The sequence below is a fragment of the Molossus molossus genome, unplaced genomic scaffold (genome assembly GCF_014108415.1).
Source record: "Molossus molossus isolate mMolMol1 unplaced genomic scaffold, mMolMol1.p scaffold_m16_p_7, whole genome shotgun sequence".
Classification (NCBI taxonomy): domain Eukaryota; kingdom Metazoa; phylum Chordata; class Mammalia; order Chiroptera; family Molossidae; genus Molossus; species Molossus molossus.
Window position 1 is genome coordinate 13,161,754 of NW_023425401.1, and position 72,089 is coordinate 13,233,842.

A 72,089-nucleotide genomic window follows, 5' to 3' on the forward strand; every position below is an offset into this window, starting at 1 on the left:
GTGTTATCCTAAATGGGACTTGCTCCCTGGTTTCCTTTCCTGTCCAACCCCACCTAAATTGGATTATTCTGTATCACAGCATCTTGTTCTTTCCTCCACAGCACTCATCACAACTTGTAATTATATATGTGTTTATTATTTAACATCTAATACTCTAAATAGACTTATATAAACTCCTTGAGCGCTGCACATCTTTGTATCCCAGCCCCTGGCGCAGGGCCTCACACATCATCGACACTCAATAAATGTCAGCTGAATTAATGTATGTACAATGTGGCTCTCTTCACAGGCAGACAGTGTTTTTATTCTGTTGCCAGAGTGTCCTGTACACACTGGTCCTTGTCTTCGTATCTGGATCCGAATGTAAGCTTCTAGAGCAACGACGGATTCCTAATCCTGACTGCCCATTAGAAACACTGAGGAAGATTTAAAAAAATACTGAGGGGTCTGTCCTGAAATCAATCACATCAAAGTCTCCAAGGAACAGAGCCCAGGCATGGTTGAGAACACTGTTCTGGGGAGCGGAGGCCCCGTCTGCAGGGGTGTCTGTGCCCAGTGCTGTGACATCATGATGCTTTCCCGCTTTGCCCCAGTGGTAGAGTTTCAAACCCCGATCAGCTCATTTTTTCTCAGCCCTAGTTGACTTCAGATATTGCTACCAACTACTAACCTTTTAAGAACCAACCAAACTCATTTTGTAAGTAGCTTTACCCGTGTCTATACCAACGGTGGCTTTGGCCTTCCTATAGACGTGAACAATGCTCCCAGGTCTACCCCACACACCTCTGAAATCTAAATGAACAGAGCATGTGCCTCAAGTCAGGTTCTCCAACTTCTCCTTCCACTAGTACTTCGTGCTCAGGCCCGTCCTAGAAATAAATCCTCGAGCCATCACTTGATTTTCCCTTTCCTGTCTTTCCAACTCGAGATTTTCTGAGTCACAACTTAAGGGGGCCCACATACCCATCCACTTAACCTTTTTTCTGTCTTTCCATCCATTTATCCATACACATATGAAGACCCATTATGTAGTCTTTCTACATTCCTGGGATCATGTCTTCCCCATTAGAGGGCACACAACACTGAACACGGCTTAGTCCTGCCCCCGTGAGCTCATGCAACCAAAAATGGAAACAAGGTGACAAGTGCTAGTTTAACATAAAGTGTCATTGGGACACACTGAGGGCAATGATTAATTATTGGTAGCAGAAATAAAGGAAGGCTTTACAGAGGTGGTGGTAACTGGACATTGATAAGTAGGAGTCCACTGGGTTCGAGGCACATGAGCAAGTGACAGATGCCTGAGCAAAAGCAGAACCTAAAAATTAGAAGAAACCCAACAGTCCTGGATGTAATGAAAATAAATAATGCAATAGATAAGTATTTGTTAACCCTTTATTCTGACTATGGCCCAGACCACAGGGGGTCCTCTCCTCACGAGTATGGAACATGCTGCGCATTTGTTATCCAAAGTCACACCCAACTTACTCCATTTTCATGAACTTCATTGATTCCACCTTTTTTTTTATTTTTATAGTTACTGATTTTATATACTCTTCTCATCAAACTGCAAGTTGATTATTTCACTTTGTACATAGTAGAGTAATTGGATTGCTTGCTTAAATGGCACAATCGTTTTTGCACACTTTGCCGCGACACTGCTGATCTAGTGCAGTTTATCCCACTGGACCACATGGTTCTAATTAACTCTCCCACGGCTAGCTAAGCTGTTTCTCCTGGGGATTGCCTGGGAGGCGGAAAGTCTTATTTCTGTCCCACTTTGGCCTTCCTAGGGATGAGCAGAATTTTGCATTGGCTTCACTTTCCAGTAAATACAACCTGCCTGGTTCCAAATCAGGGATTGTTTTGGTTATCTGTGCTGCTTAACAAACCACACCAAAACTTACTGGCTTAAAATAACTATGAGCATTTGTTGTATTTCACAATTCGGTGGGTTGACTGGGCTTAGCTGGATGGTTCTTCTGCTCCATGTGGTGTTGGATGGGGCTGCAGTCGTCCACCTAGGGGCTTCCCTGGTATGGAACTTGTGAACTGGCTCATCAACTGGGCTAGAAATGGGCGATGGCTGTTGTCTGGTAGCTCAGCTGGGGCTATGGACCAGAGCACCTTTGTTCTCTCCGTTTAGTTTTTCCACACGGCTTGAGCCTCTCATTGTATTGTCTGGGTTCCAGGAAGGAACATTTCTAGCACACAGAGCAGAAACAGCAGATGTCTCGAAGCTCGGCCTCGGAAGCTCCACAGTGTGACTTCTGTTGCATTCTATCAGTCTCAAGGTGGAAGGATACAGTCTCCACCTCTTGAGGAGAGGAGTGGCAAAGAATTTGTAGCCATCTTTAATTCACTACATGTGTTTTCCCCTTAGGGACCAATTTATTTGCTGAGGACACAGTGTACCACAAAATGCCTCTGACACTGCCTAACTATCTCACACTTGTACAGGTCTACTGCATTTCTTGGAAAATCAACTCAAAGGCCAGCACCACCTACCCCCTCCTTTTTAAAATTTATTTCACTGCTGTGGAGAGTAATTAGGTTCAGGAACTATGCCTCTGTGTCCATTTCTAGCACACTGCTATTGATGACTATTAGTAAATAAAAGCATGCTTTCAGTTTACTTCTTCATTTATATTGTGTCACTATTGCATTTTTGGTTGAGTAATAGTTATATATTCTTTATGAACTTTAAGCAAAAGAAAGCTCCAATCAAGGCAAGTCTAAATAGGTTTAAATAGGTTTTCTTGAGAACAAATTTGTAAACACAAGCACAGTTTGCCAGTTGCTGATAGGATGTTGACATGAACTCTTAGCCATAATAATATTTGTTCAAGACAGTATTTTTTCTGACTTTTGCCAAACTGGTCTGGCATTTGGTGTAAATTTACTTATTGATTCATCTATCCATTCGTTCGTACATTATCTTGGTATATTGCCTCTCGGGTTCACTTGGGCACTGTTGATACAAAGACGAATGAGACAGAGCCCCTCTCAGGAAAGACCTCACAATTTGAGGACTGAACTGTACACACATTTGCATGTAACATGCTAAATGATGATGAGGGCAATGATGCTATAAAGCAAGGGGTGAGGGAATGCAGGCAAAGGGGCAATCAATTGTGCCTGTAGAGTCAGGGAAGGCTTTGCAGCGTATGAAGGGAGGATGGCAAATGCCAGGGGAAAGGGTGACAGAGAAGCTGGGAAGTGTGAGTTGGCTCAGGTCAGATTGGGAACAACAGTGGACACTGTATTTTGGCTGCCTTCTTGTAAGCCATGATGAGAGGGCAAAGGTTTTTAATAAGCAAGCGACACTGTCTTGAATGATAATGCCTTTGGCAGTGTGGTGTGGGGGTTGGAAGAGGGTGCTTCAGAAAACAACTTATAGAGAAAGCACACAGATGGAAGATGGGCAGCTGGAGAAGAGTAGGTGGCCCTGGAGAGCCGGCGGCAGCCTCCGAGGCCGTTCAGGCGTGTGCCCGGGCGCTCTCCTCTACGGTCTGTCTGGGCACCCAAGCCCCTCAGTGCGTGACTCTGGCCCCAGCTGTTTCTTCTACCTGTGGCATCAGAACTGGGTTGGACTTCCTGCTCGGGCTACCAGTCCTTCTGGGCTTTTTCTGCTCCCCGCATTGTGAGGCTCCCCAAGTGTGTCCTGTCAGAGATGTTCCATCTGTTCTGCTACCCTGATCCCTTGTTTCGATGAGGTAGAGGTCACAGAGCCCTGGCTGATGTAACTCCCAGCTTCTGGGGAAAGAAAGAGAGAAAGGGAAAAGAGAATTTCAAAGCCTTTATAATCTGTAAAGTTGTGTGCAAACAGTATTATTCTATCATTACGAGTTCCAGAATTCTGCAAGTCTGTGGTGATAAGAGGCCTGTGTGTTTTTAATTTCCTCCAAGGCACTTGGCATAGTCTTTTGTTGGCATATATGTCCCGAATAGGTCATAATATGTGATGAATGATAATAATGTATAGTTTATTTAATATCTGTGTTTATTTTTAAGCACTGGGTAGTTTTTCTTCCAAGCTCTGGGGTCTGTGGACAATTTTAAAAGATACACCCAAATCCAAGAGTTCTTTGTTTATTCTTTCCTTTCCATTTTGGAATTTTAATAAAATAGCTGCCGGCCAGTAAAGCCTGTTTATCATGAGAGTGTAGGAACAAAGTTAAAGATCAGAAATTTGGGGGACCATGAGATAACACTTCATACCATGAGGGTGACTATAATAAAAGACAGGTAATAACAAGCGTTGATGAAGATGTGGAAAAATTGGAGCCTTCAAACATTGCTGAAGGAAATGTAAAATGGTGCTTTTGAAAACGGTTTGGCAGGTCCTTCAAATGTTTCACACAGCTATCATGTGACCCAGAAATTCCTCTCCTAAATATGGAGCCAAAAGAATTGAAAACATATGTTCACATTAAACTTGTACATAAATGTTCACTGCAGTATTAATGATAACAGCCCACAGTGGAAACAATCAAATGTCCATCAACTGAGGAACAGATAAGCAGGATGTGGTATATACATACAAGGGAATAGTATTTGGCCATAAAAAAGAATGAAGTACTGACACATGCTACAACATGAGAAACCTTGAAAGTACTAGGCTACCTGAAAGAAGCCGGTCACAGGAGACCACATGTCATATGATTCTGTTCATATGAAAAGGCAGCTCTATGGAGACAGACGCTAGAAAGTGGTTGCCTCGGGCGGGGCATCAGGGAAGGGGAGAGAGTGGCTGCTAAGGTGTATGGGTTTTATTGGAAGGTGATGAAAATGTTCTAAAACTGATGTTTGCACAATTCTGTAAATATACTAAAAACCACTGAATTTTACACTTTCAGTGGGTGAATTGGATGGCATGTGAATTATATCTCAGTAAATTTCTTTTTAAAAGAAATTATTGCCAAGATAGATTTATAAGCATAAAACTTTTTTTTTTTATCCTCACCTGGGGACAGTTTTCCATTTCTTGTTCAGATAGAGCGGGAGGGAGAGAGAGGAAGAGAGAGAGAAACATCGATGTGAAAGGGACACATCAAGGGCTGCCTCCCATATGACCCAACCAGGGCCGGGGACAAACTGCAACCGAGGTAGGTGCCCTGAGCGGGAACCGAACCCGGGTCTCTCTGGACCGCAGGCCGACGCTCTAACCGCTGAGCCAAACCGGCCAGGGCGCATAAAACTTTTGTTAGTGTCCATCCGTCTTCTAGTTCTGATCATCCCAGAGTGAAGTTGTGGCTCCTGCTCCCTTTCTCCCCCTGTCCCTGCAAGGGGCTACCTGTGTGGTTTGCATCTGACTCAGCACCCTTCCTTCCCCAGGCTCCTTAGTGGGCCATTTCCTCCTTCCACAACATGAGTCCTGGTCCCTCAGGCTTTGTAAATCACTCTCTCCATTCTGCCCTCTCACTTTAAAGTGATCTGAGATACTTTGTATAAAGGATGAGGCAGCACCTAAAAATAACTAGTATTGTACCGATTGGTCTCATCTGGTGGTTTGGGGGATACATATTTATAAAGTTCCAGCAAAGGTGAGAAGCCACAGAAAATTGCTTCTCATCCAAATGGAGGAGCTAGATTTTTTATTTTGTTTTATTGATCAGTGAGGGTGCAATGATATTTTACTTCGAAGTTTTCCTGCAGGAGTGACATCCACCCAGCCTGCAGCAACTTCCAGGACAACTAAATGAACCCGTTACTCCAGTGCACCGGAGGGAGCCACAGAGGAGGCAGCTCTATGGGCTCATGGGCTGGCCAACTGCGTAGCCCCAAACTGCAAATGCAACTTGAAGTGTATGACTTACTAAGGGAGCGCTTTGATGCAGACAACTTGGAAGAGTCTGTTTGACAACTGAAGTCAGACCATTTTGATTTTTACATAAAGACAGTTAAACATTGTCTTGACAGGTTTATTCTAATTTGGTAAAGGCAATAATTTTATGGGATGGTAACTGTTTCCTTGCAGTCATGATTCCTGCTGTTAATCTTGCAGTTTCTCCTAATTGGCAGATTGATGGGCTCCCAAGAATTTGCTCAAAAAACCATTTGCAGAGGAAGAAAGACAAACCAGAGGGGCTTGCTTTCTCTCCTGAAATACTACTTCTAATACTGTGGGTTAGGGGGCTATTTTTGCACATAATTTACAAATTATTTCTGGCATATTAATGGACCTTTTGCCATTTAAATTTAATTTGTATGACGGTAATAAATGGGCTTAGTTTAAAAGTCAAATACTACTACAAGACTTATAAAGAAAAACAGCACGTTTTCCCCACTGAATCCCCTCCTCCAATTCTGCTTCCATGAGAGTCCAGGAAATTCTTTTCATCTCTTTAACTGTTTCTGCATTATTTACTGACACATTTCTAACTAACAACATCGTACTGCTATTTTTCTATTTTTCAGTTATGAGTATTATCCATTAACTTCCTGCTATGGAAGATCAGAGCTCAGCTCTCTCATATTCCTCCACCTTATCATCCTTGGAATTCCTTTTTCTTCTCTTCTCTGTTGAATCCTGTGGTTTTGTTTGTTTATTTGTTGATGTTGTTAATGTCATGCCTTGCTCTTTCTTTTTTAACTTTATGTTTATCGTTGACACTATTACAGATGTCCCCATTTTCTTTTGTTGTTGTTTTAGTCCTCACGGAAGGATATTTTTCCATTGATTTTTTTTTTTTTTTTTTTAGATAGAGTGGAAGGGAGGGAGGGAAGGAGAGAGAGAAAGAGCAAGAGAGAGAGAAAGAGAGAGACATCAATGTGAAAGAGACACATCAATTGGTTGCCTTCCACATGACCCCAACCAGGATTGGGGGTCAAACCTGCAACTCAGGCATGTGCCCTAGACCGGGAATCAAACCCATGACCTATCAGACTGAGGCCTGACACTCTAACTGCTGAGCCATACTGGCCAGGGCCAGATGTCCCCATTTTTCCCCCTTTGCCCACCTCCACCCAGCCGCCTCCCTTTCCCCTCTGGCCATCACCACACTGTTGTCTGTGTCTATGGATTACACTCTTTCTAACTGCCTTGTTTTGGTGGAGCATATCCTCTAGTACCTTTCTGAAAATGATACATAGAAGATACATTTTGAGAGCTTGTCTTTCTTTCTTGTCAAAGCTTAGCTGGGTATAAGATTCTAGTTTTGAAATTATTTTTTGTTTGGGACCTCAAAGACATTATTCCATTATCTTCTAACTTCTGATATTGCTATTGAAAAGTCTGATATCATTCTCATTCTCTGTCTCTCTTCTTCTCTTTCTCTCAGCTTTTATTTTTTCAAAAAATTTTTTTCTTTATTGATTTTAGAGAGAGAGGAACAGAGAGGGAGAGAGAGATAGAAACATTTATGAGAGAGAACATAAATTGGTTGCCTCCTGCATGCCCCCCACTGGGGATTTGGCCCACAACCTGGGCATGTGCCTTGAATGGGAATGGAACCAGCGACCTGTTAGTGCATGGATTGACGCTCAACCACTGAACCACCCTAGCCAGGCATCAGCTTTTATTCTTTATCCCCAGAACTCTACAATATCATGATGATAGACTTTGTTGTGAGTCATTTTCATTCATTGTGTTGGGCCTTCATTCAGCCCATTCAATCTGAAAGCGCACATCCTACAGGAAAGTTTTTTTGTATAATTTTCTTTTATTAATCTCTTATTCATTTTATTTGTCTTATCTTTCAGAAATTAGACTTCCTAAATTAATTTCTCTTTTGCATATTTTTGCCTATCCTATTTTCCGGAAGAGTTAGCCAATTATCTTCTAACTCTATTACATTTAAAATTTCTGTTATCATGTATTTAATTTCCAAGAGCTTTATATTGTTCACTGGATATTCCTCTTTTCTAGCATCTTGTTCTTTGAGGATATCAATTTCTGTTCCCTGAAGTTTTGCCCTGCTCTGCAAAACTCCCTGCATTGCCTCTGTGTTCTCTACTACACTGGCATAATGGGATGGATAACTCTGTGTAGCTCACATGGCTTGAGACAAATTAACAGGAGAAAACCACTATTAAAATTTTCTTCTTTTTGTTTCTGGAGATATTGCACCATACCAAGTCTCTTCGTAATACATTTGACCTCTCCTCTTTCCATTCAGTGCATCCTCTTCTCTCCTTTAATTGAAGGGCCATCACTTGATGGATCTGCTACTCTTCTATTTATAAACTTAAAAAGGAAAGAAAAAAACTCTGAGAGTTTCCTTATTCTCACAGCTTCAGCTATTACCTCTGTGTGAATCTATGCTGCTACATTTCTAAACTGTCTCATACACAAAACCTGGTTCTAGATCAGCTATTGCCTATTAGATGTTTCCCTTTGAAGATTCTGACATACATCAAATGCAACATGTTTGCACCAAACTAATTTAAAGCAATTGTTTACAAAATTAACTTCTGCTCCCAGCAGCATCCCCCTCTCTATTTTTCAGACATGAACTTTGGGAATTACCTATTAGTCATTCTTGTTTTTACTCACACTAGCCATCAACACTGAGCTGATGCTTATTTGGAATCCCTCATATTCATATATCCCTCCCCATTCATTACTAGCCTTTCATTGGGGAGCATATTTGAGAGTGTTCTACGTACTAGAAACTGTGATGATGCCCAGATCTATGAAAGGTATAAGACATGATCTCTGTTCAAGGAGCTTACAATCTATAACCTGGAAGTGCATAAGACTCAAGTTCGGGGTGAGTGTAGGTGTCTTCTAGATCCCTACTGTTGTAGGTTGGGTTCTCTAGGAAGCAGACTCGGAGGTGGAGATTGATGTGCAGGAAGTTCATTGGGGGGTTCTCTTGGGGTCAGCCCCTGAGGAGAGGGAAGAAGGAAGCAGGATCGGGCAAAGGGAGAAGCTGAGCAGTGATGTGGTCTTCGTGGTCTCAGCAGGCACTAAGGGGAGTTCTGAGGCTGGACAGTTCCTCAGAGTTGTCCCCAGTTGGGAAACTGAGGCCAGGGCTTTATACTTTCATAGACCAGTCATTCCATGAAGGCCCTTGTAGAAAAGGGTGACACTGGACCAAGCAGCTCCCTTTAGGAGAGACAATCCCCAAGGGGTTTTTGGCAGCAGCACCCCAGCAGCTGGGAGAGTCAGGGCTTCGTCCCCGAAGGGGTGTGTGGCTGATGGCGCCTTCTGGCATCCACCAGGTCTGTGGACTCGAGCTTAGCCTTGGGCACCTTAGCAGTAGATAACAAATAGTCAGGGTGGGTTAACTGAGTGAAAAATTCAGAAAGAATGAGGTAATCTTCCATTCATTCACTTTATTATATGCTAACCAAACAGTCAGACTGTGTTAGGTATTGGATATAAAACAATGGAATTCCCAGGTCCTGCATTAAATAAACTTGTAATCTAGTAGGGGGTACCAAAAAGTAAGCAAACAGTATATAATATAGTGAGAAGCATAAAACAGAGGATTGTAGTCTAAAAATACATTTTCAAATAAGTTTTAGGACATAATAAAATGTCAAAAAAGAGAATACAAACTATATAAGCAGCTTTGTTTAAGTTCTCATTTCCCAGCACATATTTCTGTTAAACTGGTGCTAAAAAAAAGTCTCTTGCAATCTGATCTTTACACTTTCTGAACCATATTTGAAAGTTACCAGTCACCTAGAAACACTGCATGCACTGAACCGTTTTCGTCCAATATTCTCCTGGTCTTTTTTGCAGCATTTGATTTTGTTCCTCTTTTCTGAGCACGTGAAACTGTGCTGGCCCTTGTTTCTGGGTGCGAAGAAGCAGAAATGCTGGGAAACAGGGAGCCCTGAGCGATAAGAGGTGAGGCTAGAAAGGCAAGAGGGGGCTGATCATGAAGGGCTGGAGGGATCAGGAATCAGACACATTCATGTCACCTTATCTCAGCCTAAAAGGACCCTCAGCTGAATAAGAAGTTGATCAGTGGGTGCTGTTTTGTGGAACTTCTAAATAGTAGAAGCAGAAATTGATTTAGAATGAGAAGCTTTGTGCTCGACATGGAGTTTCCCAGTGACCTGACTCAGGCAGGGAAAGGAGTCTGCTGAATGTGGAGAGAAGGCGATTTAGACATTGCCGCGCGCACACACACACGCGCACGCACGCGCGCACATATGCACACATCCTTAAGACTCTAGCATGTACATTTTAAGAAGAAAATAAATGAGCCAGCCCCGGTTCCCTTTGCATGCTTCGCAAGTAATAACCAAGATTTGCAGGTCACCCTGTCCCCGGATCTGAAGTCTCCGCAGGTCACTAGCTGTGTTAACTGTTAGCAGCCCAGGAATCTATTGCAAACACATGTTCGGGCCTTACTGTGTGATGCTGCAGGCATGCGTTTTGCTGAGCCCTGGTCTTGCCTTTGCAGAGCTCAGCACCTCTTCGTCATATGTGCCAGCTGGGCCGGGCTCATGGGGCAAGCCTGGAGATCTGCTCTTTTCCAGGGCACCTTGGGGGCACCCACGCTGTTTCCCCATCCCTGTCTCCGTTCCCTCTCTGTGGTAAGTAGTGGGCATTGCCAGTCACCACTTTCCCTCCGGCACCGGTCCTTCCTCCTCCATCCCGCCAGCTCTGCCCGGGGGCCTCTCATCCCTCTCTCAGCCGGTTGACATATGCTTCTGACTGCAGCTCCACCTGTGCTCCACGCCACCACCTGGGCAATCTGGGAGCAGTGATACGAGGGAGTCACTTATCTGCGCAAAACTTCAATGACGCCCGTGGTCTCTGGCAGAGCCCAAACTTCACTGCCATTTTTCTTCGTAGTTTCTTTTTTCTTGTTTTATTATTTTGTTGTTTTGCTTTTTATTTTTCAATTACAGTTTACTTTCCAAATTATTTTGTATTGGTTTCACGTGTAGAGCATAGTGGTTAGACCATTATATACTTTACAAAGTGTTACCCCCAATATTCTAGTACCCCCTGACACCATACATAGTTATCACAATATTTTTGACTATATTCCCTGTGCTGTGCTTTACATCCCTGACTACTCTGTAACCACCAATTTATATATCTTAATCCCTTCACCTTTTTTACCCAGTCCCCAACTCCTCACCCCTCTGGCAACTACCAGTCCACTTTCTGTGTCTATGAGACTGTTTCAATTTTGTTTTTTGTTTTATTTTGTTTTTTTGATTCCACATATAAGTGAAATCATATAGTATTTGTCTTCCTTTGACTGACTGACTGACTGACTTCACTGAGCATAACACTTTTTAGGTCCAGCTATACTGTCACCAATGGTCAGATTTTATTCTTTCTTATGGCCAAGTAATATTCCATTGTATATATGTACTACAGCTTTTTTATCCACTCGTCTATGGATTCCCTGCCATTTTTAAAGTTTTTTTTTAAATTGATTTTGAGAGAGAGGGGAAGCAAGAGGGAGAGAAAGAAACATCAATGTGAGAGCAAAACATCAACTGGCTGCCTCCTGCATGCTCCTTCCTGGGGATTAAACCTGCAACCTGGCCATGTGCCCTGACTAGAAATCGAACCAACAACCTTTTGGTTCCCTGCAGCAATGCCCAGCCCAATGGGCCACACTGACCAGGGCTCCCCACCATTTTTAAATGCACATCGCACCCTCGAGGCCCTCCACAATCTGGCCTCAGCCGACCTCACAGCCCTGTCTTCCCCCACCTCCCAAGTGCTCTGACATCTGGGCCCCGGGAGCACTTCCCATCAGAGGCAGAGACACTGCGGGCTCACCCTCCATCGCTGAGGCTATGATGGTTTGCCTCCTCCTCTGCCCGCAAGAGGCGGGAAGAATTTGCTTTGGAATTAGACCAAGCTGGGTTTTAATCCTGTAATAGCATTACTCAGTATGTGATCTGGGGGAAGATACTGAATCCCCTCACCGTTCCTCCTGGCAACGGGCAGGAATCTTACTCTCTCCCTCACAGGGCTGCTTCGACGATTAAGTTAGATAATGTTTGTGCCCTAGAATGTGGGAGAGGACTTATCCTGTTGCCTCAGCTTATAAATGAATCTCCAGAATGGAGCCATTGGGTGATAAGGAACCTCACACTTGAAAGAGTAGAACAAGACATCCCCCACGATGTACAAAGAGGGACCTGAGGGATGCAGCGATCATGGCCCCAACAGACTGAAAGAGGAGGCTAGAGATTCACTCAACTTCTCCAGGCCTACATACTGAGCTGGCCTGGTAGTCCCGCCTCCCTGGAGGGAGAGGGCAAAACCTCTCTTATGCTCAAGGGTGAGATTTTCCCTTAAACACCCTCCTTTTAAAAAATCCCCTTTCTTCTACTCTTGGTGCCTAGTTGAAATTTCAGCCTCAGCATTCCTTCACACAACCAAAGATGTTAAGTAAAAAAAATCATAACATGCCCTGGCTGATTTGGTTCAGCGGTTAAAGTGTCATCCCATGAACTGAAGGGTCAAGGGTTCGATTCCTGGTCAAGGGCACATGCATGGGTGGCAGGTTGGATCCCCAGCTCTGTCGGGGTCGTGCAGGAGGCAACCGATGTGTCTCTCATCTTCCTCGTCTTCAAATCGATGTTTCTTTCTCTCTCCCTCCCACCCTTCCACCCTTTCTAAGAATCAATGGAAAAATATCCTCGGGTGAGGATTAACAAACAAAAAAAGCATGACACCACAACACATGAGCTCTCCAAAGGAGAAAGGTAGAGAAAGGCAGCCAGTTCCTGCCAGAGCAATTGGGTGGTGGCCAGTGAGGTTGCGGCAGCCAAAGTGTCTTGTTTCTCAAAAGCTCTGCTGAGAATTTATTGCCCATCTTCTTCTAGTCAGGGAAGGGCGGTTGTAAGGTTGCCAGCTTGCTCAAATAAAGAGAGGAGGATATTGAGCAATTACAGGGGCAGCCCATGAAGTCAGGCACAGCTGGTCTTCACAGGGATTGCAGATGGCAACTGGGAAGCCATTAAGGATCCAGGCAGATTTAAACCTGATCTGAGTCTAAAGTTCTGTCTTAGCCTGGACTGGACTTTGTCATACCTGAAATCATTGAACATGACCAGGAGAGAGAGGGATCTGATATTGTCTAATTTCTGACAGACTGTGTTTGAAGGAGATAAATAAAGATGTTCTAGATTAGAGCTTACTTCACTGGGCCCATTCAGTAAATAAGTATATTGAGTATATAAAAACAGCACAGCGTTTGGCATAATGAGTGCCTAATAATTATTAGCTATACTAATAATGGTTGTTATCGTTATTATAGTATTATCACCTAGGACCTGGCACACAGTATTATTATTAAAGTTATTTATGTCCATTATTATCTCACCCTTGAATAGACCAACACTTTATTTGTTGAACTAACTATAGCAGGTGAGAGAAGAGCAAACTTCATAAACATGGCTTCCTTGCACCCAACAATGAGGAGCCTGGCACCCAATAAGGAAGAGCCTGGCACCCAACCACGAGGAGCCTTGCACTCAAGCACATGCTGGGACTACTTGACGCCCAGGGTAAAGCCTTATGTTCATTGGTCCTGATCAACTACTGCGGACATGCTGGAATTCTGGGTTCTCTTCTGACATGACTTTTGACAAGAAGCGATGGCAACAAGATATAAGCTAAAGAGGGAGAGGCAAAGAAAAAAGATAGTTCTAGGTGCCCTACCATGTGCTAGGGACCACGCTGGGCCCTTTACGTTTGTTATCTCATTTAATGAGATGAAAGAATGCGAGTTGTGGTTTGCATTACCCCAACAGAACATGGAAACATTTTCAAATGTGAGATGCTTGTACAGAGAACTATGAGCCTTTTTTCTTCCATTATAATTTTCGTGTAAACATAAAATGACAAGAGTTTAAAGATGGAGCGTCCCTGGGCACAAGCCTAAGAGTTCCTAATATAATCAAAATCCTCTTATTTATTTTCTTGCCTAAGTGGCTTCTCCCAGGGGGCCAGCAGTTGCGTTTCCTTCATTCTGTGCAGCAGTGGTTGCAAATTAATGTCCTCTGCCATCAAAACAGCTCCACGCACCTCTGCCAAATGTAGTTATCTCATCCAGTAATAGGTGCAGCTTAGAGACGATGCGGTTTTAAGCCCCAGATCGTAGAAATCCTGGGCAATTAGCCACTCCCTTGCAGAAAAGAGCAAGGAAGGGCAAGGCTGCGGTGAAACTAACCCTTGTTGTGACAGCTGCTGATCCGAATAAAATCTCCTTTTTGCTTCTAGACACTTCTCCCAATCTATAAGCCTGAGTGAGTGAATTGAAGTGATAAATAGGAGGAAAGACAAGGTGAAGAATGGGGAGGTGATGGATAATTAGCAAGTTCTCAGCTTAGAGTGGGTTCAAGGTGGTGGGTATTGGCTGGAGAATGCCTTTACTTTCGAATTGAGATAGGAAGATGAAAGCCTAAGAAAACGCCACAGAAATATAGCTTTAGAATTTTAGAATCAAAATATATTTGAAGCACACTAAATGAACACTGTCCTACAAAATTAAAGTCACACACACACACACACACCGAGACACCCCTAGAGAATTAAAATATACCAATATACGAATCTGTTGAATTCAATAAATAGGTGTTTTTTCCTATCTAAAGCTTATTAGCCAAAGTATATTTTTCAGTTTAGTACTGGCTTGAGTGAAAAACTACTGGTTCTGGAATAAACAATTCTTGACATGTATTTCAGCTTAGTTGTACCTGGAAAGAATTTGCTTCCAGAGACCTGGCTTTAAAATGTTTGCTGGAGACAGGGTAAATTCAGTCATAAATACATCTCCATGATGTGATTCAGTAAAAACTCCATGTGCCCTGTTCAAAGAATATTACTTTATCTTTCACTACTTGTGTTGAACAATTCTAAAATATAACTCTCTTGTTGACTGGCTTTTGGGTGTATATGGAAAAGTGTATGTAATAAGTCTACTGAGTTCAAAGCTGGTGGGATTCTGGGTGAGAGTCCCTCGGTTAGTGTCCCAGATTTACCCTAACTTCTGTGAGTAACATCTCCCTGGCAGACAGAGTTAGCTGTCTACCGGGTATTCGTTTTCTTCTGGCCCCTGACTTCAGAAACACCATTCTGCCCAGAGCAGCAATATGTCCAACTCCAAATACTCACTTCTCCAGACTCCCTTGCAGCCAGGACTTGTTGGAAATGTGTCTTATTATACTGAGAGAGCCCCTCATTGCATGCATGGTCCTAGATTTTATTCACAGAATATTACAGTAAAAAGGAAATAGTGGTTTAACCAAGGCCCTGGTGAGATGAACCATGCTAAACTACCTCTTGCCCTTATCTGAAAAGGAGTCATTCTAGAATTAGGAGTCATTCTAGAACACTTGATTTGTGGTGTCAAGGGAGCCCCGATGCTAGGGCAAGATTTGTCAGGAGAGTGAATCCGGGTTTAAATTAGAAAGTATTTATTTCAGAAAAAATTGAGTTTCATATGATTTCAAAGAGCGATCACCATTGACTTCTTTTAAAAAATGAAGACCCCAGGATTGAAGAGTCATAGGTACTTTTAAATTTTCTTTATACTTTTCTGTGTTTTCCAAATATTCCACAATAAAGATTTACTCTGTAACCAGAAGAGAAAAGAAAGATATTTGGGAGTCCAGTAAAAGGTTTTAGAGGAAAAAACAAAGGCCTGATAAATTTAATTTCCTTCGAGAATAACATCACATAAAATAATATTAAGAAAAACAAATACGGATGGTCTCCGACTTCCAATGGTTCAATTTTTCGATTTCACAATGGTGCAAAAGCAATACACATTCAGTAGAAGCCATACTTCAAAACTTGCATTTCGATCTTTTTCTGGAGTAACTATGTAGCACAATACTGTCTCCTGATGCTGGGCGGCAGCAGTGAGGTGATCTTTCTCAAGTGCAAGCTAAAGTAAGTCTTCTGAGCACATTTAAGGTAGGCTAAGCTACGACGTTCGGTAGGTAAGGTGTATTAAATCCATTTCGACTTAATGCTATTTTCAACTTGTGATGGGTTTACCTGGATGCTACCCCATCATAAGTCAAGGAGCATCTATCTGTATCAGCATGAACATTCGCATCACCCATGTTTTGAATGCCAGCTGCAACTTGCCTCTATCACATGTGGATGCCAAATAACTAAAACGTTTAACATCCAAGGATTTAATAAAGTACTCTGCAAAATTCCTGCAGATCTAATCATTGTTCTCCTTCAGGACAGACAAGAAAAGCTCGTTATCTTCAATGCACGATTCTGCTTACAGAAATGGCCTACATCTTGGCGCTGGGAACAACAAGAACTGAGCAAATCCAAATAACTCCCAGCTAACATTGGTATGACATTTGGTTAGGGAAGATGTCCCAAGAGAAATGTAAACGATTTGAAAACATCCTGTTACTAAAACTTGAACATAAGAAGAATGACAAATGGACTGGACTCAACAACTTAATTCTAAGCATGCAGGAGTTTAGGTCCTGCGAATACATTTTTAGCACATACTATTTTTCATGTTCTCTTACATGGATAGCATCCCTACCATGTGAAGAAAGACCACTGACATTTACGACTCGCTGAAGAACAGGTTGGAAGCAATCAGCACCCTCACTCCTGGCCTGGGGTCCTGCTGAGTGAGTCACAGAATCCTTGATCCTTGCTGGAGTCTCTCATGCAACTTCCCTCCAAGGCTCACCCCTGGGGACTGATTACAACCATCTGCTAGGAGCTATTCCTCTGACCAGACAAATTAATAGCTACAAATTATCAAACAGGAAAAATACAAGAACAACAGGGCAAAACGACCAGATCTTAAACCGTGCTTGGAATTTATGATCCCCAAACAGCTGCACATGCATCCAGCGGAGATCTCAGAAGGTGTGGGTCAAGTGTCCAGGGAGTGACAGGCTGAGGCTTCATTGCCACTGGAGTTGGACCAGTCGATCTGGGTCCAGAGCCTCTGAGGCAGTGTGTGACTGTTATTGCTACATTTTCTCTCCTTACAGTCCAGTTCCATTTGGGAGAATTTGTGGAATGGCTTTTTGGTCTGGGTAGTTTATTTATTGGCAGATTTACTCTTTCAAGATATTTTTTTCAAGGCAAAAGAAATAATAGGAAAACTGCGGCATATTAAGAGTTAGCTCTTCTCTTGAAAGAAGTGGAATGATTAACTGAACATGTTGAAACATGCCATGTGCGATCAATATATGGAGAGGGAGGATCAAGAAGAGGAAACCGTAACTAGAAGGAGACAAGAGAGGACCATGTCAGTGTTAACACCATTTAAAAGCCAAGCGTTCCTTTGGTAATGAACTGTAGCTACAAACCACAAGGGATAAACCACCTATTGCTTTATTAAAATAATGAAACGATGAGGATGTCTGGACAAAAAAATTATTAGAGATTATGTCTTAAATACTCCTGTACTGGAAAATATAAAGCCACATCCAGTTCGTTTTCACTTTCCTGACTTCACAACCAGCACTCAAGAGGTGAAGGAATTATAGAAGAAATTTCCCGGGACCGAGGGCCAGTCCCACATAAAAGAGAAGCGGGAGCGTCCATATGACTGAAAGGTTTCTCCTCATCTTTGCAGATAGTCGGGGTTTTGATGGTAGGGTCTGTCTCCAATTTTTACATCCCCCCTCCACAAACACTGTGTTAGCCACAGAGAAGTCTCTTAATAAAAGCGAGGTGAATTAAACTGCATTGTAATAAAGGATTTTTGTTGATCTTGTTCTTTAAGTCATATTTTCTATTAGTTGCTTTTTAAATTTGAGTCTTAACATGAATTATATACACAAGGCTTAAGACAGATTAAAGACAGAGAATGAGAACAGGACAGTTGGGGTAAAGAAGAGCGACACGTGGCCTCGGTTGCCTGCTCTGTTAAATGAGGAAGGGGGACGAGGATGACCTCTTACAGTTCCTTCCAGTTTTAACACGTGAGCTTGGCTGCATCCTCCCATTTCATGGGTACTTTTGCTTTTAGCATCTTTCAATTCAAACCTCCTCGGAAAAATTGCATTTTATATTTATTCCATCACAATTCATCTAAAATATTGGAATGCCCAACCAAGAGGAGCTTTAAATAAAGTATTTATTAAATAAAATATGAGACATCTATGTAACAGAATATTATTGACAATGTGGCTGTTAAGACATTGATCATGTCACTAGATGGCCTCTTGGTATGTGGAAAGTTGTTTATATGTAAAGAAAATGCTGAAATCCATGATATTATAGTAACAAACAAAATAAAACCCTGGAATATCTGGAAGGAGATTCAACAATACATGGTATCTCCAGATGGTAGGATTGTGAGTGACTGGGTAATGTATTTTCTAATATTTTTACAACAGACATAGATTACTTATGTTATAAAAACAGGAAAGAGAAAAAAAAAAAAAAAGACTGCATCTCAAATCATTCTTAAAAAGGACTGCTCAAGCTATTCTTAAACCTTTCTGGGGAAGGGGATTTGATCCTTGGCCCCCCATGTATCCATTCATGGCCACCAGGGCTTATTGACCTCACAGCAGAACTGCAGCTTCCGCTTGACTGAATCCGTCCTCCAGTTTGCATTAGCTCCGCCTCTGCCAGGCTCTTTTCAAACATCACCTCTCCCCGAGTCCTCTGGACTAGATCCAGCCAGCTTCTTCTAGGTTCCTTCTTGTGTCATGGAGCTGGAACGCTAAAAGCTCTATTCCCAGACTCCTTGGAGGCTGTGGTGCTGGATGCAATTTCGGTTCTGCAGTGCGATGCTCTTGCACGAAGACGAGAAGACGGAGGAGGCAGCGCTGTCTTCCTGCAGGGTGCTGCCTGACAGGCAGCCCCTGACAGATGTGGCCGTCACGTGCGTGCAGGGTGGCTGTGGAGTTCCTGGCATTTCTTGACCTCTGCCTCACATCCACTGTGGAGTGACCTTGAAACCAAACATCCGGCCTAAAAACACTCCACCCCCAACTTATGCCTCCATCCCTTTGGAACTTTCTACAAAAAGACTGGTGGTTTACATCATTTGATACAGAGGGCTGGGTCTGAACAGCAACAACAACAAAAACTGGCTTTTCTGGAAGGCATCTAAATCCCTGTGTTTCATCCCTTTCTGCTTGATGTACCTGTAGTGGTTTCTTTTTTCTGCATCATCCATGCAAAGTCTATCAGTCGTGCAAAGCCTGGTTTAGGTTCCATCTTCTTCATGAAATTTTACTGAAGATTGTGTAGATCTAACTAACAATGACCTCACCTCATGGATTCCACTAGATTAGAGCAGTGATAACAGACTGCTGAGGGCCCCCTTGGATGGCTTTTATTGGTTTTCTATTTGGGGTTTCATGTTAAGATTTCTTGAACAAAGTATTCCATATCAAAAAATCTTGAGAAGTATCAGGTAACTCTGAGTAGTCTTATGGACTTTCTGGGGCATGGGAGTATTGTGTCAAGTGTCATGGACTCTTTTAAAGCATCTAGTGAATCGTGTGTGTGTGAGGGGCTTCCTTTGTCCCTATTCCCCTAACTTTCTTGAAGCTTTTGTTAAGTATCAATTCAGAGGAGGACTGTTTTCTTCCAAAGAGGCATCTCATGTGAGTTTGCATTTAATAGGCTTGGGATTTAGGTGGCAGACACACACCAAATAACTAAGTCAATGGGTGCCAAGAGACTTGGAAGAATGTGGAAGAATGTAGCATTATTATTATTATTATTTTAATTAAGTGTAATTGCCTTATTAATCCTCATTTGCATAATATTGGATAAAGCACTTAGCTAATACATGGCTATATTTGCAATTTTCTTCACCCAGAATATTTCTATTCAGCATTTATATAGCATCTATTGGTTTATGATACTAATATAGTAGATTCATGCTTCTGTTAGGGCTTAAATGAAAGAAGTTGAAAGCCAAATCCATTATATTACCTTCTTTATATGGAACCTTTCATCATGAAGAATTCCAAATTGCTTTCTGAAGTACAGTGAAACCCTTTTACAATGAATTCCTAAGGGGGTAGCTACAGCAATGTTAGCTGGGGCATTTCTTCAGCTGAGCATTGTATTCAGCATTATGGGATTGAGGGGAAGGGGTAGATTTTAAAATCTTATGGCCCTTGGGAACTCAGATTGTGTTATCTGCCAAGGTGTCTACAGTCCAGAGAGAAGGAAAAATTAAATTCTTCTATTATTAGTAGATAAAATTTTTCTCTTAAAATATAAAAAAAATGTATGCATAAGGAAAATATGTAATATAAAGGAAAAAACACACTTTAATACAGTAAGTGAGAAATACATCATATGCAGAGAACATACTAGTAAATATTGAGTATTTGATCATTAACACATTTTTTCAAGAGCACAATTTTTCTTCTTCTTTTTTAAAAGAGCTCATTCAAATATAACATTCAGAAAAGTGCAAAACCACAAATTGACAACTCAATGGATTTTCACAAAGTGAGCTCACCTGTGTAACCAGTGCCCTGCTGGAGAAATAGAATGTTCCCAGGATCCCAGAGGTCCCCCCAGTTATTACACAATATCCTAAAAGGAAATTCTGATTTTTAAGATAATGGGTAAGTTTTACCAGTTTTTCAACTTTTTTGCAGATGGAATTACATGGTATGTATTATTTATGATGGCTTCTTTTACTCATTATTATGTCTGTGAATTTATTCACATAATTGTATATTCCCCAAATTGATCTACAGATTCAACACAATCCTTTTCAAAGTCCCAGCTGACTTCTTTGCAGATGTTAAGAAACTGATCCTAAAACTCACATAAAAATGCAAGGAACCTAGAACAGCCACAACAATATTGAAAATAGAGAACAAATTGAAGCATCCACTTGTCCAAATTTCAAAGATGACTACAAAGCTATAGTATTCAAGACAGTATGGTATTGGCATAAGGTTAGACATATAGATCAGTGAATTAAATTGATGAACCAGAAATTTTTCCTTTATGGAAAAATAACAAATAAACATTGATATTAATTGATTTTTGATAAGGGTGCCAAAATAATTCAATGGGGTAAAGAGTAGTCTCATCAACAAACAGTACTCGGACAATCAGATGTTCAGATGTAGACGAACGAAGATGGACCTCTACCTCATATCAGACACAAAACTGAACTCATAATGGGTCAGACCTAAATGTTACAGCTAAAACTATAAAACTCTGAGAAGAAAACATAGGGGTATGTCTTTGTGACCTTGTTATAGGCAATGGTTTCTTACATATTACACTACAGCACACGCAACAAAAGAAAAAATAGATAAACTGGGCATCATCAAAATGAAAAACTTTGCTTTTTCAGTTTGGCTCAGTGGTTAGAGTGTCGGCCCATGGACCAGAGAGTCCCAGGTTTGGTTCCTGCTAAGGGCACGTACCTTGGTTGCAGTTTGTCCCCGGCCCAGTTGGGGTCCTGTGGGTGGCAACCACTCAATGTGTCTCTCACACATCATTGTTTCTCTCTCTCTCTTCCTCCCTCTCTCTCCCCCACTCTATCTGAAGATATATGCAAAAATGTCCTCAAGTGAGGATTAAAAAAAAAAAGAAAAACTTTTGTGCTTTAAAAAACACCATCAAGAAAGGGAAAAGCAACCCACAGAATGGGAAAAATATTTATCATGTCATATGTCTGATAAGGGATTTCTATCTAGAATACATAAAGATCTACTACAATTCAATTTTTTGAACCTTGAAAAATGTTATATTACATAAAGAAGCCAGTCACAAAATATCACTTATTATATGATTCCATTTATGTGAAAGGTCCAGGCAAATTTATAGAGACAAAAAGTAGGGGATGTAGAAGAGGTGTGGTTTCAGTGAGTGACAGGTCATAGGTGTGGGGTTTCTTCCTGGGGTAATAAGAATTCTAAAGTTGATTGTGGTAATGCATAAACAACTTGTTGAATATACTGAAGTCATTGAATTGTACACTTTAAATGGGTGAGTTGTATAGTATGTGAATTATATCTCAATAAAGCTGTTAAAAATAGCTTTGTATCCAGATTACAAAATCAATACACATTCTTTGCAGAAAACTTGTAAAAGACTCAAAATACAAAAAGAGAATATATAAGTAAACCACAATTCCACAGATAACAAGAGTTAAAATTCCGGTGTCTATCAAGGACACTGTTGCCCTTTGGAAGAAATGAGCCAATTCTTTAACAGTGCAAACTATCAAGAACTGTATTGGCTTTACCAGGTCCCACAAGGCATGCGTTGGCCTATGACATTGTTTTTACAAAGCCCTGATACTGTAGAAGAGGGTTTTCTCTGAGATGGCGAGAAAGCTAAGCCATTCTCATTTTAGCAAGTGAGGTTGAAAGTGAAATCTCTTGTGGCCTTGGTGGAATGGGACACCCAAGGATAAGTCTTCATGGGAGGTAGAGGAATAGAAAACTTAGGAGGTTGGGCACCTAAGAGGCATTATGACCTCAGAGAAGGGAGCAGTAATCAAGTCTTGAAGTAGAAGGCTAGGGACAGGGAGACATCTTTGAAGATAAGCCCTACTTATTTCAGTGATTTTGCACAGAGATAGTCCAGGATTTGACAAAAGATATATGCCAATAATCGCGTCTAATAGACCTTCCAAGCATTAATATTATTACTAGCAGTAATCTCTATCCCCTTGGATAGCATGGCAGATAGTGTTTTCTAGAGATGGCCACGTCTATACATTTATCCCATCCCACGTGTTTTTTTACAATGTGCCTAGTGCTTTTCCACCAAGAGAAGCATAGAGGTCATTCCATGATTGTTGGTGTGACTGCCTTAACCAGTGAAGTATGGTGGAAGACTCCTGCGGCCAGGTCATAGAAAGGATATAGCTTCTACCTCGCTCCTGGTCTGGACACTTGCCCTTGGAACCTACCCACCATGTTTTGAGGAAGCCCAGGTCACATGGAGAAGCCATGTGTGGTATTCTGACCCTGATCCAGCTAGACCTTTAGCCAACAGGGCAGAAGTTAAAAAACTGAGAGAACTTACGCTCACGGTGGAACCATACAATGTCATCGGGTCTCCTATGTCTTTTTTCTAATATATCGCTGCCCATTTTGAGAAAAGAAACCTAAAAATATCCCATTCCTCCACTCTTTTTATTTCCTCAGCCAGATCTAGGGAACTGAAAATTATCTTCAGTGGTTCTCTCAGCAAAACAGCAGCTTTTACAACTTACTGTAGAAGCAGATTCTGAAAAAGTTTACAATCTCAGCTTATACCTAAAGCTATTCTCTTATTGGCCCAATATCCAATCATTTAGACTAGTGTTAAACCAAACTTAACACATTTTAAAATGGAAATCTAAATAATATTCCTGCCAGTTTGGAAGGAAAATGAGCTGTGGGCAAGATCACTGGAGAAGCAAAGATCATTCTAACTCCTCTGGTCCAGGGTTCCTTTGGGCACAAAACAAAGTGCTTCTGTGTCAGAGTTGATGACAGTGACTACACAGGAAAATCTCAGTGATGGCACTTCTGGCCTTTGTAAGGAGGCCTGGCATTGTCCTACTCCTAATGTGGCTGATTGCCTTGGCTGTGTCTCAAGTGGAGATGTAATAGAGTATCCAAACAATACTGTGCAATCCTCAAAAGACTCTTCTTTTAATTTTTTAAATTTCAATCTTATCCTATGAGGACCTACTCAGAAGGAGAAAATAACTTAGTATCCTGTTGCTCAGCAACCAAAGTATTCACCCTGCCTAGCCCCCTCCCTCCTGACCCCCTCCCTCTCTTCTTTCCTCTTTCCCTCTTTTCTTTCTCCCTCTCTTCCTTTCTCCCTCCCTCCTTTCCTTCTTTCCTTCCTTCCTTCCTTCCTTCCTTCCTTCCTTCCTTCCTTCCTTCCTCCCTTCCTTCCTTCCTCCCTTCCTTCCTTTTTTGAGAAGTGAAGTGTGTTATAAATGTGGGGACAAGCTATATTTATATTTGATTTGTTTTCAACCCATGATTCTATTATTGCTTCCTCTTTTTGGAGTATAATTCGTGATGGCTGGAAAGGATCACTCTTTCTAATAGTATCTTTCCATTTCAAAAACAATTGAACTGAAGCATTGGTGGTATTCTTAGCTATAATTACGGTAGAGTGTCTCTATTAAGGAGAGAGTAGTCTTTGCAAGAAGCTTGGTCTGGGTGTGTGACTGCCCTCACTCTTCAATCCCACTTGCTACACACATATATTTATCATCTGCACCTGTACCAGGTACCATGCTTGCACCATAAATGTTCCGCCTGTAAGGGACTTGCAATATGGTTGAGAGAAACAAAAATGGCAGCAGTTGGAGTGAAAGAAGTTCTAAATAGAGGTGTAAGCTACAATTAGAGGGCTCTCCCTTGTGGGAAATAGCATTTAACCTAGAAGTTCATTTTTCCATTGGTCTTAGGCTGACATTTTCTCTGGGTGAGAATACATGGCTACCAATATGCTATGGCCTAAGGAGCTCCAAGAAGCTCCTGACCCTTGCAATCAACAATTCTTTTGCTCTAAAATATCATCTCTCAGGGGCCTGTCATAACACCTGAAGTCCCACAAGTAGGCTTAGTCCTTTTAATTCAAGATCCTGAAACTCCAGAGGACACCAGCTAAAACTGTTAGCATGGTCCCTCTGAGAGGGACACATCTCATTGTTGGCACATATGGTATCAAGTAGTTTATCAGTTCAGCTAGTTGTTACGCTGGAAAGTGAAACACAGAATAGGTACATTTTACTGGATTCTCCTCCCCCCGCCCCCCACCCCACGCCTCCCAGAAGACTTTTGGAGGTTGAAGCTGTGTAGTACAAATGGTAGGGGCAAGGGAAGGCATCCATTATGTAGAAGAGGGAGACTGGAAAATATACTTTACTCATGAAACACGAATGCCCCATCTCTGTTTTACCACCTTTACTGAGTGGACTGTGTGTGTGAGGGGGGAGGGGGCAGGGGTTCTGTGGGTGTGAGGTTCTCAGTGTGACCTTGCAAACACAGAGGAAAAGCATCAAGGCATCAAAGGACCCAAGATTGGCAAAGAATGCAGAGCCACCCATGCTTTCACTAACTCTTATACCCAAAGGCTCTGTTGATTGGCTACCAAGTGTCCATTCTTCCATGTCTTCTTCTATAGTGCTCAGTTTTTCATGTTAACCACTTCTTGCTCATGGAGTCCTTGTGCTTCAGGGGAACCTCCTACCTTGCCCAACTTTCAAGGTGGGGCCCGATAGGCTTAAGCAAACTTCATATATCTCATTGGCTCACAGGTGGACATGTGACCTGAGCTGGTCCAACTGGGTTGATTTTCTGAGCTATCTCTCACTTACTGGATGAGAATGAAGAGACAAGCACTGGAAGCTATTATGTGAACGTAGATGAAGCATCCTTTGACTTCATCCTCAGCCGTGCAGAGAAGTGGAAAGACACTGGATTCTCGAGGACAAGGTAGAGCCTCTGGATAAGGTATCCTGAAGCTTGTTTCTACAGTTGCCTTGTTAGGAACATGGCCTATTAAATGCTCTCAGAAGTGTAGTCTGAACACCAGCAGCATGAGCATTGCCTGGGAGCTTGCTAGAAATGCAAAATCTCAGGCCTCACCCTAGACTCATGAGTCAGAATTTGCTTTTTAGTAAGATCTTCAGGTAATTAGTGTGCACTTGAAAGTTTAAGAAGTACTGCCCACTAGAGTTTAGTCCTGTTGACTTGAGTTTCCTGCTCCTCTCAATTGAACAAATCTTAATTGTCACAGGCTCCCTCACCTGGTGACTCTGGGCTTCTCTGGTTCTGTGGTCTTGATTAGCCCCTTTATGTTTCACCATAACTACCCCCACCCCACCCCCAACTCCTTTCTTCTTACCATTTTCCATTTAGACAACATCTGGAGATGTCTCCTTTTCCCTGCTGACCTCTTAATCTATTTCTTAAACATCCAACAGATATGTAAGCTGGACCAATTCCAAATGGTTTTTAGAGCAGCAAGAGGGAGTTTTGTACTGACTAGCAAAAGACAACTTTACTATTTGTTTATTGCAAGGGTCAGAAGGTTAGCTCTTAGCACACCAACCCAATTCTTTGCAAGTGGTTTCTTGCTCGGGCCACCAGAGGTGTAGAGTTTCTGAAATACTTGGGAGACGAAGATTCATTGGTTAGTTCCATTGTTGTGTCTGAGATTTAGAGGAAACTTATTAGGCAGACCGGTATGGAAGGATCCCATTCCTCATTTATTTGGGGAGGGGAATGGGAATCCCATTAGAAAGCTTACTGATCAGGGCAGCTCCTGACAGATGGCACATGCTTAATAAATGTCATATCATTGGTGCCCTCTTTAATATAGACGTGACAATGACACCCACTTCAGGAGGGATGGCCTGACCATTTGACCATTAGCTAATGTTCTTTCTGAAAATAGACAGTAAATGCTGTGCAACCCACTGTGTGTCAAATTTAAGGAGTAAGTCACAATGATTTTTGCATTGGATTCCACACAGCACTTAAGTCTTTCCAGCCCAGGTCCTTGGGCTACTTAGAGACTTGCTTTTCTCTCTGGTCCTGCAACAAACTGACCACTGGTTTGGAACAGTCACTTTACCTCCCAGGCCCTCAGTCCCTTCCACTGGCTGCCCAAGTCCGTTCCAATTGAAAAACCACCAAGTTCTAGGGACCCACGACTCTGCTCTGGTCTGTTTCTATAGTATTTTTCTCTATAGCCCTCCTTAGAAGTGATTCCATTTCAGAAAACTCCACTAAGGGAAGGGACTTACCCTGAGGTCTGACGGTGAGAAATTACAAGCAGAGATCTGGAGAAGTCCGCTCTCCCTGAGGCCAGCTGGGGCCATAGAGTTTGGCATGGGATTGCATTTGTCTCCAGCAACTTCGTGGGACCAGAAACAAGTTCATAGAAGAGTTCAGCTCTTGGCGATATGTTGATTCTATTTCATGAACTCTCATTTTTAAATAAAAAGTCTAGATTGGAATGTGGTTTCCTTGGTCTAAAAGGATTTTGTAGACTTTAAAGGGAGTTTATTTTATTCACCTAAAGGTTTGAATGAGGACAGCCCCATCACCTCCCTAGGTCTGAAGATGCTGTCTCCGTTGAATGGTGGTTTTTCAATCCTGTGTTTGTGTAATAAAATCAGTTAGCAGACCAGCCAGTGAGTTTGCTCTGGGGGGCTATTCATCAAGCTTATAATGGAAGGAAGAGCACCTGGTAACATCACAAAGCAGACTTCATTTCCCTTTGTAATTACAACTGTAAAATAACTTCCAAAAACCCAAATTGCTATTGAGAACCAGATAAGGCAATTCTCACGTCTCCACCTCAGTGAGTGACAGTCTCATTTCTGCTTAATTGAGCAGCAGTCAATTGCTTTTTGTAGCCAGGGTGGCAGCATGGTCTGGTTCTTTTCCACTGGGGTGAGCTAGTTGTGATGGTGGGAGCAGCAGTGGCCTCACTCAGCCTGCTGGTGATTCCACTGTCAACGCGTACAGACTGGCTCGGCAGAGTAACTTGTCATTTCTTAAGGAACGTGGAAAATAATCACCCCGAGTAACTGCATTAACAGTGTCTGCCCTAACAGCAGCGGGTTACAAACAGCAAGAATTCCATAAATGGTCCCTCCTAGACTGATAGGAAGAGATTAAAGTTTTCTTTTTCATTTGCTGAAAAAAGTCAGCATTAAATTTAATCAATATTAGCATATGACATGGTTAGATTAGACAATTGTTGGCCTTCGCATAGACTATCAAATGCTGTCAATTACCTTCCCACATTCTCTTTCTCATTAAAAAAAAAAAAAAAAAGGCTATTACTACAGAAATAAGTGATTGTAGGCTAAGGGATAGCAGCTGTTTAATTTTTGTCTGAATTTTAAAATTCTGGTCAGACTGCCATTTAAAAAATCAAACTCAGAGTTAAACATATGTAGAGAACTATTTAAGTCAGAGCAAAACATGCATGTATGTTTCTGAAATGAAAATGTTACTACATGTTTATTATTAATCTCCTTGAATCCCAGCTGCACGCTGTCCCAGCTGGACATCCTTGAGCAACGTCCTCACCCTCCCCAGATCTCCATTTCTTCATTTGTCCAGTGGCAGTAATAGCTCCTATCTCATAGGGTGGTTGTGAGAATTAGACAATATCTATGCATATGGAAAGTTCTCGGTACAGTGCCTGGTATTACTGTAGTAAGTGTTCTAGTACGTGTGTGCTATTATTATTACTACACATTTTCCACTCGTTAAAAACTCTTAATTGCAACAATTAAGACATGTGATGCTCAGAAGGATAAGAGTATTCTTTAGTCTCCCTCATGTGAGTTAGTACGCAATGGAACCTTTAGGTTGTAGACTGCTCCTCTGAGGAGCTTGGCTAGAGGAATCTTCTCCAGTGAAGGTCTTAGTTTAGGGCGGGTACTTGCCATCCTCCAAGACCACAAGGAAAGGAAAAGGGACTAGAGAAAGTGAAAGTTGTTGGAGTAAGTGAAGTCTGCTGCAGGAGCTTGTGTAGAATAGCCTCTGTCTAGGAGTGGTCCTCAACCCTGGATGCCCATCAGAATAACCCAGGCTGCTGTCCAACCCAGTACATTAAAACTGCTGAGTGTGGGACCCAGGCGTCAGAATTTTGGGGGTTCCCTGAGTGATTCCAATGTCCAGCCAGAGTTGAGAACCACAGCACTAGGAGTAGGGGAGAACTGAGTGAGTCCTCAGTGGAGAAAATGTCCAGACTGCTGCTGCTGCGAGGAATTGCCCAAGGAGCAAAAAATAAAAGAGAGCTGTAGTGGTGGACCGTCTGAGACTAAGCAGCACAACTTTGTGGAAGACCTCATAGGAATTGCTTCCTTAGGTGCCTTTGGTTTGTGGAAGGTAGACACTTAAGAGAAGGAAGCATTTGCTGGAAAGACACAAAGGTTTCTCCATAGAAGCCAAGAGCAGTGAGGGAGGCAGGGCAATGCTACGGGCCTGAGCCTGGAGAGGTCAGGGTCCCTCTCTCTAAAGTTCTGCTGTTAATAAGGCTCAAATCAAGGCTTCCAGTGCAATTTCAACTTCCTGGAAGAGAGCATGAAGGGCCCAGTATGGGCCAGTAGTCTGTTCCTAGACCAATCAGCTACAGCCAGAGACAGGGCTGCCAACCCACCATTCAGTACAGTTCCAAAGAACAGCGATCATACTGAGCCTGATGGACACACCAAGAGGGGTCCATGACTTTATCTACCTCTAACAATACTTGACATCTTAGCAGAGAGAGAGTGGAGAAGACCAACTTATGTGGTCTGCAGGCAGGTGTGGCAGATGGGCTGTCATTGTCAGGAGACGAGAGTAGCCTTGCAGCTGGAGATGAAGTATGAGAATAAGGAGCAATGACTGTAAGGAGAGCAAACACCGACATAGTATTTAGGAGCCAGTTTCTGTTCTAGGGCTTTGCATGCATTACTGAATTCACTTAGTCCTCACAACCTTCTGAAATAGTACTATCATTATCCTTATTTTTCAGATGAGAAAATTGAGGCACACTGTATTTAGATGACTTACCCAAGGTCTCTCAAACCCACAAGGTCAGGCTCTAGAGTTTATGTTCTATGTGCTCCAAATCAACACACTTGTCTGAAAAGATGGCAAATCCTAGTGATGCTAATTGAGAGTCAGATACATGAAAAGTAGAGTAATAACGATACAATGGGGAACTGAATCTAAGATCAGAGTCTTGAAGGGAGAACAGTTTAAGGGAAGAAGTCATGTTGTTGGGTAGTAGAGGTGATAAATTCAATTTTTAAAAAGTGGACATAAAAATTTTTGTTGAAAATGACTCAATGGCCCTTGTGATAACCAACCTGTAATTATCATATCATTATCTGGGTGGTGCTCCTGACACCAGGGTTGAACTCTGTTTTGCTGTTGACCTTTAGTTCTTCATAAGAATGTAGGCTCCTCAAGTGCAGGGATTCCACCCCCCACCCCCCCAATTGGTACTCTAGAAATACTCTCTTGGTGGATCTAAATTGAGAGTTTATTTTCTTCAACCTCCATTCGCTGGTGTGGAGTAATTAGCTTGATGAAAGAGAAATTTATTAACCAAGAAATTCTTCCCCTCCATACTCCATGTTCTATTAGTGCTGTCTAACTGTTCCTGCAATGGTTTGCTACCGTCGGGACCGTGATTTAATTACGCAAAGTGTGACAGATCACTTGAAAGTTGTTAGTTGCTGAGGAAGCACATTTGTGATGTGGAGAAAAAATCCTTTGCATTTTGCTAAGTTTCATATCCTCTATGAATACTTCTTCGTGGGGAAGAACTTAAATTCTAAATGATTATCCTGCAGATTTATGAAATGTCTCAACTAGATGTGACAATGAGAATGTGCTCAACTGTCTGCAGGGACAGAAAAGAAAAATGATATACTCAAGACCCTGACTCCATTGTAGGTACAAAGAATATAAATGCCTTACCTTTCTTCAGCACCCAGACTGCATCCACCACCTTGTCTTTTCTACACCCCTCAGGTCACCTGTGCTGGGAGGCACACATGCTGGGACTCAAACACCTCTGGGATAGTAAGATCAGGGCTAAGTTTCTACATGGAAGGGAATCAGCCTCTGACTCAGTTTGTTGACAGAGCCATCTTCCCCATTGTCATGATACAATCAGATGAGCCAGAGGTTTTGTTCCTCAAAGTGCTGCTGACCAACAGCATTAAGCATCAGTGGGGAGTGTGTTAGAAATGCAGAATCTCAGGCCCTGCTCCCAACTGACTGAAGCAGAGTCTGCATTTTAACAAGATCCCAGGGGTTCACATGTACATGGAAGTCTGAGAAGCACAGGCTTAATCCAACAATCAGTCAAGAACTCTTTAAAGGCAGGCTCTGTGCCATCGGTCCATGCTCAGTACAGTCAGTGGAAGCTCAGTTACTTGTATTAATTAGAGTGGCTCATAGGCAAAGGCGCACATTTATTCAAGTATTGGGGCTTCTGAAGAATGCAGAGCGGTTGTTGCATAAAAGAAAAGCAACATCCAGTCTGGATGTGGCTGCTGCTTTAATTCCGTAGTTGTAGGACTTTCATTCAACTAGATTTCAGGCGGTTTTGAATGATGGTTGTTCTGTAGTTTAGTTGTAACTTTGATGTGGTTGTGGGAGGACGATACCGCGTTTACCTACCTGCCATCGTGACCGGAAGTTCCTTACTTATCTCTTTAAAGAACCAATCTCCAAATACAGTCCCATCAAACACTAAGGCTTCAACGTATGAATTTTAGGGAACATAGAACATTCTCGTAAGGTGTTGCACTTTTTCAACTAATAACACTAAATTGTGAGGTAGTGAGGACTTAACAAATAACTATATTAGCTTGTACATGGAGGATGGACACAAGAAAGCCAAGAACACCTGACGAGAATTTTCCTTTCCCTACTCCCACACGTAAATGGTTAATGTTATAGACTGAACTATGTTCCCTAAAATTCATACGTTGAAGCCTTACTGTTTGATGGGACTGTATTTGGAGATTGGTTCTTTAAAGAGATAAGTAAGGAACTTCCGGTCACGATGGCGGGTAGGTAAACGCGGTATCATCCTCCCACAACCACATCAAAGTTACAACTAAACTACAGAACAACCATCATTCAAAACCGCCTGAAATCAAGCTGAATGGAAGTCCTACAACTACGGGATTAAAGCAGCAGCCACATGGAGACTGGTAGGAGGGGCAGAGGTGCGAGGGGCAGAGGGGACGGGCTGGTCCCACACCCACGTGTGAGGATAAAAATCAGGAGGACACCTCGGCTGGGAAGGTCCTCCCTGAGGACTGAGGGGTCCCCGTCCCACACCAGGCGCCCTGTTCAGGGTTCCAGTGCCAGGAAGAGAATCCCCATCACTTCTGGCTGGAAAACCAGCGGGAACTGAGGCTCAGGGAGGCTGAGGCAGCTGGAGCCCCAGGCAGCTCCTTAAAGGGCCCGCGCACGGACTTATCGGACTCTCTCCCTCTAAGCTTGGAGAGGAGGCAGCTCGAGGGGCGCCAGAGACACACAGGGAAGAACTGAGCTGTTTGGCACTGGAGCGAGGGCTGGAGAGGGGGCTTTCTCCAGGACAAACGTGCTGTCAGAGGCCTTTGTTCCTTTGGTGAGCCCTTCCCTGGGGCGGCAGACAGTCGCCATATCTGGGACTCCAGCAACCTGGCTCACACTGGTAGCCCCGCCCTGGTGACTCCCTGAGGCTCCGCCCCACCCAACTTTCAGGCCCACCCAAGCTGTTGCCACTTGCTTCACCATAGGATTGGCCTGTCTTGGATCCTGCTTCAGGTTTTTCCTAAATTCTTTCAAACAAGCAGCATCTGGTCTCAGATAGCCCCATACCTCTCGTTAAGTAATACGCAGAAACAAACACAGGGAGGCAGCCAAAATGAGGAGACAAAGAAACAGGTCCCAAATGAAAGAACAGAACAAAACCCCAAGAAAAGAACTAAGCAAAATGGAGATAAGCAACCTAACAGATGCTGAGTTCAAAATACTGCTTATATGGATGCTCAGTGAACTTAGTAAGGGCCTCAAGAGCATAAAAAAGGACCAGTTGGAAATGATGGAGGCACAGTTAGAAACGAAGGAGGCTTTAACTGAAATAAAGAATAATTTACACAGATTCAATAGTAGAGTACGTAAATCCAAGAAGCAAACCATTGATTTGGAATATAAGGAAGCAAAAAACACCCAATCAGAATGGCAAAAAGAAAAAGGAATCCAAAAAATGACGATAGTGTAAGGAGCCTCTGGGACAACTTCAAGCGTGCCAACATTCGCATCTTGGGGGCGACGGAAGGAGAAGAGAGGGAACAAGAAATCAAAAACCTGTTTGAAACAATAATGGCAGAACACTTCCCTAACTTGGTGAAGGAAACAGACATACAAGTCCAGGAAGCACAGAGAGTCCCAAACAAGATGAACCCCAAGAGGCCCACACCAAGACACATCATCATCAAAATGCAAAAGGTTCAAGACAAAGAGAGAATCTTAAAAGCAGCAAGAGAAAGGCAGCTAGTTACCTACAAGGGAGTTCCCATTAGGCTGTCAGCTGATTTCTCAAAAGAAACTTTGCAGGCCAGAAGGGAGTGCCAAGAAATATTCAGAGTGATGAAAACCAAGAACCTACAACCAAAATTACTCTATCCTGCAAAGCTGTCATTTAGAATCGATGGCCATATAAAGAGTTTCCCAGACAAGAAAAAGTTAAAGGAGTTTATCACCACCAAACCATTATTATATGAAATGATGAAGGGTCTTTTTGAAGAAAAAGATAAAATATATGAACAAACAAAATGGCAATGAATACATATCTATCGACAATGGAATCTACAAACAAAATGAACAGGCAGAACAGAAACATTCTCATAGATACAGAGAACATTTTGTTGGTTGCCAGATGGGAGGGGGGTTGGGGGAATGGGTGAAAAAGGTGAAAGAATTAAGAAGAACAAATTGGTTGCTAGAATGTCAAACCTCAAAGAGAAGGGGGTTGGGGGGTGGAAAGAAATAAACCAAAGAACTTATATGCATAACCAATGGACACAGACAATAGTGTGGAAAAGGCGGGAGGGGGCGGGAGTGGGGAGGAGGGGGTCAATGGGGGAAAATGAGGAACATCTGTAATACATACAACAATAAAGATTTAAAATTTAATAAAAAAAGAGAGATAAGTAAGGTTAAATGAGGTCATAAGGGTGGGGCCCTAATCCCGCAGAACTGTGTCCCTCTGAGAAGAGTAGGAGACACCAGGAGCTCGCACACTGAGGAAAAGCTGTGAGCACACTGTGGGCAAACAGTGGTCTGCATCCAGGAAGAAAGTTCTCACAAGAAACCCACCCTGCCAGCTTCTTGATCTTGAACTCCAGAACCGTGAGGAATATACTTCTGTTGTTTACGTTGACCAGTCTGTGGTAGTCTATGACAGTTAAACACAAGCTAAGACAGTTAAACATAAGGCTTTTGGTAGTCACCATGGAACAGGCTTCCGGCCTCAGCCTGTCTGTCCAAACAGTCTGTACAAATTGCTTTGTAAAGCAGAAGTTCACTTCATCAGCCAGTGGGGTTAAGTGACACTGTATCACTTCAAGTTCCTTTAGTCATAAGTAACAGAAAATTGTCTTAACCTGAAAGAGCAAGGCATCTGGGTATCACCTGGGTTGCTAACTCAGAGGCTCAGGGACAGAAGGAATTCCCACTACACTGCCTCATCACATGGGTGATTACCCCCCATGGTGGCTCAGCGGGTGTAGGAGTCCCATGGTGGCTCAGCGGGTGTAGGAGTCCCATGGTGGCTCAGCGGGTGTAGGAGCCCCATGGTGGCTCAGAGGGTGTAGGAGCCCCATGGTGGCTCAGCGGGTGTAGGAGCCCCATGGTGGCTCAGCGGGTGTAGGAGCCCCATGGTGGCTCAGCGGGTGTAGGAGCCCCATGGTGGCTCAGCGGGTGTAGGAGCCCCATGGTGGCTCAGCGGGTGTAGGAGCCCCATGGTGGCTCAGCGGGTGTAGGAGCCCCATGGTGGCTCAGCGGGTGTAGGAGCCCCATGGTGGCTCAGCGGGTGTAGGAGTCCCATGGTGGCTCAGCGGGTGTAGAAGTTCCATGCATCAGAAGTTGACTCTCAGAGCAATAGCAAAAAGAAGGGATATTCTGTTTTTTTTTTATTCTCACCCGAGGACATTTTTTTTGGGGGGGTGGTATTTTGTTCAGATAGAGTGGGAGGGAGAGAGAGAGAGAGAGAAACATCGATGTAAAAGGGACACATCGAGTGGTTGCCACCCACATGACCCAACCAAGGCTGGGGACAAACTGCAACCGAGGTACATGCCTGTAGCGGGAACCGAACCTGGGTCTCTCCAGACCGCAGGCCAGTTCTCTAACCACTGAGCCAAACCGGTCAGGGCAAGAAGGGATGTTCTTATCCAGGCATCTCTTTTTTCCCCACAATCCCAATCCCAACCTCTCCTCAGCTTTCACAGGCCAGGCCTGGGACACATGGCCATGTCTGTGCCAGTCATTGGTAAGAAGACCGAAACCACCAAACGTGACTCTCCAGCCGGGGTCTGTGGCGGGTCCTGCCTGCGTTGACAGCTAATCCAAAGGAAAAAGAAAGGGCTGCTTTGTACCATCCTCTGGATCCCGGTGTGTATTTGTAATCACGCTATAGTAAGCTTGTGATTGTGCTGTGGTAAGTCTGCACTTTGGACCCTTTCAGATGCTTGAGCCATGACTACAGCATTACTCAAGGCATGTTGCCAACAGTGAGCCCAAATCACCTTGCCCTGTTTACAGCTGCTACAGGAAGGCGGCGGTCTCCTGGTCTCAGGCCACTACTCTGTCCCTGTGGCATCTTCCAACTTGCAACATTGGACAAAAAATGCAAAGGTTATGATTCAAACTGTAGCAGCTGCTCACCTGTGTGTCCACATCTCTCCCACCCCACCGTTTCACTGTGCTCCCGAGAGCAAGGATGACTTCCTATTGCCAGGACCTGCGTCTCCAAGCCCGGGGGCTCCTTCTGGAATTCAGCAAAGCTCTCTGCCAGGAATGAACAACCCCTCCCCAAGCAGCCTTCAACTAGCAACAGTCTGCAGTTGGTGTCTAACTACCCTGGTTTACCCACCGTCTGGTGGGCTAGTTCTGGGGCGCGTGTCCAACACCATTTCCCAGATTCAGCTCCAGTCTGTCACTGTGACACTTGGTGTAATTACTCACCCATTCCTGACTGCCATCCCTGCCTTTCTTCCCCTTTCCCCTGCTAGTGTTCCCTAGTCTCTAGTCAAACTAAGACGCAAACTATCTTATATTCTATCCATCAAGCTGGACTTAGAAACCAGGGAATGCCTAGGGTCAGTTTCAACTCCGTCCTGAACCATGAAAAATAAGAGGAATTTGAACTAAACAGGGCATATGTCCTGACCACATCTTGTAGGTGCTGCAGTCAGAATCTGTTTTGAACCTGCTGTTGAATTTTTTTTTTTTATCCTCACTTGAGGACATTTTTCCATTTTTTTATTCAGATAGAGCGGGAGGGAGAGAGAGGGGAGAGAGAGAGAGAGAGAGAGAGAGAGAGAGAGAGAGAGAGAGAGAAACATCGACATGAAAGGGACACATCGAGTGGCTGCCACCCGCACTACCCAACCAGGGCTGGGGACAAACTGCCACCGAGGTACGTGCCCTTAGTGGGAACCAAACCAGGGCCTCTCCAGACCGAAGGCTGACGCTCTAACTGCTGAGCCAAACCAGCCAGGGCTGCTGTTGAATTTTATAAGATCTTTTAAGAGAGTTGTCTTGCCAAGGCATCCCAGGTAAGCAAGCCCCTGCAGGAGGTCAGGAACATATATTATACTTCGGGAGAGAGGTGGGGACATCTCCAGAGACAAACAAAATGACTTTATACTTACAAGAGCAAATAAATATAGTGCAAGCTGAGTATGTAGGAGAACTGGGGGGAAAGGTAGTTAACGATGGGAGTGGTCCACCAGCTCCGTCCTTAGGAATATGGACTCCGGCTAGTGTCTGACCTGGAAAAGGATTTTGGAGAGTGTTCGTCTGGCTTTTGACTAATTAAGTGCAAGAAAAAATCTAAAGTCAATAATAGAGGGTTGTAAATGCAAAGGGAAGAAAATCTTTAAAACCTTTTTATAGGACTTTTGTCCAATTTTCCATTTCTACTCATTGTTTTCTGCGTCTCACTAAGCGAAGCATACTCCTTGTTAGGCGTTTTTACAGCAGCTCCTCACTCTGAAGTGTGTTGCCATCTTTTTTTAATCAGTTTTTCCCACAACAGTGGTAGGTTAGGTCAATATCATTTTCCCTGTTTGAAGAAGAGCAAAGTCAGGTGAGCAAAAGGGGAGATGTCATTGGTGCAGGTCAAATAGGAAGCTTTGAGAAATGTTGACTGACCCACCAGCCTGGGGGTAAGACCACTCTGGGCCCCATGTAACAAGTTCAAACAAGTATATTTCTTCTTTCAGGCAATTAAAAATGACTAAATGGGAAATAGAAAGCCTTAAGAAAAAACTTATCACCACACTGGTGATGTGGATATTATTCAGACATTTATGTATCCTAAGTTGTGATGCCAAATCAATTTTCTCCTTGAATTCCCCTACCTTCATCTCTTCATGTGTCCATTTTCTCCTCAGATCAAACCTCACCTCTTTCAGGAAGTTCTCCAAGACGATGACAGCCTTCAAGAATTGACTTCTCCACTCTGCATCCAAAACACTCTGTCATGTATCACAGGTGTTTCGCTGTTCCACGCTATGTGCCTAGTCCCTTCCATTATCTCTGGCCCTCAGAGGTTCAGTATGCAGTATTAAGGGAATGAATAGCATTTTGTAATAAACATGGTGTGTGTGTGTGTGTGTGTGTGTTTGGGAAATGGGGAGGAGGGTCCAACCCCAACCCTGTGCTTGACCAGCAAAGGTGGGCAAAGTCTCAGGGACAGTAAAAGTATTCCCTGGAGAAAGACCAGACTGCCATAGTCACAACGTGCCTTTGAGGGACAACATAACCACATCACTTCCTGCACGTCCCTGATCAAATTAATTCTATTTTTGACATTCTGATTGCTCCTCGCTGTCATAGCCCTTGAAAATATTACAGCTGAAGGCTCGAGGATGAGCTGGTCCACTCGGCTGACCAGGTCAAATAGGAAGCTTCGAGAAACGTTGACTGACCCACCAGCCTGGGGGTAAGACCACTCTGGGCCCCATGTAACAAGTTCAAACAAGTCTATTTCTTCTTTCAGGCAATTAAAAACGACTAAATTGGAAAATAGAAAGCCTTAAGAAAAAAACTTATCACTACACTGGTGATGTGGGTATTATTCAGACATTTATGTATCCTAAGTTGTGATGCCAAATCGGACGGCTGTTTCACCAGGTGCTGTGGGAGGGGAAAGCGAAGGCCGACCACAGAGGCCGACTCTCGTGCACCTGCGTGTTTGCGGAGCCCAGTCACAGGAAACAGATTAGAACGCCTTCGCTTCCCTGGCCCTTAGGTTCCCATCTCCCACCAGCCATTCATTCACAAGTGTTTACTGAGCAGCTGTCATGTGCCAGGCCCTAACCCAGGGACCGGATATATAGAACACATTTATTCCACATCACTAATGTTTTGGGTTTGCTTCAAAATTTCTGGTCCACTGACAATGGTATTTTCTATGTTGTATAGTCTTCGCTGTTATTATATAGTAATTATTATTACAGATGATAATGAATAAGTATAGATACATGCTCCTTTTGAACTTGATCTAACCCTCCTGCGTTATCAGTGGGCACTCCCTGTTGCCCCGTGGGGGAAAGGCAGCAGCGAGAGTCATGTGCCAGTTTGGTCCTCGGTTCCCTAGCTGGACCGTGACCGCACCCCGCGCAGTCGCAAAGCCACACTTGCAGCAGTAGCAGACCGAGCTGGGTCTCCACTCAACGGCTTCTTAGCTGCCTCGCACTTTCCTCGGGGGGCCTCCCTCTAGCCCACCCAGGGCACACTTACATTGGATAAGATACAGAAATCACTGTGCTGGATGCTTCCGCCCACTGAAGGCTTCATTATAACCCAACAGGAAAGAAGTTGAAACAAATGCTCACTTTCCTTTTCTTCCCCACCCATCAGTCTCTGTCAGCTTGATAGAGAAAATATGGCTGTTAATAGGCTATCGTGGAACAAACATTTGCATAACTGTTACCTCAGAGCCCATAACTCTAAGCTAATTGGCTGATGGTGATTAAAATGATTAAGTGATTGTAATTTATATGATTAACCAATTAAACCGTTCTCCAGCGATTGGCTCGGGGTAGGCCTCAGGATGTGCGCTTGTCTCCCAGCATGAAGGCCAAGTTAAGTGTTCTTTCAAATGCTCAGTTGTTCCTCTGACCAGCAGGGAAAACGCTTTGCACCGGGTAGTTGATTTTAGCATGCTAAGTGAGTGGCTACGAGAAAAAGCTGTTCCTGGCATAAAATAAATGGGAGGCCAGGCAAGGATTCTTTCATGTGGAGGGAAGGGGTGTTTGTTGTCGCCCAGAACCATGGCGGTTATTTGAAGGTAGCCCACCTTCCACGAAAATGCAAGAAAGGCATGGTGATGATTTAGAACCTGGGAGCCGTGTGGCTGGTTCCGGCCCAGGTTCTGGGATCAAGGTACTTAACCTTTTTAAGCCTGTGGGTTCCTCTCCTATATATAATATTACCTACCTCTTAAGGTCATTATGAAGATCAAATTAGATTATAGATATTATACTCCCAATAAGTATTAGCTGCCGCTGTGATTGTCGTTTCTGTTAGGATTTTATTATTACTCCATTCGAATAGAAACTATTCCTGGTGTTCAACATGGTGCCTGAATGGAAAATTCCAGAAATAATTCATAAGTTTTAAATTTCACGCCATGCTGAGTAGTGGTGAAATCTCGTGTAACTCTGCTCTGTCCCACCCGGGATGCGAATCACCCCTTTGTCAAGTGTATTCATGCTGTATGTACAGTAAAATAAGACAGGTTGAGTTAGAGGGACCATATTCACATAACTTTTATTACAATACATTGTTATAATTGCTCTGTTTTATTGGTTATTGTTATTAATCTCTTACTGTGCCTAATTTATCAATTAAACTTTATTATAGGTATGTATGTATAGGAAAAAACATAGTACATGTACTATCTGCAGTTTCTGGCATCCACAGGTGTCTTGGAATGTATGCCCTTTCCCCCTCAGATATGTGCTGATGATTGAAATAATAACAGTGGACACAGAGCACTAAAGTCTCACGGGGCACTTTTCTAAGTGCTTCACGTTCATGACGTGGGTCACCCTTGCAACCACTCCGTGAGGTATGTAGTATTAGCTTCTGCATTTCGTGCAGAAGGTGAGAAAACCCAGGGAGAAACCTCAGCTTGCTCAAGGTCCCACTGCTACTGAGAGGTGGATTTGAGAGCAAGGCCCGCATCAGGGCGCCTCTGTAACTAGTAGGAGGTGTCTAGGCATTTTCCCTATCCAACGTACAATGTCCTTCCCAACTGAGAATAAGAAAATAATACAGTTCCTTCCAGTTAGGAAACAAAACAAACTGGGTTCGTTTGCTTGATAACACCTTTCAGGGACTTGGCAACTTTGGCAAATGCAATAAGCAAAAAACAATGTGACTTCTCAGAATCAACTAGTCAGGTAGGCAGAAAGCAGAAATCGAACATGCTCTTTGTCAGTCCGCTGGGTACACTCAAGTTCACCGTGATTCCGCATGTTTACGTCACCACTCCCACCCCTTTGCCTGCTACAGCAACCACTTCACTCTCCCTGCACCCCGGGTTGAACACACCATCTTCTTCCCCAGATTCCCCAGGCTTTCAGCCTCTGGGAGCTTTGAGATCTAGCTGGTGGCTAGACTTATGGCTGTTGGTTTTCAGTCTCCATGTTTGTTAGAAAGTGGAAAGAGGCAGATAATTGACATCCCTATTCTGGAAGTTTCAGCCAACATTCCAAACCCAGCTACTTGTGGGTGTCTTTCTCCCAGGCCTCTTTTGATGACTAAATGTCAGCATAAGAAAACTAGCAAGTGTTTTACTTTCATTTATAGAATAACATTAATAGCAATAACTAATAAAACAGAAGCCAGAGACACCACCAGGGACGAGGGGTTTGTACTGCTGCTGTACTTACGGCAATAATTATGGATGTGAGGGGCTGGAATTTCCCGACGCTGACCCCAACACTTTCTCGGTTCCAGAGCCATCTGCTCAGTTCAGCCTTTTTCTGACTCTGCAACTGATCTTCTTTTTATTCCATTTTTTTCCTAGCCCAGGACTTAATCCTTTCCTTCTCCCTCTTCTCCTCCCTCCTTTCCCTCCTTCCTCGGCCCATTTCTTGAACATGAATGCTTAAGACACCTATTGCCATGGGACAGACTGGTTCATTGTGATGAATACGGCCATTCAGTAGTGATTGGTGAGTGTATGTTCCCTTAATAACTCCCATGTGACGGAAGTGGAATTTTTATTGTTAACCTGATGCCAAAATGAATTCCACTCGCTTTTGCCACAGGTTCTTGATCTATGTTTGTGTGACTTTACCCAAGTTCTTTTGTTTTTTCTTAAAAATGAATGCATTTTTATATTATAAATTTTATAGAATACGAAAAAGACAACGGAGAAAGTACAGATTGCTTCACTATATCTCTCCTAATGTTTTTCTTTCCTTTAACTCCTCCTCTACTACAAAACAGTGAAAAATTATTTTTAACCCTATAAGGCTGTGCTCTGTGTGGAGGCGTGTGCGTAAGGGTGGGGGTTAGAGAAAGCCCTTTGTGATTCACTGGGCTTGAAGAAATATATCACAATATTTGACAAGTTCAAATTATGGCTGGGTCCCTACAGCACTAACCTCTGGAGCCCTAATCTTTTCCAGGGTTTAGGGGAGTCAGTCTCTGGCTACTGCACAGGCGAGAGAGAAACCCAAGCTCTGGACTTGGCAGGTCAAAGCCATTCAGTTCAGCTCTAAATCTTTACAAATCCAAGAATTTCCCTGAAGTCATCATTCACTCTGAACTTGTCTGTTGCTTTTCGTAAAGGAGAGGAAAGAACCTTGCTTTGGTTAAACATCGGCTCCCGTGAAACCAAGCGTTGAAAGGGGGCAGAGTCCATAATTGATTTTCTGACAGGTTATAAAATATTAAAAGATGGGAAAGTTTTAAACCTAATTTTTAGGTATCTGTCTGAAGCCATGTCCAGTTGGCCTGCAGAATCAATGAAACAACATTACAGAGAAATGCTGAACTCATCCTCTGCTGGCTAATCTATATTTCAAAGATGAGACTGAGCTCTTAAATGACCTACTCACAGAGTGAGCTGATCCCCCGTTTAAACCTCCCACTTGGAAGCTTGGTTGCAAAGATTAACTATTTCAAGGAAATGAAAGTCAACACATCCCTGCAGGATGGGGAGAAAATTCAGACCAAGGGAGTAAAACAGGGCAAGCAAAACCCACAGTCTTTCTGTCAATTCAGTGTTGGCTTCTTGGAATGATTTGCGGCTTTTTGTTTTATTGTATGTGTTCTGGTTTACCTCTGGCTTTTGGGGGGAGGTAGGGAAAACAGTCTTTATTATCCCTGGATATTCCCTCAACAGTGGCGTTATGGAAATTTGTCTGACCTATGTGATGTGCAAATGAGGTCTAACCTAGGCAGGATGGAGGTGTTTCCAGTTTCTTTGGCTCCACCCCCAACAGGAAGTGCCCCCTGAGGAGCACAGGAAGCTGCAGTGTTTCAGGATCATCATGGGGACCAGGAGTGTGGCCTTCGGGCTTTCAGTCCTGTCTTCACCACTATTTGTCAGTTGGCCTCGAAGTAAAAGGAACATTTTTGGCCTGAGGTAAATGTGGATGAGGAGTCTATCAAACCATTTTTTGAAACTATCTTTTTGGTTTTTAGTCTCTGAAGCTGGGCCCCCTGAGCTGCATTCCATCCTGCAAATGTCCTAACCCTCCCAGAAGGTTCTCCAGAAGGCTCCCAAGGCTGCAGGCGTGTCTTACTGACCTCTCTGTGATCTGGGGACTCCTCACACTTGGGCCTAGAATTTAAGTATTCTTTCTCCTTTTCCCCCAATTCTCCACTGTTACTCTCCCACTTCTTGCCCCCCCCCCTTCCCACTCCCATCACATGAGCTCCTTGAAAGCAGGGATTGGGCCGAGCTCATTTCTGTTCCCAGAACCTAGTGTAGCACCTGGCACCATGACCATCTGACGTATATTTCATTATTTATTTTATTTTCTAGCTCCCGATGTAGAACTTAAACTCAGGGAAGACACAGCTTTTTGCCAGATTTGTTTACTTCTTGATCCCCAGAGTCTAGAAGAGTGGCTGGCACATCGTAGGTGCTAAACAAACATTTGTTGGACAGACGGACAGACAGATGGATGGATGGATGGACAGATGGATTAATGAGCTGAGATACAAAGCAACAGTAGAAACATGTGATCAAGGTACTATGGGAATGTAGTTCTGGAGCCATTTGTTTTGAAAGAGTTGAGAAGAATGTTGGGAAAGACTTAGCTGAAGAGATGAGATTGGAGCTGGGCCTTAAAGGATGTCTTTGCTACCTGAAAGTGATGAACTAGAGCAGAGACAGAGGGGAGGGCAACAGGGCATGACCTGGTCAGGGCAACAGGGCATGACCTCATATGAGACACACAGACCAAAAGAGGAGGTTGGAGCATTAGATTGGGGCAGCGCTCTGTACAGATGAGGCTAGACAGATGAACTGAGGCCAGTTGTGAGGGATCTGGAATATTGTGATGCGCATTAGGAGTTTCTTCTGTAAGACTGTTGAAGGCTTTTACAGAGAGGAGTGATAGCACTGGATCTCTCTGTAGAAACTGTGGAGGAGGGATAGAGTATGGCAGGGGGAAGATTGGTACAGGGAAGCCAAAGAAGAGGGACCTGCTACGTATGGACGCGCGGCAGGAGATGGGACTGAGCCAACCTTGAGTTTTATCGTGCTGTGCCTGGACCATAGGAGAGGGTCTCCAAAGAGTGGCTGAATGAATACTGCTGAATCAGTGCTGAGGGTTCTTGAGTTTCCCTTACATACATGTATTTTCAAAGTTAATACAGGTCCCATTAGGTCACTAGTGCTCAACTGGGGTGATTTTTGCCCCTCAGGGCAAAGTCTGGAGACCTCTTTGATATAGAGGCCAGGGATGCTGTTAAACATCTTACAATGCATAGGACAGCCCCCACACAAAGACTTATCCAGTCCAAATGTAAATAGTGCCCAGGGTAATATAATCAATTTAAAAACATGAATAGAGGGAGTAGGTCCAAGGAACATGTGTTTTTGCTCTGCTGAAGGCAAGACCTTAATCTAAGAGTGACTCCTCTGAGTGATTTAGACAAGAGGACTTCAGAATTGGGGTGACAGACACCCTGAGGCACTGGCCTAAGTTTATTTGACCTTGATCACCTAACTTGTTGCCATTAGATGAGTGCCAACGGAAGGTACTTCTACAGAGATAACACAGGTAACTTGCCTTCCACGGGGTGGCATTTCATAAATGCTGCTCCTGTTCCTTTTTTAAAAATAGCTTGTCCTGATATTTCCTCCTGATTCCAATTCTAGTTCTCCTAGTCCACTCAAGTGTCCCTTCCCAAGTGGTCTTTTCTGGCTGTCCTAGTGAAAACTGAACCCTGCAGCCCCCCCATACTTCCTATCCTCCTTCTCTACATTATGTTTTCCTCTCCGACACCATCATATTTTACTTATGTGTTTATTATGTGTCTCTCAGCTGGAATGTAAACTCTGTCAATTTATATGTCTGTCTTATTAGTGCCATGTCCTCAGCACCCAGAACAGAGTCTGGCATGTAGCAGATGCCCATTAAATATTTGTTGAATGAATGAAACACATCCCAGTATCTAATAGCCAGAAAAAGTCGCTATGATTCGCTGTGTCTTTCTGCATTTTCCTATGATTGGTATACAATGAGAGTTTCATCAGCAAGCAGAAGGGAACAAATCCCATGAACTGCTGAGGCCAATTTTTTTCTTCAAAGGAAGCAAGTTGTAGTAACCTGGATGGTTCCACATTCTTCTGCATGTGAAGGAAAGATGTTCCAGGCCGATTTGCTCACTCTGCCCTCTCTCACCCGGGTCCCGTGCAGGGAGGTGGCCATCGGGCCCTATCAGCGCTGCTGTGCTCATAATCAGATTTTAATGACTGTCTGCTTCCCTTCCTACATGTTTATAGTCCTCCGCACTCTGATTAGGCTTTTGGTCCCACAAGATAGTTAAAAGCCCACAATTTGTGCTGGGTGTTTTATTTTTTCTAAGTCAAGTGAGTGGGTGAATGTCCCTTTGATCTTCCCGCTGTGGATGAGAGCTGTTTGTGTTTTTAAGGCCTTCACCAATTATGTGAAATGGACTCAGGACGGGGCCTGAGGCTGGCCTTCTGGGTGGTTCAGAAGTCCCTCAAAAGTTTTCATTCATTCTCCTCCTGTCTCCGCCACATCCCAGGTGCTGAAGGAACAGAGGAAAAGAAAGTGGTTAAAGGCTCTGGGAAGCAAAATGGATGGTCTAGGCTAGCGGAGGGTCAGCTTTCATAGACGATGTTCCAGGAGGCCACAGCCTCTCTCTGTGGGCTTCCTTCACCTTTAATTGGGGAGGTTGCCAGTGGTGGAGAACACACATCATTCAAGTGGTCATCCCCGTGGAGTCTGGTAAGCAGCTCCACGGAAGGTCGACCAGGGGGAGACAGTCCCAACCATCTGTAGGGCTGGATTTGTAGCTGAAAGGCGTAACCAACAGACCTCTTGTCATTGCACTTATTCCAGCAATTCTGTGTGCAAGAGGGATGGGACTGTGGGCCGCACAGACAAGGGAGGGGACCACAGGAATCACACACAGGCCTCCGAGGCTCCCAGGTCGTATCAGGTTTGAAATATGAACGCCATTCTGGCCAGTGACTTCCTCGTGGAATGTATACATTACCCTGTCCATGCCACAACTAAGTCACATGCAATAGCACTTCATTATTTTAATTAAGTTTATTGCAAGACTAATCATCATTGCCGTCTGTATCCATCATCTGTAATTTTTCCAATTATGGCCGTGAGTGGTGACAGTTCACATTGACAATAAATGATCGTGCCTCTGGCTTGAACTGACACTTCATCGGAATTTGCAAGGTTGCTCTGGGCACTCCTGGGCTTGCTATGTAAAGAACTATTTATCTATGACAAAAGCTGGGTCTAGCTGATATTTGTTTTTGCTTCCCAAATGGGTAAGTTCATAATATTTGCAAAATTCATTCTTTAGTAGATGACAGCCCCGGAGTCCAAAACACATTTAGAAAGAAGTTATATGCTCTTAGCTCAGGGCTGCTGCATCACAGCCATTCCCCAACCTGTCCTAAAGGCATATCAGTTGAGTTATGGCTCTTTCTTCCAAATGGACATGGGAATGAAGTTGTTTCGACTGCAGAATGGCTCTTGGCTGTTTCCTATTTCTAAGTGGAAGCAGGAGGAAAGAAATCGGAGGGAAAACAGCTCTTCTTCCCTTTATAACTGGTCCTTTCTGGCATCTGACATGATTGAAATTCTTCACCATTTAAGTAAGACATCTCCTGAACAATAACCTAGTTGCTTATTATTCTTGTTACTGCATTTCCATGGTTTAAAGCACTCCCTGGTCTCAACCGTTGGTGCTACAAATAATTTTAATTGAGCCGAGAAACCCTTGACATTTTAGAAATTATCTTCTATTTATAAGACTTTGAGAAGGAACCTTCCTGGCAGTCCTGACCTCGGTGTGATTTGACCTTCCCACCCCGCTACTTTGAGTTTAGTTTTTTATTTTCATTGAACGATATTACTTTCATTCCTAATTTAATTTTTTAGTAGCAAATAAAAAGCCAATTGGATATGTCTGTAAATCCCACACAGGGCCTGAAATACCCAGGCTCCTTTGATTCACACATTTCAGGAATCTGGTCATCTGAAGTCCATTTTGTTAAGGTTGATAAAGTGAGTCCTGGGAGGATTACTAACAATGAGGGTCTAAAAACAGAGGCTCTGTAAGATCCTAAAATATCCTTTGGGGTTCATGGAGGTTTTCTGAATAGTAAATATTGAAATTTTTGTTATGTTTTCTCCAAATATCACAAATCTCACTGGCGTAGGCCTGTTGAGGTAAATTTGATTTTGATAGCAATAAAAAATTACTGTATATCTGTATAGTACTTTCATATTCATTGTCTTCTTTGATCTTCAAAATAACTCATTCATTCATTCAGTAAATATTTATAGACCACTTACTGGCTTCCAGCCACTATTCTAGGCACCGGGGACACAGCAGTGAACTGACATTTTCAGGAGAGAGAAAGACAAAAAAATAAACAAAATGTATTTGTTTGGAGTTAAATGTCAAATAGTGCTAAGTGTATTGTAATATAAAACAAAAGCTAAGCAGGGAAGGGAAACAGAAAATGCTAGGGTGGAAAGACCTCACTGGTAAGATGACGTCTGAGAAGGGGACTGGAGGAGCTAAGGGCAGAAGCAACCTTCCATAGAGAGAGTATAGCAAGTACAAAGGCCCTGAGGCAGGGACAGAAAGGAGACCATTGGGTATAGAGTAAAGTGAGCAAGGTGGCTGGTGGTAAGGAAATAAGATCAGAGTGGAAGCAAGAATTCCATCACGTAAGACCTTGAAGGCCAGTGTAGACTCGGCTTTCACCCTGGCTGAGATGAGAGCTCTGGAGGGTTCTGGGCAGAGGGGTGACATAGCCTGACTTCTGTTTAAAAGGACCAGTCTTATGGCAGTGTAACGATAGGTTGGGGAGAAGGCAAAGGCAGAAGGAGGGAGGCCAGTTAGGAGATCACTGTGTTTATCCAGGAAAAAATGACAGTGGTTTGAATCAGGGTGATAGCAAGGGAAGTGTGGAGAAGCAATCAGTTTCTGGATATTGAGATCCCATTTTTAAAGTGAGAAAATTGAATCTCAAAATAATTGACCAAGTGTGTGACAAAATTGGGTTTGAAACCAGACTGTTGGTGGGAATCCCTCCCCGGCACCTGTGCAGACCACCTGCCCCTGAATACAGTCCAAATATCCATCTTGGAGCTTCTGCCTCAGAGGTATGGTCATGTTCTCGTTAACATAATAAAGAATCAGGAAGAGCAAGGGTTCTCCAGTCCCCTGGCTACCTGTATGACTAATGCTACCTGACAAGGAGCAGGTTGGAGCCTAATGAATGGCTGGGAGCAGGAGCAGAAGTGGGAGCAGGAGCAGGAGTGGGAGCAGGAGCAGGAGTGGGAGCAGGAGCAGGAGCAGGAGCAGGACCGGGAGCAGGAGCAGGAGCAGGAGTGGGAGCCGGAGCATCGCTTCTGGGGGAGGAGCGGTGTTCATTAGTGGTCTAGTTGCTCAGATGGTTCAGGTTCTCATTTGCAACAGACCCCTGCACTGCTGAGTATCTTTCTGGAAACAAACAACACTACTATTACTTTGGAGCCCCGTGGTGGTTGCATTGTTTTTTGTTTTTAAAGACATAAGATTCATATAGCATAAAATTAACCATTTTAATTTAAAAGTGAACTATTCAGTGGAATTTAGTACATTGAAAATATTGTATAGCCACCATGTCTATCCAGTTTCAAAATATTTTCATCACCTGAAAAGGAAACCCCACTAAGCAGTCACCCCCATTCCCCATTCTCCCTAGCCCCTGACCACCACCCATCTACTTTCTGTCCCTATGAATTTACCCACTTTAGATATTTCCTATAAGTGGAATCATATATATGTGACATTTTTGTGTCTTACTTCTTTCATTCAGCATGTGTTTGAGGTTTTGTGAGATTATAGTATGTATCAGTACCTCATTCCTTATTATAGCTGAGTAACACTTTATCGTATGTGTCTGCCACCACGTGTCTCTCCACTCATCCAGTGATGGACATTTGAATTTATTCCACCTTTTTGCCTATTCTGAATGGCACTGCTACGAACATGTGTGTACATGTACTTTTTGCCTGTTTTCAGTTCCTTTGGAGATATGCCTAGGAGTGAGATTGCTGGTCATATAGTAATTCTGTTTAACTTTTTAAGGAACCACCAAACTGTTTTCCATAGCAGCTGATTCATTTTCATTCCCACCATTAGTGTACAAGGATTCCAATTTCTCCACATCCTAGCTAATACCTGCTATTTTCATTTTTAAAAAAGTTATAGCCATTCTAGTGAGTGAGAAGAGGCATCCCACTGTAGTTTTCGATGTACATTTCCCTGACTAATGATGTGCTTGTTGGCCATTGATATATTTTCTTTGGAGAAATAAATGTCTATTCAAGTTCTTTGTCCACTTTTCAATTGGGTTGTTTATCTTTTTGTTGTTGGGTTTTAAGAATCCTTTATGTAGTCTGGATACTAGATTCTTATCAGACATATGATTTACAAATATTTTCTCCCTTTCTGTAGGTCATCTTTTCACTTTTATGATAATGTTCTTTGAAGCACAAAAGGTTTTCATTTTGATGAAATACAACTTATCTGTTTTTTATTGTTGTCACTGTTGCTCGTGTTCATATCCTCTGGCTTATTTAAAGCAATGGTAACAACAGCAATAACAGTAGTGAACACTGACGCAGAAAAAGGAAGTCACAGGAGAGCATCTGAGTTTTTCCTATTTTAGAGCAAGAGCTAGAACAGACATCGAATTTCCAAGCTCAGAAGTATTAAGCTATAGACCTTGAAGTATTCCTCTTATAACAATATATTTCTCCATTACAATATATGTTAGGCTATCATCACAAGAGACCCACAAATAGAATGATTTAAGCCAGAAAGAAATTTATTTCTGTGTCTCGTGTCAAAAGTAGGGCTTAGCAGGGTCAGGCCCCCAGGCTGCTTCTAATGTCCGGTTTGCCATCCTTAACACGTGGCTTCCATCTTGTGATCTGAGATGACTGTTCCAACCACCACCATCCATCAGCCAGCAGGAAAAGGAAGGGGGAGTTTATGTTCCTGTTCTTTTTGCAAATATCCCAGAATTTGCACTCATCACTTTTCACCTCCTATTGGCCAGAACTTAGTCATATGACCATACCTATAGGAGGCTGGGAAATGTGGTCTTTCATTCAGTAGCCATGTGCCCAGCTAAAAAAAAAAAAGCTTTGTGATTATAGAAAAAGAGAGAATGCACATTGAGAGACAAAAATTCATTCCCTGACTCAAAACCCCAAGTTTATTAGCTCTCTGAGTAGTATTACCAAAATCAGGAGGAACAGAAAGGAAACTTCATTTCACCCTGTGGTTACTTTCCCATCCATTAAAAGATCTTTCTCAAAGTCCCTTCAGATGAATTGGGAAGGAGGACTGAAGCTTGGTGTGAAGATAAGTCCTCAGGGGACAGACTCGGGTAAGTACAGAGGAGGGAGAAGAAAGGAATTCACTGGTGAGCTGTCTAAAGAGGCACAGAGGTGATGAAGTAATGGAGAGTCAAGGATTTCTATCAGAGTCCCTTTACTGTGGAAAATTTTTATGGGCAGAGAGTTCTATCTGGAACACAAACCAACAACAACACAAATCCAAGCAGATGTTATTTTGGTGGTTTACAGCATTTAAAGTGCTTTCACAAACTTTTTTCATTGGGTCATTATAAGAGTACCAAAAAAGGCAGAAAATTCCCTCTCAGCTCTAGGATACAAGGGAATCTCAGGTGCTAGAGGTTTCTAGATTTTTGGTGGCAGAGGCAGGATTCAAACTCAGCTCCGCCTGACCTCATCTTGTATTGATGTACTACAGGACTTTCCCATAATGCTTTGTTCCCAAACTTGCTCTCAAATGAAGCTAATGAGCCAGACCACTTCAAGCCTGAAGCTTGACATACCTTCCAGGATAGCCGAGAGGTCCTACCTTCAGGCCTCTATCTACCCAGACCTGCTGTTAAACTGGAAAAAGGTTCCTGGAGTGGCAGTTCCTGGCCTACTGTTAGCACGGCGTGGACAGGGAGACAACGGGCCAGGGAAAGCAGGGTGCTAGGTGAGCGATGTTGGCAAATATGCTGCAGGAAGCTCTGTACCCTTTTGAGGAAAAGGGGAGTTCACAGCTCTGGGTTCATGTGAAACATACTATCCAGGGCCCTAGTCAGGGCTCGGGGTCAGGGCTTGGGGTCAGGGGTGGTCACATGCACATCCTGGTAATTCCCTTCGAGCCAGTCCATACCCCATCTCGGGAGACACCACAGAGGCACACTGGACACTCTGTACTGGCTGCATGAAAAAAATACAGTGAAATAAAACACTTTGTCTAATTATTTTTCCAACAAGTTGGGGAGGGTTTTAATGACAGTGACAGGAGGTTATGACCTGAGGCTTCTTAGCTGGGGGCCAACATTGCTTTGAGGAAAAGGCAAGAGATCTGAAGGCAGAAGTCCTGCTGCTAACTCACCATAAGATCTTGGGCAAGTCATTTAAGCTCACTGAGCCTCAGTTTCCTCATCTGAGAAATGGAAGCTAGTAGTCACCACAAGTACAATAGAACACATCTCTTGGGAAATTCAAAGATCAAATAAGAAAAGGGAAGTTGCTTTGTAAACCAAGTGATATAGAAATATTATTATTATAGTATAAATCTAGCCTTTTGATGTCAGACAACACGGGGTTAGAAAGAAATATAAATGAATTCTAGGACAGCCATGAGATCATTGACTGGGCTTCAGTCCTGGTTGGCTGACGTGGTTTTTTTCTGGTGGGGGTGGGGGTGGGGGTGGGGGTCCGATGTCAGTCAAAGGTGAGAATCATTAGAATGATACTAACTGATAACCTCACCTCCCTACAAACACAAAGTTTTCCAAAGTATTTTATACACCTTTTCTAAATATATCATTCCTGTAAATGTTGGGAAAGGTTTATTTTAATAGACATAGAAGATTATTTGTTAATTCTGAGGCACATAGACTTAGGGCTTCTGTTTCAAGATATCAAACAATTTAAAGAGACAAAATTTTAGAGCATAGGAAAATCAGCTTTGTACAAATCATAGCAATTTTAAAAACTATTTTTTTCCATCTAGGGATTTCTATTACACTGTTGTCTTTCATATTATTTTTAGTATATATTTTTAAATTGTTTTTCTCAACAATTTTGTATCGTGTCAAGGTCTAGGCCTATTGTTATTTTAAGCAGTTCTGAAAATGAGGCATCTGCTAAGATATTTGAAGAGGAGGGAATATAGACCAAACTCTTAACAGTGGTGACCTCTGAGGCGGGATTGGGCAGAACCGAACAGGTCAGGGAATCGATTGCTTCTTGACTCTGTTACAATGAGCATGTGATGCAGTGAAATAACAAGTAATGTGTATTTTAAAAAACAATAAAATAGGAATTAATTGTTTCAGAAAATAGATATTCTATTCCTCCAAACAAGTCCTCATAATACCTGACAAAATATATCAACTTAGACTTAATTTGATTTCCCCAACCTTTCTCCATGCCTTTACTTTTCCTCCCCAACAACACACTTAACAAATCATTGCCAATTATTGGAAATTTTGAGGAGAAAAGTAAATTTAATTTTGGTGTAAGTGGTTACATTGACAAATCTGAACCAAATTTCACTAGACTACAGACTCCTCAAGACCAAGGGGCTTTTATGTTTCATTCTTTAAATCATTCATTCATTTAAATCATTCGTTCATTTATAAATGCATATTGAGCACCAGGTACTGTTCTATGCACCGAAATACAGCAGCTAATAAAACAGATAAAAATCTCTGCCTAGCCCTGGCCGATTTGGCTCAGCGGTTAGAGTGTTGGCCCGTGGACCGGAGAGTCCCGGGTTCCCGCTAAGAGCACGTACCTCGCTTGCAGTTTGTCCCCGGCCCCGGTTGGGGTCATGTGGGTGGCAGCCAATCGATGTGTCTCTCTCTTCTCTATCTGAAGATAAATGCAAAAATGTCCTCTGAGCGCATACAAAAAAAAAATCTCTGCCTACAATTAACTTAGTTTCTAGTCTTGATGCACATACTCTTAACAAAAATGTGTTAAACAAGTGAATTTAAGCAAATTTTATTGAGCACTTACTATAACCCAGGCATTATTTTAAGCAGTGAAGGTATAGCAGTGAACCTGACAAAGCTTATATTCTAGGGAGAAGATGGATGTACCAGCGAAGTCAAGACATCAGTGTGATGTGACATGAAAAACCGTACACACTTGAGCACTGTTGCCGGTGGTTCTTTCCGTGCATCCAACTGGAGCTTTGCAAACGGGAAAATTTGCAGACCTCACTTTTCGCTGCTGGTTTGGGTCTTTGAACTTATCATGACAGTATTCCAGATGTCCCCACTTTTTTCATTTATCATGACAAATGGAACTAAAACCCCATCAACATCTTGCATAGCATTGAGTCAAACCTCCCATTCTTGTGCCCAGTTGTCCCACAAAGGTGTTGCCCAGGAGGCCCTTGGGCAATATATTAGTTTTCCGAAGCTGCCATACCAAATTGCCACAAAGGCAGTGGCTTGAACAACACAATTAAAAAAAAATTCTCACCCAAAGGTATGTTTTTATTGATTTTTTTTTTAAGGAGAGGAAGGAAGAGAAAGAGAAGAACATCTATATGAGAAACATCAGTTGGTTGCTTCCTATATTTGCCCCGACTAGGGATTGAACCTGCAACCTAGGTATGTACCCTGACTAGGAATCAAACCTGCAAACTTTTTGGTGCGCAGGACGGTGTTCCAACCAACTGCTGGTGAATAGAACAGAAAATGCCACACTCCTCAGAAAACAGTAGACAGGGAGCCTGTACCTATGTGCTGAGCCACCTTGCCTTTCCCTGGCTGGCAATAGCATGGGCGGCAAGCTTACTTCCACCAGCAAACTCAAAAATTCTTGCAGAAAGGTCTTTAATCATCTGCTCTGTGTTTTCTCAGATCTGCTGGAGTAGAGAGAAGACTCCTTTTGGTAGCATTCTCACATCTCTTATCTTACTCGTCTTCCCTTTTGCATGGTGCTTTACAGTTTATAGAGCACTTCCACATACTCTCACTTGACCCTCATGAAAACTCTGTTGGGAGGAAGGGCAGGGAGTACAATTTAGCAGTTAGCAACTGAACTTCGAATGGCAGACTTGACTTGTCCAAGATGATGAAGCCAGGACTTAGTCTGTGTTTTCTGTTCCAAAGCCTCACTCTCTCCATTACAACATGTTATCCCCAGCTGTCATTTTTCTTGGTTCAGGGCTCTGGAGTCCCTGGACCAAGTTCCCTCTTCAGTACACAATCTCATTGCCACCATCACCATTATCCACCTCATCGTTGTCATCCTCCTCATCATCATATCACCGTTGTCATCAGCATTACTATGAATTTGCTCAGTTATTCATCAGAAGAAATCTCTTTCGAGTGTCAGTAAGCGCCTTTAGCTATGTCCATGAGGGGAAACCATGACTGGGCTCACAGCCTCACTTTCTGATTCGAGCTATCAACATGTCAGGGAGTCAGTTGTTCTGATTTCTGTCCCTGGGATTAATCCCTTTGCCTGTTCTCTTTAGTGACACCCAGACCTAGTCCCCTGATGGTTGACAAAAACTAGGGTGATGCCTAATCAATATCACCAGTACTACCAGCATCAACATGCATGCCCGACACGCCTACTTCAATTATCTATGGCTATAAAAACAAACCACTCCGAAACTCAGTGGCTTAAAACAACAACCATTTTATTTGCTCATGATTCTGCAATTTGAGCAGTGTTCAGCTGGGTAGTTCTTCCCTCAGTCCTGTTGACGGTCATTTATGTGAGAATGAGAATGAAAAAGAGAAACCGTACCTTGGTATTATTAGGACGATAGTTTTGATCTTATATACCATCTAGAAAGATCTCAGGGACCACTCCCAAAGGTTCCCTGGAACACACTTTGAGAACCATGACCCTACCTATTTTGGAATCTACAGTTTTAGACTGGACCATGGCTTGTCCGAGAGGAAGGACATCAGCCAGCTCCAGGGGCACTCTCCGAAGTCTTGAGGGTGCTGGGGAACTTTTTTGATTGCTTTCTAATTCAAACAGTCAGCAGGAGGAATCAGTGCCCAGGCTGCTTGACATCAGTCAGTTCAATCTCTAACCTCCAGGGCTACTTGACCTCTGCAGTGCTCTTACGTGAAGACTCTAGGTCAGAGGATGTCCTAGGCAAAATCCCTATCATTTTGTTACAAGGTATATAGGATTGGTTTGGGGTCAATTTTTTTCCCTCATCATAATTTTCCTCACCCAGCCTGAGCCTTGCAGAATGAATATCTTCCATGACATTTGCCATATTTTCAAAATGTCCCTCAGCCGCATCTCCCTTATATGTATTAAAGGGAGGAGGGGTTGAGTGTGCAGCTCTTATTAAACCCACAGCAGTCACACTGCTTTGAAAATTTAGTGGTTAGCTAATATAAAAGTCATAAAAGGTTTGGGGTTCTGGGGACTTCCATAAAGTTACAATTTTAGGTGCCCTGAGATGCAATTTCTGAGCAATTTCTTTGATCTCTGGCTGCCCTGGTAAATCATTTATTAGGGCAGCTTTTTTAAACAGAATCCTCTCAACCTCTCCCACAAGATATATAAAATAACGTACTCTGCAAACAGTCATCCACCCCCTGTACTTACTGTATTCACTGATTACAAACGGATGGGGATGTTAGGAGGTTTTATTTGTTTTAGCCAATTCTTTTTATTCTTGGAAATTTGCAGAAGAGACAGTGATGATGTGCTATGTGATGCCTGAAATTTCCAGAATGAGACATGCTGTCCTAAGAATCCTTCAGCGGTATTTGTTTTTAAAGACTTAGATATTTACAACAAATAGAGTCCAAGTCTTAGTCTGTCAATCTCCAGGTCAGCTGCTCCTATCAGCTTCTTATACCAGCCTTGTGTTTTCCTCCCCTCTTTCCCTAACCTGCTCAATCATTCTGTCTGCCATGCTTTTTAGAGACTCCTAGTGAAGGGAGAAGTCCTCAGACCTCCATAACCAACTCATCTGCACGCTTGTCTCTGTCTCTTTCTCTCTCTCTCTCTCGCTCTCGCTTTCTTGCCATTTCTGAGGACTTCAGAAAAATCAAAAGCACCTGCCTTCAGGAAAATATTTGGGGACTTTTGACTTAGAAGAATATACGTGTCATGATAATTACCAAATGTCTAACACAACTCAGGAAGAGGGGTCTGTGGGGGGAAATCCTGGTGAAGGTTTGGAAATGGCAAATTTTCAAGTCTTCACCACCATTATAGTCAATGCCCAAAGTTTCTGGTGTTGCAGGTTAAGAAAAAAATAATTAAGTCATCCTGAAAAGAAGTACTCTTATGACCTGTGTAAGTAATAGTTCATGCCCCAAGATTAAAGAGAAAAACCTATCCCTGAATTTGCAAATCTTGAAGAAGGTAATTCCTTTCTAAGCAAGACAAGAAGCCAAAGAAAAAGATGGACACATCTGATTATATAAAAATTTAGAATTTATGCCCCAAAAGCCATACACACACACACACACACACACACACACACACACACACAAAACAAAAGGCTAATTTTTCTAAAATTTAAAAGTTCTTATTAACCCATAAGATAGAAAAACAGATAAGGAAGCTAACCAACCAGTCAATGGAAAAATAAATACAAATGGCAAATAAACACATAAAAGATTCATAAATAAAAACAAACAAAAACAATGAGAAACTATTATAGGCTGAAAATTTATGTCCCCCCAAAATTCAAATGTTGAAGCCCCATTGTGATGGTATTTGGAGGTGGAGCCTTTGGGAGGTAATTTGGTTTGGATGAGGTCATAAAAGTGGGGCCCTCATGATGGGATAAGTGCCTTTATAAGAAAAAACAACAAGCCCTGGCAGGTTTGGTTCAGCAGTTAGAGCGTCAGCCTGTGGTTCAGAGAGACCCGGGTTCGGTTCCCGCTAAGGGCACGTACCTCGGTTGCAGTTTGTCCCTGGCCCTGGTTGGTCATGCCAGTGGCAGCCACACGATGTGTCTCTTTCATGCTGATGTTTCTCTCTCTCTCTCCCTCCCACTCTATCTGAACAAAAAATGGAAAAATGTCCTCGGGTGAGGATAAAAAAAAAAAGGAGAAACAACAGAAGCTTGCTTACTGTCTTTCTTTCTCTGCCATATGAGGACACAGGGAGAAGGCAGCTGCCTGCAAGCCAGGAGGAGAGCCCTCACCAAATCCCATCATGCTGGCACCCTAATTTAGGACTTCCAGCCTCCCGAAGTGTGTTTGTGGGGTTTGTGTCTGTTGTTTAAGCCACCCAGTCTGTAATGTTTTATTATGGCAACCCAAGCAGACTGAGAGAGAGACCATTTTTATCTGCAAGATTGTAAGCTGTTTTAAATGTTTGATGGTATCAATGCTCGCAAATGTTAAGTGAAATAAGCATTCTCCTACCTTCTTGCTGCAACCATTTTGGTAAGCCACATGGCAATATACATCAACTTCTAGAATCCATATACATTTGAGTCACCTGTAGATACACACACACACACACAGTATATGTACAAGGATTATTTTTTAAGGAGCTGTGTAGCACCAAAAACTGGAAGAAGCAAAGTACATGAGTAAGAAATGAGTTAAATAGTTCGCCCTTAGGTGAGCTACTCTATAGCTTTTTTAAAAGAATGTGCTAATTGTAGATTTAAAAAGATGAGCACACAGATGTTCGCTGAATGATTCTTTAAACTCTTCTGTTCATCAGAAAATTTTCATGATAAATAGTTGGACAGTAGGGAGAGAATAAAGTAGATTTATAGATGCTGTTATAGAAACCAAGGGAGAGTAAGTGAAAAAAAAAAAGTTGCAGAACGAGGCATATAGTATTATTCAGAATTTTCCAATCTTTGATCCATGATTTTTATGGATTTTAATCCCCTAAATTTCTTTTTCATTATTACAAATAATTTCATAATAAACATTCTTCTTTATAATCTTTTTTGCACATCTTTGTTATTTAGGAGTAAAATCACAGACACTTAGAACTAGAGCTTATGATTATTATTAAGGCTATAGACACAGATTTTTTAAATGTCCCTGGCAATATCCTTCCAATTTGTTCTTTACCAGAAATTACACAATTTAATAAACAACTATTCTGCGTCCATATTATTGAAAATACTAGGGAGAACACCTTATCAGAATTCCCCAAGAGTTCTCACCACTGTTCCTAAGCCACTAATATAATAACTAACACTTATTTAATGCAGATCCCATGCTAGGGATTTTATAGGCAATGCCCACTGCCAAATTCTGATGCTGGGGTTTGTGTCTGAGTTAGTTCTTTGGGGAACTGATTTTTTTTTTTTTAAGGGAAGCTAATTTCCCTAGCCTTCCCTACTCTTCACTCCCACCCTAATTTAAAAAGAAAAAAAAAAGATTATATTCCTTTGCATACAGCCAGCCCTCCTCTTCAGCCCCAAGATAATCGCCCTCTGGGAATTTCTGCTGGAGGAGCAGCCAAGCCCTTCCACCTAATTGGTACAAAGGTGGATAGTGAGTGAGGACTCTGTGGAATTGCTGGGCCTAACTCAGAACGGATTAGTAAATGAAAATGTGCGAAATCACAGAATGTCATTGAAGGGCAGAAAAAAGGATGTGGATGCTTTCAGGATAATGCAAGTGGAGCACCTTATAAAGTAAAATTCAGCTGTTCTTTTTCCTGAGTTTGCTGAAAGACGGTGGTCCATTATGTCACTAATGATTGCTATTATGTAAGAGCCTCCTTGAACATGTCTTTAGAATTTAGTTCCAGGATAATCTTTATCTTGCTAAGGAATTGGTATGCTTTCCTTCTGAATAAAAGAACTAGGGAAGTTCAGAGCCAACATTGATGTGTAATCTCAGCAACTCTATTAGTGTTCATGATTTGCAAGCTTCTTTCTTCTTCCTCCCAATTTTCTTTTTTAATTTCAATTTTACTGAGAATATTGTATGGATGTTCTTTTTCTTATTTTATTTTTATTTTTTAATCTTTTTTTTATTAATTAATTTTTGTTTTTGTTTTTGTTTTTTATCCTCACCCGAGGACATTTTTCCATTTTTTGTTCAGGTAGAGTAGGAGGGGAGAGAGGAACAGAGAGAGAGAAACATCGACGTGAAGGGACACATCGAGTGGCTGCCACCCGCACGACTGACCAGAGCCGGGGACAAACTGCAACCGAGGTACGCGCCCTTAGCGGGAACCGAACCCGGATCTCTCGGGACCGCAGGCCGACGCTCTAACCGCTGAGCCAAACCGGCCAGGGCTATTTTTTAATCTTTATTGTTAAATATATTACAGATGATCCTCATTTTTCCCCCATTGACCACCTCCTCCCCACTCCCGCCCCTCCCCCCCCTTTTCCCACACTATTGTCTGTGTCCATTGGTTATGCATATAAGTTCTTTGGTTTATTTCTTCCCACCTCCCAACCCCTTTCTCTTTGAGGTTTGTCAGTCCAGCAATGAATTTGTACTTCTTAATCCTTTCACCTTTTTCACCCATTCCCTCAACCCCCCTCCCATCTGGCAACCAACAAAATGTTCTCTGTATCTGTGAGAATGTTTCTGTTCTGCCTGTTCATTTTGTTTGTAGATTCCATTGTCGATAGATATGTATTCATTGCCATTTTGTTTGTTCATATATTTTATCTTTTTCTTCAAAAAGACCCTTCATCACTTCATATAATAATGGTTTGGTGGTGATGAACTCCTTTAACTTATTCTTGTCTGGGAAACTCTTTATATGGCCATCAATTCTAAATGACAGCTTTGCAGGATAGAGTAATTTTGGTTGTAGGTTCTTGCTTCTCATCACTCTGAATATTTCTTGCCACTCCCTTCTGGCCTGCAAAGTTTCTTTTGAGAAATCAACTGACAGCCTAATGGGAACTCCCTTGTAGGTAACTAACTGCTTTTCTCTTGCTGCTTTTAAGATTCTGTCTTTGTCTTGAACCTTTTGCATTTTGATGATGATGTGTCTTGGTGTGGGCCTCTTGGGGTTCATCTTGTTTGGGACTCTCTGTGCTTCCTGGACTTGTATGTCTGTTTCCTTCACCAAGTTAGGGAAGTGTTCTGCCATTATTGTTTCAAACAGGTTTTTGATTTCTTGTTGTCTCTCTTCTCCTTCCGTCACCCCCAAGATGCGAATGTGGGCACTCTTGAAGTTGTTCCAGAGGCTCCTTACACTATCCTCATTTTTTTGGATTCCTTTTTCTTTTTGCTGTTCTGATTGGGTATTTTTTGCTTCCTTATATTCCAAATCAATGGTTTGCTTCTTAGATTTACGTATTCTACTGTTGAATCTGTGTAAATTATTCTTTATTTCAGTTAAAGCCTCCTTCGTTTCTAACTGTGCCTCCATCATTTCTGACTGGTCCTTTTTTATACTCTTGAGGCCCTCACTAAGTTCACTGAGCATTCTTATAAGCAGTATTTTGAACTCAGCATCTGTTAGGTTGCTTATCTCCATTTCGCTTAGTTCTTTTCCTAGGGTTTTGTTCTGTTCTTTCATTGGGGACCTGTTTCTTTGTCTCCTCATTTTGGCTGCCTCCCTGTGTTTGTTTCTGCGTATTACTTAACGAGAGGTATGGGGCTATCTGAGACCAGATGCTGCTTGTTTTAGGAACACCTGAAGCAGGATCCAAGACAGGCCAATCCTATGGTGAAGCAAGTGGCAACAGCTTGGGTGGGCCTGAAAGTTGGGTGGGGCGGCGCCTCAGCGAGTCAACAGGGCAGGGCTACCAGTGTGAGCCAGGTTGCTGGAGTCCCAGATATGACTTCTGTCTGCCGCCCCAGGGAAGGGCTCACCAAAGGAACAGAGGCCTCTGACAGCACGTTTGTCCTGGAGGAAGCCCCCTCTCCAGCCCTCACTCCAGTGCCAAATAGCTCAGTTCTTCCCTGTGTGTCTCTGGTGCCCTTCGAGCTGCTTCCCCTCCTAGCTTAGAGGGAGAGAGTCCGATAAGTCCGTGCGCGGGCCCTTTAAGGAGCTGCCTGGGGCCCCAGCTGTGTCAGCCTCCCTGAGCCTCAGTGAGTGGGGCACCTGGGGTACCTGGTGTGGGACGGGGACCCCTCAGTCCTCAGGGAGGACCTTCCCAGCAGAGGTGTCCTCCTGATTTTTATCCGCCACACGTGGGTGTAGGACCAGCCCGTCCCCTCCGCCCTCCTACCAGTCTGGATGTGGCTGCTGCTTTAATTCCATAGTTGTAGGACTTTCAATTCAGCTTGATTTCAGGTGCTTTTGAATGATGGTTGTTCTGTAGTTTAGTTGTAACTTTGATGTGGTTGTGGGAGGATGTGATACCACGTTTACCTACCCGCCATCTTGACCAGAAGTTGTATGGATGTTCTTGAGCATATTTTGCTTTGAATACTTTTTAGAAGGAAACCTAATATGTAAATAAGGTATTCTTGGCTAATGTGTACTGCCTTTGGTGTCCACGCATTTATAGCATCCTGAATAGCTTGCATGCTTCCCCTTCATCTATTCATTCAACAGAGATTTATAAACACGGAGGGAGAGTATAGGGCAGTGGGAAAGGACTCAGGTCCCACAATCAAAGAGGCTCCATCACTTATAACCTATGACCTCCAGCAAATCATCAAATTTCTCTGTCTCAGTTTCTTCATCTTGAAGTGGAATTCATAACAATGACACTCTTAATTCATAACATTAATAGTTAAGATTAAGATACAGGAAAAGTACTTGAAACAATGCCCAGTACATTATATCTCAATAATATAGATTTCATGATCATCAGTATTTTTTAAATTTATGTTTATTGTTGAATGTATTATAGATACCCCGTCTTTTTCCCCCCATTGACCCCCTCCTTCCCACTCCTGCCCCTCTCCTGCCTTCCCCACACTATTGTCTGTGTACATTGGTTATGAAACCAGACAACGAATGGGTCCAGGCCACCTGTCACTACTTGAGCCAATTAAGCAGAGACAAGATTGAATCGTATATGAGCATTTATTCCAATATGGCCGGCAGTATTGGCGAGCAGTGGGTCATCCCCTAAAATCTGCTCTGCTCTCCACTCACTAGCTAGCCACTTCGAAAGGGTAGAGAGACAAAGACTATGTGAAAAGAGGCAGTTAGGCAAAAAGGAAGAATAAGAAGGGTAAAGTGGTCATAGGCGAGTACAATCACAGGGAAGGCATGCAGCCTGGGGGTGGCGAAGGTTTCGGGGCTGGGAGGAACGTGGGGAGGATATGGGCTGGGATCGCAAAAGGTGGTCACCAGGGTCTCCCTCTGGGTTCCATTGCTCCAGTAGCCAGGTTGTTAATCTTTCCGTGATGTCAAGCAGTTCCCCCTGTTCTCAGATTAGGAGAATGGACAGCATTCCTGAGGTAAACTCCCGAAGCACGCACCTCCCAGCAGGTCAAAATGGGCTTCTCTTTAATCAGAACAGAGCAATCACAATTAACATCGTAAAGGATGATGAGCATTTCTTATAACTATGGCTAGTATCCCACTACGATTAGTTCTCTATTATTCTCTCCCGCCCCTTTCAGTTCTGCATATATGCATGTAAATTCTTTGGTTTATCTCTTCCGTGACCCCCACCCCCCAGCCCCTAGGGTTCATCAGTCTAACAACCAATTTGTACTTCTTTTATTTTAAATCCACACCCAAGGATATTTTTCTCTAATATCTTCAGATAGAGTGGGGGTGGGGGGACAGAGAGAGAGAGAGAAACATCTATGTGACAGAGACACATCGATTGGTTGCCTCCTGCATGACCCGACCGGGGCCGGGACTGAATCTCAACCAAGGTACGTGTCCTTGGCCGGAATCAAACCCCAGACTCTTCGGTCCCTGGGTTGACCCTCTAACCGCTGAGACAAACCAGCCAGGGCAATTCATACTTCTTAATCCCTTCAGCTTTTTCACCCATCCCCCCAACCCACTGCCCTCTGGCAACCAACAAAAAGTTACCTGTATCTGTGAGTCTGTTTCTGTTCTGCTTCTTCATTTTGTTAGTAGATTCAGTTGTTGGTAGATATGTATTTATTGCCATTTTATTGTTCATATTTTTTATCTTCTTCAGTAAGATGCTTCAACATTTCATATAATACTGTTTGGTGGTGATGAACTCCTTTAGCTTTTTCTTGTCTGTGAAGTTCTTTATATGTTCGTCGATTTAAAATGATAGCTTTGCAGGGTTAAGTAATCTTCGTTGTAGGTCCTTGCTTTTAATCTCTTTGAATATTTCTTGACATTCCTTTCTGGCCTGCAAAGTTTCTTTTGAGAAATCAGCTGACAGGCTTATGGGAGCTCCCTTGTAGGTAATTGCTTTTCTCTTGCTGCTTCTAAGGTTTTCTCTTTGTCTTTAACCTTTTGGATTTTAAGTCTGATATGTCTTAGTCTTGTTTGGGAGTCTCTTTGCTTCCTGGACTTGTGTGTTTATTTCTTTCACCAAGCTAGGGAAGTTTTTTGTCATTATTTTTTCAAATAGTTTTCAGTTTCTTGCCCTCTCTCTTCTCCTAGCACTCACATGGTGCGAATGTTGGTGCGTTTGAAGTTGTCCTAGAAGCTCCTTACACTATCCTAATTTATTTGGATTCTTTTATCTTTTTGGTGTTCTGATTTGGTGTTTTTTGTTTCCTTATATTCTAAATCAATGGTTTGCTTCTCAGCTTCACCACTTTACTATTGATTCCCTGTAATATTTTTTATTTCAGTTAGTGCATCCTTCAATTCTGACTGGACCTTTTTTATCTTGTTGGGGTCCTCAATAAGTTCATTGAGCATCCTTATAACCAGTGTTTTTGAACTCTGCATCTGTTGGATTGCTTGTCTTCATTTTGTTTAGTTCTTTTCTTGGAATTTTATTCTGTTCTTTCATTTGGGACATGTTTCTTTGTCTCCTCATTTTGGCTGCCTCCCTGGGATTGTTTTTATGTATTAGGTAGAGCTACCACATCTCCCAGGCTTGGTAGGGTGGCCTATTGTAGTAGGTGTCCTCAGGGTCCAGTGGCACAGCCTCTCTGATCACCCCAGTTGGGCATTCAAAGTGCATCTCTCGTGTGGACAGTACACCTTCAATTGTAATTGAATCTTGATTGCTGTTGGCACATCAATGACAGAGACTTACTCAGGATGATCAGCTGCAAGGACTGGCTGTGACCACTGACCACTGACCTCTGACTACCTTGGAGGATCAGCTGTGCAGGGGCCCACCACACAGAGCAAGACTTACTTCAGCAAAGCTCTGGTACCCACTGAGCCCACCCTTGAGTATGTTGTTTATGGAGGTGGTTGGGTGGTGATGCTTCCACATGGTCTGAAGCTGTCCACTGGGTGTGTTGACTCTGGGGCCTCCCAGGAGGCACAGGCAAGGTCAGCTACTGCCTGTGTTCTACCCCTGGGCTACCAGGCATAAACTACAAAGCTATCTGCAGATGATTGCTTCTTGTGCTGGGCTTGGAGATGCCCAGGCAAGGCCAAGCTATGCACCAGGCTGGCTGCTGCTAGTGCAAAGCCTACGGCCACTTAGTGAGAGGCGTGGGGCTCGCTGAGGCCAGATGATGCTTGTTTGAAAAAGTCTGAAGTATAAGCCCAGACAGGTGATTCCTATAGTGAAGCCACTGGGAACAGCTTGGGTAGGCCGAAAGTTGAGTGGGGCAGGGCCTCAGGGAATCACCAGGGCAGGGCAAACAGTGTGAGCCAGGTTGCTGGAGTCTGAGATACTGTGCCCCGTCTGCCTCCCTGGGGAAAGGCTCACCAAAGGAACACTAGCCTCCACCAGCATGTTTGCCCGGGAGAAAGCTGTCTCTCCCGCTCTCACCCTGAGGCCAAACAACTCAGTTCCCCCATATGTCTCTGGTGCCTTTCAAGCTGCCTCCCCCATGTTGGAGCCTGGAGGGAGCCAGTTGGAGTAAGTCTATGCGCGGACCCTTTAAGAGGAGCTGCCTGGGGCTCCCGCAGCCTCAGCCTCCCTGAGCCTCAGTTCCTGCTGGTTTTACAGCCAGAAGTTATGGGGATTCTCTTCCTGGCACTGGGACCCTGAGCTGGGCTCCTGGTATGGGAAGGGGCACCCTCACTCCTCAGAGAGGACCTTCCCAGCCGAGGTGTCCCCCTGATTTTTATCCGCCACACGTGGGTGTGGGACCAGCCCGACCGCCTCCGCCCTCCTACCAGTCTGGATGTGGCTGCTGCTTTAATTCGGCAGTTGTAGGACTTCCATTCAGCTTGATGTCAGGCGTTTCTGAATGACAGTTGGTCTGTAGTTTAGTTGGTATTTCGATGTGGTTGTGGGAGGAGGTGAGGACCGCATTTACCTACGGCACCACCTTGTCTGGAAGTCTCCCGTTGCTATTATTCTTTATTAGATGCTATTATGGACTGAATTGCGTCCCCCCAAAATGTGTATGTTGAAGCCTTAACCCCTGACACCCCAGAATGTGACTGTATTTGGAATAGGGCCTTTAAGGAGATAATTAAGTTAAACTGAGATCATTAGGGTGGTCCCCAATATGCTGGCATCCTTACGAGGAAGCAGTGTGGACACAGGTATGTACAGATGGAAGACCAAATGAAGACATAGGGCGAAGGTGGCTATCTACAGCCCAAGGAGAGAGCCATCAGGACAAACCAACCCTGCCAACACCTTGATCTCAGAACCTCCACACTCTTGAGAGACATTTTTCTGTTTAAGTCACCAGATTCATGGTATTTTGTTATGGCAGCCCTAGCTAACTAACACAGATGCCTACTGTATACTCAACTGTTTCCTAGGCACTGGATATATGGTGTTGAAGATGACAGACTAAGGACCTGATTTTATGGAGGTTACATTCTAGTGGCAATAATTAAGGTGTAAGCAAATCTATGAAGACAATGGTAGGTGGCACGGGGTAGTGGGCCATCTATTTAGACCAGCGGACAGGACAGCCAGGGAGGGCTGCTCAGGGAATGCTGGGAAGGGGCCAGCGTGGGAACACCAGCAGCAGAGCAGTCTGGGCAGAAGGAATGCGCTTGATCTGCCTGAGGAGCAGAGAGGTGGACACTGGGTCAGAGGACAATGAGAGCAGAGAGGAGGTCAGGGAGCAACAAGGCCGGGTCACAAAGGGTCTGCAGGCCAAGGAAAGATGGTTAGGTTCACATTTTTAGGGCTTACTCTGCTGGGAGGAGAATGAATGAGGGGGCTGGAGTGGAAGCTGGGAAAGCAGTCAGAAAGGTGGTGCATGTGGACTTGGGGGGACTGGGGAGGCAGAAGAAAGAAGGTGGAGAGATGGATTCCAGATGTATTTTGGAAAAAAAATTATGGGACTTGCTTATGGATTAGATACCAGGTGGGGGGCAGGTGACTATCAGAGAGGGATTAAAAAGGTGTCAGATATTAAACCGAACAAAGTGCTGCCATTTGCTGGTTCAGGGGAGACAGCAGAGGCTGGGGGAGTGGGGAGCAGGCTGGGGGTGCAGTTTAGAGCTACATCATGGCCAGACCATGACTGAGATGCCTATTCCACATCTCAGTGGGAGTGTCAAGGAGCCTGCTAATGTCGGAGTCAGAGCTCAGACACTGAGCCCGAGACACGCATTTGTGAGGCAGCTGTGGCATTAGATGGGGTCGCCTAGGAAAGATGTGGGCAGAAAGCCTGGGACTAGCACAGAGCCTTCATGTGCTCCAACTGAAGAGCATGAGAGGAGGAGACTGAGAAAGAGCCCTCAGTGAGGCAGGAAGAAAAGCAGAGAAGTGGAGAGGAAATGAGAGTCAGTAACGACACACATTGATACCATATTGACATGCACACATGATTTTAAGTGTCTGAGATGCACATGTGCTCCCAGAGGACTAACACACATGTGCACACATTGTAAGGTTGTCTGTTGGTGTATATAGTTATGGAATCCAATGCTTCTAGGGTTTGAAGCTCTTTTTAAAATTACATTTTACACATCAGTAAACTTGTAATGCAGGAACTGCTTGCTTAGGGTTATTTATATCCCTGGGTTGCAGAAGGATTTGTCAGGAAATAATATGAATGTTATTTATCTGACTGTTCAGCTTTATTGACTGCTACATTTCACATCCTTCAGTTCTTTTTGGCAGAGGAGTAAATAACACTGCCATTAACCTCTAACACCGGTATAAAAATAGGCAGTTATTAAGGGGTAAATATTACTTTGACGATTATTGCCCCAGTCTGCTTTCTCTGGGAGATGTAATAAATAAGGCCTCTCGTGGGGTCCACAAAGTTCCCAATTTTGTTGGGAGCTGGCAGCTCTCCTGGCCACGGGCTGTGATTTGGAGCCATGTGGAGCCGATAGGACACACTCCAGGAGCTGTTGCTTGTTCCTGGGGGAAATCAAGGCAGCGTTAATGCCCAGCTGTGGCTGTGTATGTGGGAACCAAAGGTGTCAGGTCCTACAGGTTTCTACTGGGGGAGAATTAGGGCTGCAATCCCCTGCTCAGAGCACGGGGAGCTGGGTTCAGGAGCAGGAGAGTACTTAGAAGCCGACCTATTGATGAACCCAAGCTACGGCTGTGGAAGCTCAGGGCCCAGAGTTTCCCGTGGTCACTCTGTATTCACGAACAGCTGAACTGGCAGGTCAACTCCTTGGTGTAACCCTGTGCTGGACATAAAGAGATGGAGAGTCATGGTAACAGGTAGAGAGTCTTGGACAGAAGTCAAGGGCACTAAACTATAGTTTCAACTTCCACCTTCGTTTGTGTTATGAACCTGGGCAAGTTCATTGCCTTTTTATCCATAGTACATGAGAGGACTGAACGACATGATGTCCTGAGACGCCTCCAGTCCAGCAGTGCGCTGTCAATCACCCAGTTGGGCCTGGTTGGACGAGTTCACCAGGTCTGGAGAAAATCCGAGTGAGCAGGGAGCCATTGCCTGGTCATGTCTGCCCACACGGTGGACCTGATCATGGGTGCAGCCAGCGATGCCCTCGTCATCCTACAGGAAGCCCCAGCAATAGCGGGACCCGCGTGCTCAAGCAGGCCCTTGCTGTGGCCGCCTGGCCCTGCAGCTCCGCCAAGGGCTGCAGGAATGCTGGCGACCACTGTGCGCTCTTATTTGCTCTCCAGGGCTACCTTTTCTTGGCTTCAAAGATGGGTTTTGATCCGACCCTCTGATTACAGGTGTAAACAATGTGGGGCTTTTATCTGCTTCGAAAGCATTTAGATTCCAACCACATGATTAAAAAGCAGACCGTTTCATGCAGAATGCGAGGCACGCGTGCTGCGGAACTGCAGGCGAACCCCAGAAAGCTGCCTCGGGGTAGAGGCATTCTACGAGCTCACCTTGTCGAGCAAAGTTTGTAATGAAGGATCCAGCAGGAATTAAACTTGCATGTTTGGAAAGTTCAGGTTTTCACATGTCAGCGGTGGTGGAGCCGGTGTTTATTTATGGTGATTGGCTTTCCTACATCTAAACGACACTAAAATAATTAAACGTGGTGTCACGCAAGCTACTTGCCTCCGTGAGACAAAACTTGAGAGGAAGTGACCATCTTGGCACTTCTATTCCACTTAGAAAGCGGACGGAAGAGAGTTTTATTCATGAAACAATAGAAATATGCACCAAAGAGTGACATATTTGGCATACAAGTCAGCAGAATGGTTTAGAAACCCAGGCCTCATTTAACTTTCCAAGAACTTGCTGTTTTATACAGCAGCATTGTGAGGTTCTATGCCAGTATGTCCTGAAGGTTGCCGATTGTTGCAAGGGGACATTTAAAATCAGCATGAGGGCCACGGCAACTGGCCAGTAGCCTCTTGAATGGCCACAAAAAAATGTGCCCTGTTGAAGGAAAGATAACTGTGTGTTTAAAAGTAGCATAGGTGTAGACACATCATATCATTCACATAGAAAGATGGGAATGGAGCAAATGGAGGGAAAAAATAGAAGTTAGAAAGATGGGGAGAAGAGATCACAGGGATGTTGGTGCAGCTGAGGGAGAGAGAAATGCTTCTGTGACCACAGAACTCTGCGTGGATGAGGAACCTCATCGACCCACTGCCCAGTCACTCGTGGATGGGACAGCGTCTGGGGAAGGTCGAAAGTCCTGCACTAACACTCTGCCAGGGGGTCCAGCCTTCCTGCACAGCATAGCCCATGGGTCAGGGACCACAGGAAGCATTCCCGTTGCTATGGAAACTGTGGCTATAGTGCTCCTTGGCATCAGCTCCTCCAAAGAACTCTTTTCCTCTTTCTCCTCACTCTTTTTTATATTGGACTTTTTCATTCTTTCTAGCCACAAAATAGAACTCTGTATGGTCATGGTTCCTACTTGAAAATGAGCCGGGCAATGAGGACTGACTGAAAGAGAAGTCATTCTAAGGGAAGAGAACCCTGTCACCTGAAGCTGTACAGACTAGTTTGGGACAAGTGATTGTGAAAACAGGGTGGTGTCTTTTACCTAGAATTGTCCGCTGGCTGGATCCCCCACGGATGACTGTGGGTCCTATGGTTGGGGGCAGGGGAGGGGTCTCAGTAAAAACAAACAGAGCTAATCAAGAGAAGGGGGAAATGTGTGAGCCCACGTGAGACCCTCCCTAAGGACTCCCCCTAAGAACAATCACAGGACATTGGACATACTTATGGGGCCTCTCTCCATGGGTGGGAGCAGGGCTGCTGTACACCTGTGAGTACTGATTTAATCAAGAGCTGGTAGAATTTGAGTTATTGTTACGTAATTCCATCTGTACTCCAGACTGAGAAGACCTGGATGAATCAAGTCCCCACTGTCAAGTCAGGTGCTCCCCCAGATGCCCAGGTGCACATGGTTTCAACCTAATGGCATTGCCATTGTGTGGTCCTTGCGCTGGCAGCATCAGCAGCAACTGTGAGCTAGTTAAAAGTGCTGCACTTTTAAGCATCTCAGGCCCCATTCTCAACCTACTGAATCAGAATCTGCATTTAACAAGATACATTAAAATTTAAGAAACGCTGTCCCAGAGCCCCGGTTCTCGGTTTTGACCACATAGCAGAATCATCTGGGGAGCTTTAAAAACTACTGCTGCCTGGGTCCTATTCCTAGAGAATCCTAGGGGTGTCCAGGACTCTGGGATTTTTTTTTAAAGCTCCCAATGTGGTTTTAATGTGCAATCAGGAAGGGGAACTTTTTTCAAAATTCATGCCAATGGTCTTTGCCCAATAACCCTCAGTGGGAGCCTCTTGGCCAGTGGATCCGTGCTAGACTACCTACTGTGTTACCGATCTTCAGTTTGTTGGGTGTATTCAAATGAACATGTTTGCATTTACAAATTATTAGCCATGTCTTGCGATCACAATTACAGATATATTTGGGCGAATGTAATAGAAATATGAAAAGTAACGTGCAATAACGTGTTTGTAGCTTGAACCATATTTCCACACAGATACATTAACATTTCCAAAGTCTTTTACCTAAATCTATGCCCTCTGTTAATATTATAGTAATGTAACACACACTTGTTATTTAAAAAACCTTGCTTGTATAATGTAAAGCACTTATTTATAATGCAACAGTCCTATCTAGACTTTCTAAGATTCAATTTTCACATATTAGGCTCCTTTGGGACACCTCATGTGCATGTTCCAGTCTCTTATTTCATGACCTTGTCTTATGAAATCCCTATATTTGAACTTCAAACTCCACCAGTATTAATTCATCCTTTCTCTCTGCATCCCTGCCCATGTTCTTTCTTTATTTGCTCCGCCACAGAGTATTTCCATGGTAAATGTAGTTCCCTCCCTGCAGACATTACACTCCTTGAGAAATGAAAAGATGTGTGACCATCTCAATGTCGTGTCCCCATGAGGTGCTCAATAAGTGTTTGCTGAGCACATGCTGGGTGAGCAGACGGCCAGTGAACAGGGCTAGAGGGAGATGGGCGGTGTCCTCCGCACTCTACTGGCTGGTCAGGGAGGAAACACTGCGCTGGTCAAGCACTAGGGAGGCTGGATAACTGCATCCCCAAGCTTCCTGCTGCCCCTCCCCCTCCCTGATGAGCCTCCCATCACTTGACTGTGGGTACATGCTCCACTCTTGGTAGCACTGTTGACTCACTCAGGTTCCTTGAGTTCTGTCATGTACAGATGTATTGTTACCTTCTTTCTCCCTTTTTTTTTTTTTAAATCCTCTCTCAAGCATATTTTCTCAAATATCTTCAGATAGAGTGGGGGCGGGGAGAGAGAGAGAGAAACATCGATGTGTGAGAGAGACACATCTATTGGTTGCCTCCCGCATGACCCCCACCAGGGCCGGGCACAAGCCACAACCGAAGTACATGCCCTTGGCCAACGCTCTACTGCTGAGCCAAACCGTCCAGGGCCTTCTTTCTCCCTTTTCATAGAAAAAAATAGACTCTCCCCTTCTACCCAAACATGTGATCTTTTCTTACACACCTCAAAGAAGGCACCCAGGTGGGTGAGGCCCAAGTGAGCCCAAATAAATATTCTAGATGAGATTTTTGGTTGCGGGATCTGTGTGGCTGGACGTCCTTCTGACTTGACCAGGCAGGATCAAGCCATCAGTAAATAGGGAACCATTTTAGGACAATGCTGGAATTCTTGTCAAAACCGTTTATTTCATCCAAATTTGACCTTGAAGTGAAGTGAATACTCTGGAATGTCATAAACAACACTTACTGAGGGAAAAAGGGAAAGAGAGAAGAAGGAAGGAAGAAGGAAGGGTGGGAGGGAAGAAGGGAGCAAGCTGCTCTTACGTTCAGCATTTTTATCCCAGTGAAATGAAGTGCTGAACTACAAGGAAAGCTCTGATACTCAAAACTATACATGGAATGATGAGTAGAATAACTCGTTTTTCTAATTCATTGATAGAAAATAAAATATCACCAAATAGTGTGGCCTCCCACAGGGGACAAACGTGTTTTTATTGGGTCGTAGGGAGGAGGGGAGGAGGGAGGGTTATCCTAACCTTCTGGCTTGACTGAGAGCATTTCAAAACCAAAGAAAACACAACTCCCCAGGTAGGGAACTGGGAACTTTGGCATCGGTGTTTTCCTTTAATGCCTCATTCTACATTTGGTCTTGTCAATCATTTTTAAAATGTAGTGAATAGATTTGTCCATTCAAGATTACACACGGTCCCAAGTGTAGCTTTACTTTGTGGACGATAATATGACCCTTACACTAGACAAGTGTGGGCTCCAATTTCTTTGCTACTTTAATATTTTCTGTTCCACCCACAGGGGTATCAGAGGGTAAGACTCTTTAGGAAGGCAGAGACAAGGTTAAAACAATCACTCATTGGAAATTGAGAAATGATGGAAATGCCCAAAGAAAAATCTAGAGTCTTCTAATAGCCGTATCCCTGTTAGGTGAGGACACCTAGTCAAGGCAGCATGCATCTCTCATATCTGTACTTCTCAAGGAGGATGTGTGTCACTGTCCTCCACCCCAACTTCCCCACGCGGTGCGTGTGACAGAGTGGCAGGACCACAGGAAGCCCCCGGACAAACTCAGTGAGTCTAATTTACCTAAAAAATTGAAGAAAATTGGAATAATGTCCCCCATCCACACTTACACCCCTCCATTCCATTGGGTACCACATCGATCTTGTCCAAGTGCAAATCTGATTCTATCATGATTTCATGGGCCAGCCTACATGACTGGACTCTCTGCCAGCAGCATCCTCATCCTTGAACTGACTCTTTGCCTGTGTTCTTTCCTCATGGATCTTTTTGCCATTTCTCAAACATCCCCACGGTCTCTCCTG